Source organism: Momordica charantia (assembly GCF_013281855.1).
Source record: "Momordica charantia cultivar OHB3-1 chromosome 7 unlocalized genomic scaffold, Mcharantia_2.0 BLBB01000007.1, whole genome shotgun sequence".
Lineage (NCBI taxonomy): Eukaryota > Viridiplantae > Streptophyta > Magnoliopsida > Cucurbitales > Cucurbitaceae > Momordica > Momordica charantia.
The window spans coordinates 6,959,921-7,032,009 of NW_028275165.1; the positions used below are offsets into that span (position 1 = coordinate 6,959,921).

At 38.8% G+C, this 72,089-nt stretch overlaps 1 protein-coding gene and 2 pseudogenes across 1 annotated transcript; all 3 read right to left on the reverse strand.

Moving 5' to 3' along the window:
* Window positions 1–12,237: 12,237 nt before the first annotated feature.
* Window positions 12,238–25,115, reverse strand: LOC111018821 (uncharacterized; annotated as a pseudogene).
* Window positions 25,116–27,352: 2,237 nt separating this feature from the next.
* On the reverse strand, window positions 27,353–28,411 carry LOC111018820 (uncharacterized). The gene has a single exon (XM_022295067.1). It carries the CDS (start codon window positions 28,409–28,411, stop codon window positions 27,353–27,355), a length of 1,059 nt encoding a protein of 352 aa, XP_022150759.1.
* Window positions 28,412–48,412: 20,001 nt separating this feature from the next.
* LOC148210232 (uncharacterized) lies at window positions 48,413–55,613 on the reverse strand (annotated as a pseudogene).
* Between the last annotated feature and the right edge of the window lie 16,476 nt (window positions 55,614–72,089).

The following is a 72,089-nucleotide window of genomic DNA, read 5'->3' on the forward strand; positions in this document are numbered from 1 at the left end:
CACGATGGTGAATTATGGACAATTATGGACAAGAGCAAGTGGAGCAATTAGGCAAGTAAATGAGGTAAGTGAAGTTAAAAGTCAAATTTCTGATTTAACTGTTTTGGTTCGTCAATTGGTTGTAGGTGAAAGGATGTGAATCTCGGAGCGGAAGCGGACTGTTGTTCGTGAAATTTGGGAAACAAAATCACAATGCACAAGAAGGAAAAATAGGGGAAAACCATTACCTTTGAAGAACGTTTCTTCAACGATTTCCCAACGAACACCACCAAACAACCTTCCTTGCTATCCTCTTGGGTTTCGAGAACACGCTTGTGGGAGCGTTTCTTTGGAACGAGAGGGAAAGTTTGATTGAGAGCTTGAACGAGACAGAGTGGGAGTTCTGTTCTGTGTTTCTTTTCCGTAACTTTCTTGGATTTTGCAGAAAACGAGTGACGTCACATAACTCCCCCACTCCCCTGCAATAATACAGGGGAGTTAAATATTAATATTAATATTAATATTAATAATTAATATATATATAATAATTAATATTAATAATTAATATATATATATAATAATTAATATATATATAATAATTAATATATATATAATAATTAATATATAATTAATAAATCATATTAATTAATAAAAGTTAATTAATTATTAATCTAATTAATAATTAATATATATATATATATATATCAAATAAATAATTATTTATCACATGAATAGAATCATATTCTATAATATTTTTCTCGTATAACCTATAGTTCTAATGTACATCTTATGCACATTATTTTTAACCTATAGTTTTAATATGAATCTTATTCATATTAGTTTTATGTGAATCTCATTCAAATAATTTCTCTCATAATATATAGTTTTAATTTATAATTAACTATATATTATAATGTATCAATATACATATAATTCCTTAAGTAATTTGAATAGTTCAAATTCTTCCAAAAACTTGATCCTCGTTTTACCCGTTATGAGTTAGCAATGGGACCTAATGGACCTACAGATCCGAAGCTCCAACGATACGAGATTAATCGGTCAAACTCATTGACCGAGTTAATCAACATTCGTTAATTACGGGTTACTCCACTAAAGACCCGCAGTTGCACTCTTCTCACTGCAGAATGTTTTCTTGTCCATGGATATACGACCATTAATGACGAGTCAATCCTTCACGAGTGCTCGTAACTCAAGTTGGGTCAAATTACCGTTTTACCCCTGAGTTACATCTTACTCCTTAAATACCACTGCTCCTCTAATGAACAACCCGGTTATGGTCCGACCAATAACCGAAAGTCCCTCTCGGGCCAATGAGAAGGTGGGACCCCTTGTTCAAGTCCCGGAGTCAGCATTTAAGGGAACACTCATCTACTCCCCTAAAGTTGGAGAGGAGTGAATTCCATCTTGTGAAGTTATGTTCCCAGCTCCTCACTCGGTCTCGTCCCCATAATAGTTGGAATATTGAGTCGGCATCTCGAGCCACTCTCACCCATACAGATCAAAAGACAAGCCCTCACGGGCAGGAGTCCATAACTCACTCAGGATTGAGAATGAGTTGTCTGGTCATCCTAAGAAACAGCAATCTATTAGTTAACGGTGTTACATCTAAAGATTGGCTATTTCGCGGTCCGGTCTTAGACAAACTAATTGTATAGGATACCCCCACTCGCATGTCTCCACACGAACGACCTGGATCGAGTCATCTGTAACCTTTACAGAGTGGGCCGTATCCATAGTGTTGCCAGGATAAGGTACCCAGCCTTATCCATATACTATAGACCTTTTAGGTTATTCACGGGACATTATCTACTTGTATATCAGGGTATATCAAATATATACCTCGTATATCAGGGGTATATCAAATATATACCCAGTATATCAAATATATACCTAGTACATATACTGTTCCGGTTACACTAAAATAACCTCGGATGTTTAGTTTATTGGATTTTGGACAATGAAATGCTATGAATTCAACAAAAAATTTATTGAATAAAACTTTATTGAATATAGATTTGTTTTTACACAAAATACAAACTAAGAGTTTAGGGCAACACACCCAACAGTAGGGAATCTCAAAAAGAAACGGGGCATGGTATTTACTCACTTCGAGGATATCCTACGGGTACATATCATCAATCTCAACAAGATTTCATTCAAGAACCCAATGTTGTAGGCAGATTTCCTAGTATACCTCACTATGAGCCCTATTATAATCACTACAATTATGGATGGAGAGATCACCCAAATTTGACCTATGGAAATCAAAATTTCATTAGACCACCTCCACCTCCTATACAAGCCTCAGTTACGTCTTTAGAAGATCTTGTTAACAGTATTGCTAACAATAATCTCCAAATTCAACAAGAAAGAAGGGCCTTTATGCAAATAATGGAAACAAATGCTCTTCTATTTCAAAAAGAAACAAAACCATAATGGCATAGTTTGGAGAACCAAAATACTCAATTGGCTACACCAATTAGTAAATTGGAAGATTCTGGAAGGGAGAATCAAGTGGAGAATGTTAACATGCTTACGCTGAGAAATGAAGAGGATATTCCTTCGGAAACAATTACTAAGGAGAATGAGCTTAATGAAGAAAATGAGTAAAAAGAATAGCCATATATAAGAGAATCCCGAGGACCTAAAACCCCATTCCCTTTTGGGGGCCAAATACCTCCGCACGGTTAAGTAGGTAAGCGAAGGCTCTCTTTCTCGCCCTACACTCTGCACACACACTCACTATATCTATATACGTATACGTTGATAGCCTTTCGCAAAAAGCCCCAATTGATTTAATGTAGGCATCGCTCTTTCATGAGGAAATTTCTCCTAAAGAATGTGGAATAAAATTCAATCCTCCTATATCTTTTTCATCCTACACTCTATTACCTCCCTTTCCTAGTAAGTTGACTAATTCAAAAGAAGAAAACGGGGCAAAAGAGAAAATAGAGGTAAGTGATAATTTATCAGCTATCTTGCAAATAAAGCTACCAAAGAAATACGAAGGTCCAGAACAGCCATCCATAGAAACAACCAATACGAAGATCAATGAAGATGAAAACGTTCTCCTTGTAGACTCTAATGGAGAGACTGTAGAACTTAATATTTTTGATATTATGAATGATAAACATTCTCTCTAGCTATCAAAATAACATGATTGATCTAGTTGTGCAGGATATAAATACAATGAAAACATCGATCACGAGCAAGAGCTAGATGAAAAGTCTAGTTTAAACAAAATTGATGATGACATTGGTGTGGAAGGGATGCCAGAACCATTAAATGTAGGAATTTATGCCTCAATTGATAAAATGTCACCTTTAATAGAGCAATTTGACTTTGGATGATTGAAAAATTATTTTTGCACACTGTTAAGCAAACTGACATTAAATAGTTGCGCTATTGGGAGGCAACCAAATGTTTTCTTTATTTTAAATTTTATTTTATTTTTATTTATAGTTTTGTTTTTCTATTTTATTTCACTTGGTTTATTTGGTTCTTGTTTAGGTATTAAAAGAAGAAGTCCAACTTTAGAGTATGCTTACATTTTTTTTCACCACCAACATCCTAAACTATTCAGTCCAAGTAGTTGCAAATCAAGAAGTTTCTCTTTTCCCTTTTATAAGCAATTTGCATAGTTATATGTTGAGGACACCGTATAGTTTAGGTGTGGGCAGATGTTCGTCATCTTTCAAAAACTTTTGCATCTTTTTCATGCTTTAGACTTAGTATGTCTTGATTCGTATACATTGTTTTCTCCTTTTGAAACCTTGATATTTTGATCAATATCCTTGAATGCTTTGTATGTTAAGAATGCATCTTTGGTTTGAATTTTTTATGCATGAAAGTTGATGAGCATGATTAGTGTTTTTCTTTAAAAATTATATGACAGTATCTCATTGATTTTTTTGATTGAAAAATGCACTGGAATTGATGCAATTTACACAGCTAAGTGAGCTTTTTGAGCCTTTGAGCAACATATTACATCTTGCTCTATTTATTTTTCTTGATGAGTGTGATCAAACTTAGCATGATTATTCTAAATCTTGCTTATGAATACATTTTGTGACCACATGTTTGAAGTGATGCTTTAATATGACAAGGACAATTTAGGCTTACCCAAATTTCAGACTTCTAAAAGGCCAACCTTTTTACATTTTCTATTAGAAAGCCACATTTGAGCTTAATTTTTCATTTTTTTTCTTCCTCTGCACACCATACTTAAACCTTGGGCCTTTTTCATTTATTATCTTCAATATTTCTACCTTCGTCAAGACAACAACTAAAAAAAAAACATTGCATTATATTACATTCTTATTGTTCAAGTCATTATCCAAAGTATGTACTGCAAAAAAGAAAGAGAGAGAGAGAAAAAAAAGTCACATCATGAAAATAAGTCACCTCGTTCCCTTAATGAAAGAGAGGACATTTGAAGAAATATCTTCCAAGAAGCATTCAATTTCTCCAAGGTTCTTGGTGCCCGAAGAAGGCGTGAGAAGAGAAATACAAGCTACAAGTAGTACATTTGTCTAAATATCATGTAAATAAATAACTATATTGTCTTGATTGTAAACTCCTAAAATTCTTTTTACCACACCTTACCTAAGCCCCATTACAACCAATATTAGAGTCTGTTTGACTTTTTTTGCATTCAGTTCATCTTTAAGTGGGGAAATTTAATTCATTTGCAAGCCTATGGTAATAACATACTAAGTTTTTGTCTTTGAGAGTAAAGCACCCTAAAAACACTTTGAGGGAATTGAGTGAAACTCCGTGAGGGCATCAAGTCTTTTGGATTTTAATTTTAATGAGTTAATGAGAGACTTGGGTTTTTATAAATTATAACTTATGAATGCTTATTCACTTGATTGTCATTATGATTCATCTCATTGATGTGTGATTAACTTTACCGGTATTTTGGATATTGAGAAATATAACAAGAAGTATAGGTATGTCGAATTAAGATATGCTCGAGGACGAGCATGAATTAGGTGTGGAGGAATTTGATAAGATGAAAAAGATAACCATATTTTATATATTTATTTTACATTTTATTAATTTATTATGTTTAAATATTTGAATTTAATTATAATTTATAATTTTTGGCATATTGAACATATCCAGGAATAATAATTTTAAAACGTAATTTTAGAGGAAAATGCGGACTTCATCAAATTGGGGAGAGCTCAACGGATAAATAAGACACAATTATTATGGCGAGATGCTTCAATTTGAGAATTATGAATTTTGAAGATATTTTGTAAATAAAGAGATATAATCAAAGTAGGAAACATAATCCTAAATTGATTTGAAACTCTTTTATTAATTTGTTTTCTTTTATAAATGATCCTCCAATTAGTTAGAAATTCCTTATTAGATATAATTCCTCCATAAAATTAATCTCTATAAATAGAGGAGTCTTATTGGGAGATCCATCATCCAAGTTCCACCGTAAAGCTCTCTTCTCGAAAATTCAAGTTTTCTCCCTCTACCACGAGTGACTAGGCTTTAATTCTTCCAACTCAATGGTGATTCAAGTCTGATTGTAAGCTTGGGAGGCTCAAGTTAGGATAGAGATTTCTTCTTTTTCAAGTATTATTTGTTTCTTGTTTTTATTATTGATGAACAGTTTATATTAATTAAATTGACGCCATAATTCATATTAATTGTTCTACTGCTATCCATGAGTTTGTGATCTGTAATTGTCATGAATGATTGAAATAAGTGGTAAAGGGTTGGCTTATGTGTGTGTATTTATGGCTTTTCCATGTTTACATAGCTTGAAACTCTACGGAAACAAAGGGACAAAATTAATTAACTTGCAGCTATCTCAAATTAATTAATTTGATTTAGTCATTCTCATTATCCTTAATGCTATTCTTTGATTAATATGGAACGCTATCGTACCCAGTTGATTAATGAATAAGATTTAACTTTGATCCTTGGTTTAAATTAATTAAATTAGGAGAATTAAAACTTACCACGAGTGTTCCGAGTAGGTAGACTAAGTTCTTGAATCAAAAAACTAATTTTGTGTAAAGCCTATGATCAAGATTACAATTGGATGAAAAACACATATTTGGATTGAAAGTTTGGTAAGATTGACTTTCATTTTCCTTTTAGTTTATCTTTTTAAATTTAAAAAGTTAAATACAAAACCACCATCTTTTAACTTTGTGAAATTAATTTCATTAGTTCTCTTGAGATTCGACCTGATCTCATTACTTTTACAACTTACATTCAGTAAAATCAGTAATTATTTTGGATGGCCTCGACAATCCTTACCAGAGCCTCAACTACAATGATCGATTTGTATTTATGTCATATCTTATTGATATTTCCTACCCCAAATTCAAAGGAATTCAAATGAATTTTTTCTTTTTGAAATTGTTTTAATTTGTGTGAATAAAAAAAATCAAATAAGAGATTTAAACCATTATATTTGCACACCTAGTTTTCATTTCTTTCAACTTGTAGAAGAAAGTTTGGGAAATCCATTAATATAAACCTTTTAAATTAATGAACTTGTATTTTTCAAACAATTAAAAAATTGTGGTGTGCCAATTTGTTCAATGAGAAATTTGAAGAAGAGAAACCCAAATTAATGAACTTGTATTTGTATTGAATGTTTATAGTGTTAAAATTTCTAACTTATGATCCTCTGATGCTTTCTTACAAATGTAAACTTTAACTCGAGAAATGATGAACTTGTTCAAGTATCAAAGAGGTTGCCATCTTCGGCTTCTAGCATATTCAAGAATCTTTGAGGTCTTAGGCTGTGAAGCTTGATGATAAAGTTTGTAGCTTGATGGAGTTTTCGGCTTGCTTGACGAAATTCGGAGCTTGATGAAGTCTTTAGCCTGCAACTTGATGAAGTCTTCGATTTGGTAGCTTGTGAAGTTCTTTAGCTTATTGAAGTTCTTCGAACGATTTCTTGGTGAAGAGAAGATTCGGTATTCTTGAATTCTCATAGTCTTCAAGTCTTCAATTCTTCAAGTTTTGTTGGCTTTGAATGCTTTGCTTGACTGTGAATGATTATAGATGATACTGAATGATCTTAGAACTCTAAATCTCCAATTATTCTCAAATGAGAGGTGAACTCTTCTCTTTATAGAGTTTTAGTGGGCCATATATGGGCCATGGGCTAATATGATTGAGCCCAATATACTTATGGGTTGATCTAATTAGCCGATGCCATCGATGACCGTAACACAGACATACACAGACATGTGACATAATTTAATTTGCCAATTTTAAAATTCATTTCGGACAAGTGTAAATTTAGGATTGGTCCTAAATATAATTTTAAATTGATGACATTGCATTTAATAATTCGTCATATTTTATCATTCAAAATGTACATGCAAGAAGATGAATATAATTAATTTAAGAGATGAAAGCTGAACCTACCAAATATGTGTATAAGACTTGAGCCCTTATCTTGGTGACATAATTGAAACAATGCACCATGTAATGAGACAAGATCTTGTCTAAATCATCCATGTGGAAACAATTCTTTTGTATGAATGAAATATTCATTAAACAAAGACATTATATGTTGATTATCACCCTATATTCCCTTAGAGCTAGATATGTTGGGGTTTTTTTTTTCAATTAAGTGTGAAGCCCAACTAACAGACCCATTGTGGGCCTTTAGGTTATTTGTTTCAAATAATTTTTTTTTTTTTGTAGCAGCTGCCAACTTCATCTTCGAATGCAAGAGCAATGACGGTGAGGGAGATAAAATCAGAAAGAAAAGAGAAAAGAAAAGGGATCCGTACATAATCATTTTCAACACATTTGGAGGTCGATTCGTTGTCCAATCAGTTGAAATTTTGATAGCATGTTCACAACACGCGAGTCTTCAATATGGACTGAGGATTTCTTCTTGAACAACCTACAATCAGTTATAATGGGTAGTTGGGTGCCACTTTAAGTGAGATATTATTAATTTTCTTCTCCTGTACTATGATCGTGTTTATTGATATTTATTGTCTCGAAATACCTATTATTGTATGTCACTAGTTGTGATTAGGGAAAACATGGTGTATCCCATTATTGATTATAGTGGAGAAGTTTGACTTTGATTCTTGGTTTTTTACTCATTGTCCCAATGAGGGTTTTCCACGTTAAAAATTGCTTGTGTCCGTTGCTTGTTTGAATTATTGTTACTTGCTATTTCCTACTAGGTTCACATAAGAGAGGATAATTGGTCCATAAAATAAGTGTTTGTCCAAACAAAATGGTATTAGAGTCAGGTTGAAACTAATTAGGCCTTGTATTGAATAATATAAACTGGTACAAGTAGAATGGTCACTTTAAATGGCTCAAATTATCAAGTTTGGAAAAGAAAGATGGAAGATGTACTCTATGTGAAAGAATTCTATCTTCCTATTTTTTCAATTGAGAAGCCTGTAGATGATTTAGAATGTGAAATATGGCAAGAAAAAGTATGTGGCTTTATTAGACATTGAGTTAAAGAAAATATTATAAATCATATTAGCTAAGAAATACATGCACAGACTATGTGGATCAATCTTTGAGTTACTATATGCCTTAAAAACTGGTAAGAATAGAATATTTCTGATCAAGCAAATGATGACTTTGAAATTTCAAGATGAAACACCTATATTATATCACTTGAATGCATTGATCAGCTTGCTGGAATGAATATCAAGATTGAGGCTAAGATACATGGGTTACGGCTTCTTGATACATTGCTAGACTCGTGGGAGACTTTTAGAACTTTATTATTGATGTCAGCCCCAAATGAAGTAATAAGTATGGACTAGGTGAAAAACAGTGTTTTAAATGAAGAGATGAGAAGAAAGTCATATGACTCTTTATCACAATCAGAATTTCTTTGTTACAAAAAGAAGGAGGCGTAAGAGCAAATGTCTGAAATATAGAGATAAAAGCAAGAGTAAGAGTAGACGGTTTGCTAATGTTGATTATTTTCACTGTGGCATGAAAAGACGTAAAGAAATATTGTCGACAACTGAGGAGGGAAAATAAAAATAATAATGGTAAGGGAAGTAGTAGAATGCGCTCTTAAATTCATTTGAAATTTAAAACACAGAAAAATATAAAACATAGAAGAATGTTAGATTTTACCTTTGAAGACTCTTCTTCGTGTAAGTTTAATGAGACAACACCACTTGGTTTTCCTTGCTAAGTCTTTCGGTCGAGAATCCGGATTGTGGAATCCAATTGCAAGGGATTGAAAGAGTAAAAGAGTTGAGAGATTTTTAGCGTACCTTTAGGGTTTAGCTTATTGTTATATTTATAAAGGAAAAATCATAAGATCATCAAGATATCTTATCCTTTTGGGTATAAGATATCTTCTCCTGAATCTATGAAAAATCCCAAGACCATCATGATATCTTCTTCTTTTGAATGTAGAAAATAGGGATTTTTCCAATCCATAACATTAGCCCCCACTCTCAAAATACATAGTATTAATTTTGAATCTTTATCCAAAATTAACATATATTTATATAATGTATCAATATACATTATATACATTCTCTTATATAATTTGAACATTTCAAATTATTTCATAATTTTCTATCCTCGTTTTACTCATTGTGAGTTAGTAAGAGGACCTAATGGACCCACAAATCAAAAGCTCTAATGATGCGAGATTAATCAATCAAACTCATTAATCGAGTTAATCAACATTTGTTAACTGCAGGTCACTCCACTAAAGACCTGAAGTTGCACTTTTCTCACTGTAGAATATTTTCACGAGTAATAGACCATTAACAGTAAATCAATCTTTCACGAGTGCTCGTAACGCTAGCTTGGTCAAATTACCGTTTTACCCCTAAGTTACATCTTGCTCCTTAAATACTATTGCTCATCTAATGAACAACCCAATTATGATCCGACCAATCACAGAAAGTCCCTCTCGGGCCAGTGAGAGCGTGGGACCTCTTGTTCAAGTCCTGAAGTCAACATATAAGGGAACACTCATTTACTTTCCTAAAGTCGGGAAGGAGTGAATTTCATCTTGCGTAGTTATGTTCTCAGCTCCCCACTCTATCTCGTCCCCAAAATGGTAGGATTATTGAGTCGGCAACCGAGGCCACTCTCACCTATACAAATTAAAGGACGATCCTTTATAGGCAGGATTCCATAACTCACTCAAGATTAAGATCGAGTTACCTGGTCATCCTATGAGATAACAATCTATTGACTAACGGTGTTAGAGCAAATGATTAATTATTTCACGGTCCGATCTTAGACAAACTCATTGTATAGTATACCCCTACTTGCATGTTTCTATATGAACGACCTAGATAAAATTGTTTGTAACTATTACAAAGCGGTATGTATTCATAATGTTTACCAGGATAAGGTATCCAACCATATCCATGTACTATAGACCAGTTAGGTTACTACTGGAACATTATCCACTTATATATCGAATATATACATTGTATATCAAATATATACTATTTCAGTTGTCGCAACGTCATTGCGACGCGGAGCGGCCAACGTCATCCCCTGACGGGTCTCTTTCGAGATTAGGGTTTGGAGTCGCCACCAATCATCTACGAGGTGTGATTGGTCACCTATTTTAAAAAAAAAACTTGGTCTACGAAAACAAAACTTTGGTTCGGGAGTCGGTTGAGCGTAGGGAAGGTGTTAGCACCGTACGACACCCGTTCAAAAACGGTACCATATTTTGTCGAAAATTATCCTATTATGCTTGGTCCAAAAGGAAAAAAATACTTTTGTGTTTGATTTTAAATGTCCCAAATTTATTGGTTCATATTTTGAGATAAAATATGAACCAACAAGCATGAGTGGCACAAAGACCATTAGAAAAACAAATTATCACATCAAGAATATTGGAAAGTCTCAATTTTCGTCATTGGAGCTTCCGAAATAATCATTTAAAAAAGTGATTAAAAAAATGAAATAAAATTTAATTTGAAGCCCACAAGAATTCGACCTTCAGCCATGAGTATTATTACCCAAGTGCCTTTCCGTAACATAAATGTCAACACCCAATGCTTTTGCCACTATGCCAACACAAAGATATGTTATTAAGGGTCTTTTTAAATAATAAAGTTATCTTCGAAATTTGTATTAAAAATATATATATATATACACTATGCCAACACAAAGATATGTTATTAAGGGTCTTTTTAAATAATAAAGTTATCTTCGAAATTTGTATTAAAAATATATATATATATATATATATATATATATATATATATATATATTAACGAAAAGTAAAAAAAAAATTTATTAGGGATTTGAAATTCGTTTAAGACTATTTTATTTATATATAAAAAAAATCATATAACCAAACTTATTTAAAATAAACTCCTATTCAATTTTTTCAAAACCTTATTTAATAATTATTTCATTTTAAAAAGCAAATAGTACTTTGTATTTTTAAAACAAAAATTAGTTTCCTCTTAAACTTTCCTAAAAACTTTAATTTAAAAGAAAACTTTTTTCCAACTTACTTAAAATAAACTCTTACTCGATTTTGTTTCAAAACCTTTTATAAAAATTTTGGTTTGGTTTACTGGTAAAAGAAAAAATAAACAAACATTTTCCAAAATCATTTTTGTTTATTAACAAAAATAATAAATAAAATAATAAAAAGATTAAAAAAACATCTCCTTTACTCACTTAAGCTACCTCAATTACCGGAATAGAGGTCGTAGAAGTGCTGGTTGTCGCTACACCAGGATGGGTCGTTGGAGTCTGTGTTCTTCCTGCCAGGTCCAGCTATGTCGTCGCTGGAAGTCTCGTTGTGTCAGTCGCTGCAAGTTGGAGACAATGACTAGAAAGAAACCCAACACCACCAAGAGATTGGAACAAAGGGAGGTTTGGGGATTTGGTACAAGAAGAATGAAAGTGATGGAATTGAGTGATTTTATGAGATAGGTATGCTTAGGATTCACCCAACTTTCTTGTCTGCCCCTTATGAAATGAAAGAGACCCTCCTTATATAGGGGAAGATGTGAGCCAAAATAGGAAGTGAAATTGATTTTGAGAAAAAAACAAGGAGAAGAACGAAACTTACTCCCTTTTACTTGACCATTTAAACAATAAGTAAATAATAAATAATAATAATAATAATAATAATAAACAAATTCATTTTTAAAAAAAAAAACGTAACCTACTTTAATATTTAATTCAATTAAAACATTACATTAAAACTTTATGATAAAGTAAACTTAGGATAATTTAAACCAAAACAATTAAAATACCACTTAATAAAGTAATGATAAAAAATAAAAATAAATACAGAAATAACAAAAATTAAGTCGGACCAAATATGGTGTCTACAGCTTGCCTCCCTTTGTGTATCCTTGCAGAACTAAAAGGGTAGACAAAGGCAAAAGACAAAGTATTGGGAAGGTGAGATTTTAAAAAGGCTAGAATGACAAACCTTGCTTGACAGGCTTGACCACGATCTTTGATCGGGTTTGATTTAACCAACAGAAAACTAAAAGGCAACGGACCTGGCTTGACACATGCTTCGACCACGATCTATCGGGTTCGATTTAACCAACAGAAAACTAAAAGGCAACGGACCTGGCTTGACACAGGCTTCGACAACGATCTATCAGGTTCGATTTAACCAATAGAAAACTAAAAGGCAACAGACCTGGCTTAACACAGGCTTCAACCACGATTTTTGATCGGGTTCGATTTAACCAACAGAAAACTAAAAGGCAATGGACCTGGCTTAACACAGGCTTCGACCACGATCTTTGATCGGGTTCGATTTAACCAACAGAAAACTAAAAGGCAACAGACCTAGCTTGACACAGGCTTCGACCACGATCTATCGGGTTCGATTTAACCAACAAAAAACTAAAAGAAAACGGACCTGGCTTGACACAGGCTTCGACCACGATCTATCGGGTTCGATTTAACCAAAAAAACCTAAAAGGAAACGGATCTGGCTTGACACAAGCTTCGACCACGATCTTTGATCGGGTTTGATTTAACCAACAGAAAACTAAAAGAAAACAGACCTGGCTTGACACAGGCTTTGACCACGATCTTTGATCGGGTTCGATTTAACCAACAAAAAACTAAATGAAAATGGACCTGGCTTGACACAGGCTTCGACCACGATCTATCGGGTTCGATTTAACCAAAAAACTAAAAGGAAACGAACCTGGCTTGACACAGGCTTCAACCACGATCTTTGATCGGGTTCGATTTAACTAACAGAAAACTAAAAGAAAACGGACCTGGCTTGACACAGGCTTCGACCACAATCTTTGATCGAGTTCGATTTAACCAATAGAAAATTAAAAGGCTTGCTTGAGCAAGAATGAACTGTCATGAAATTCTCTATCATAGGGCTTTAAGATTTCTTCAATGAAAATGCATGAAATGATGCATGAAACGATGCATGAAATGTGAGTTTGACGCATGATAAAAATAGGAAAATTTTCTTAGATGCCAAAATAGAGTGAAATCACATGCTTTCATAAAAACTTGGGATTGTTCAGATACCCCGATCACCGCATTTTGCTTTCTTTCGAAAGTCCTTTTAACTGGATCGATAGTACCCAGAACAAATGGGCCGACGACTTTGCCCCTGATAACTTTGTAATGTCATATTTTCCCCAATGTTCTAGAGAACAAAATGTCTCTAAGGCTTCCCGTGCCCTTATGTTTTATTTCGTGTAACACATAGCTTTGGAGACGTGAATATAAAAGCTACCGTCCTTCGTATATAGAGAGAGACGAATGGAGACCAGACTTTATAAATGACAAGGGACACACGTCTCAAAGATGTGGTTCAAATTTGTAGGCTATAATAGAGAATGGATACACAAAACTGCCTTTCAAGCATAATACTGAGATCAAAGTGAAATTTTTCGAAATACATTAGAAACTATGCATAATATTTTCGAACATGATTTGAGTTGACGGGATTTAAAAATTCACTGCCATCCATGTTGGCCAGAACCAATGCTTCTCCGGAGAAAGCCTTTCACCACAAATGGTCCTTCATAATTCGGGGTCCATTTGCCTCGATGATCTTTCTGTAATGGGAGAATTCTTTTTAGAACTAAATCTCCCTCTCTAAACCTTCTTGGGCGCACCTTCTTGTCATAGGCTTTCATCATTCTTCTTTGATAAAGTTGTCCTCTGCATAATGTCGTCAACCACTTTTCTTCTACAAAGTTTAGCTGCTCATAACGCCTTTGGACCCACTCAGCCTCTTGTAACTTAGCTTCCATTATAACTCTCAATGATGGAATTTTTACTTCAATAAGGAGAACAGCTGCCATACCATAAACTAATGAAAATGACGTTGCCTCAGTTGAAGTACGGATTGAGGTGCGGTAACCATGTAAGGCAAACGGAAGTATTTCATGCCAGTCTCTCTAAGTTACAGCCATCTTTTCAATTATTCTTTTTATGTTTTTGTTGGCGACTTCCACTGCACCATTCATCTTAGGTCGATAAGGGGTTGAGTTGAGATGCTTGATCTTAAATTGCTCACAGAGCTCATTCATCAATTTGTTGTTCAAATTCCTTGCATTATCGGAAATTATGGTTTCAGGAAGACCATAACGACAAATAATTTCTTTCTTGATGAATTTGACTACAACTCCTTTTGTCACATCTCGGTAAGAAGCTGCTTCTACCCATTTAGTAAAATAATCTATGGCGACCAAAATGAATCGGTGCCCATTTGATGCTTTAGGTTGGATAGGTCCTATCACATCCATGCCCCACATAGAGAAAGGCCAAGGAGCTGTCAAAGTATGCAAATGAGAAGCAGGAGCATGAGTCTTGTCCGAGTAAATTTGACATTTGTGACATTTTCTTGCATATTTAATACAATCTGTCTCTATAGTCAGCCAGTAATAGCCAATTCTTAAAATTTGTCTAGCTATTATGTGTCCATTTGCATGAGTGCCACAAACTCCTTCTTGAATTTCCTCCATAATCCTATTGACATCTCTTCCTTCGACGCACCTTAGGAGAACCATGTCATGGTTTCTCTTGTACAGTATCTCTCCGTTTAAGAAAAACTTCATTGCCAACTTGCGGAGGGTGCGCTTATCATTTTCGGAAGCATTTGGTGGATATTCTTTACTCTTGATATACTGCTTGATGTCGTAAAACCAGGGGTTACCGTTGGGTTATTCATCAATGCTCATACAAGAAGCTGGGACATCTCTCCTCCCAACTTTAATCGGACGGACATCTGTATTGAGTTCTAAATTGAACATCACTGCTAATGTGGCCAATGCATCTGGTACTTGATTATTTTCTCTTGCCAAAGAATCAAATGAGATTTCATCAAATTCTTGTGACAATTCTGTTATGAGTTGTTTGTAAGGCAACAACTTAGCGTCTCTTGTTTCCCATTCTCCTCTTAGCTGATGAATTACTAGCATAGAATCCCCAAAAACTTTAAGTTTCTTAACCTTCATATCAATAGCAGCTTGGACGCCCATCGAGCATGCTTCATACTCAGCCATATTATGCGTGCAGTCAAAACATAATCTGGCGGTAAGAGGGTATAGTTCCCCTTTGGGTGATATCAAAATAGCCCCCATCACATGACCTAACTCGTTAGAGGCACCATCAAACATCATGGTCCAAGTTTGTGGGTTTAAACTTTCCTCACTTGCGGTTATGGTGGAGATATACTCATCTGGAAAGTCGAACTTTACCGGTACGTAGTCATTTATAGGTTGTTGAGTTAGGTAGTCGGCTAAAGCACTCCTCTTAATGGCCTTTTGAGTCACATAGACAATATCATATTCGGACAAGAGAACCTGCCACCTTGCAATTCGACCCGAGAGAGACGGCTTTTCAAAAATGTACTTTATGGGGTCCATCTTTGAGCCATGTGGTATAATACAACATGTATTGTCTTAGACGTCGAGCAGTCCAAGCTAGAGCACAACAAGTTTTTTCTACTTGAGAGTATCTAGTCTCGCAATCGGTGAACTTCTTACTTAAATAATATATAGCACGTTTGATTTCCCTTGTTCATAAGGGTAAAAAGAAGTTAAATGGGTGCTGTTTTCTAATGCTTTAAACTTGGAAACCGTGATTTAAGCTTGGTTTAGTATCCAAAACCTTTCATTTTAAGTTATCTTGGGTTATACATGCACATAGGACGTTTTTACATCATTTAGAGTTGATTTCTAACGAAAATTACATTTTTGTGCAGAAAAATTTTGAGCTAGGCGCCTGGCGCCTTCCCCAATCCCAAGATTTCCCTTAATGTAAAACGCACGTTTTGGTGTGATTTGAAGCCTTCCCAAGCTCTGCCACGTGTCGTCCATGCATTAAAGGTTGCCAATTCAACAACTACCTAACCAAAAGGTGTTTGAAATGGATGGCTCTCCACAAAGCTCTCAACCTCCAAACCACCTTGAAGTCTTTATAAATTCAGCAACTCATTCTCTTCATTCATCATCCCGGAGTGATCATTTCAGCTTTATACATTTGCTTCTCAGCTTATTTACGTTTTCCCTTTTAGTTTTTGAGTTTTTATTGTTTTAAAACTTGCTTATTCAAGTTCACCCTTTATTTCCAGCTTGTTATTCTAGAATTGTAAGTTTGATTTTATTTAGTTAAAATTCGAGCAAGTTCTTGCTATTCATTTCTTTCCCTATCTTTCATTTCGAAGTTGTAATCACACAACCTTGTGGAATTGACTTAGTATTGCTCCCCAATCTTGAAAGAGAACGGGTTAGGGTCATTCGGGTTACAACTCCATAATTTCCAGCTTGTTTTAATTCTACTCATCCTTTAATTATGTCGTCTACTTCCATGAACATTAAATTCTGTTTTTTCCTTTATCATCATGAGCTAAATTTATTTTTCCCAAGCTCGGTTATGGATAGTTAGTTAAAGTTTTTAAAATCCAACAAGGCAAAAGGCGTTTTTCTCCTCTTTTATCACTTAAAGTTGTTTCCATAAGTTCAAACTTGATTTGGCCAATTAATGTTTTAACCAAGCGTCAATACTGAAAGGGTTGATACGTTTTCACAACTTTACTTATTTTACTTTAGAGAGGAATACTTTAGACATAAAGATTTCACTCGGGTAGCCTAGACATAGGACCTCGACCTAAGGTTACGGTTGGTTTTTACTAAATTAAGTTCTTTTTTTCTAATAGACATATTAGAAATGAACTTAAACATTCAAAATCACTTAGACATAAGAAGATGGCGAAGTAAAACCGAAGAAAATTTATAAGAGGCGCATGGCGCCTAGTTGGAAAAAGTTTGTGTATTTTTAGCTAATTTGAAGTAACTGGACTGAGTTTATTGCACTGAGTTTTTAAATATCAAAACCAACATTATCCTTATTATTTTTCACCCCAAATTCAATTACAAAGTCACCGATCATTAACATTTCCTATAAAAAGACTTCATTTGTCCCTGAGGATCGATACTCGGAATACTCGTTCCGTTTTTACGACTTGTGACGGGTGTACACGTGCGCTCTCATTTATTTTGAATCCAAAATCCCAAACAACGTTCTTTCCTGCCTGAATTTGTTGGGTGTGTTGCCCTAAACTCGTAGTTTGTATTTTGTGTAAAAACAAATGTATATTCAATAAATTTGTTGTTGAATTCATAGCATTGCATTGTCCAAAATCCAATAAACTAAACATCCGAGTGATGGATAATATACATATATGCGCAGCGGAAGCGAGCAAGAATTGAAATAACAATCTAGATGCATAATACAACCTAGGATTAAACATACATGATCATACATTATGATGCTTAGTGATAAGTAGAGAAAAATACAAACCTTTGTAGCTTTTCAAAAATCTTCAAATAGCTCCAATGAAGGACCACCAAGAGATCTCAAGGCTTGGAATAGAGTGGTGGGACTCTTTTTAGAGAAGGAAAAATTTAGAGAAAAGTGGAGCTAAAAAGAGTTATGTAAGGTTTTTGAAAAAAAAAAATCAAATAGCCAAAGGTTCCAAGACTTTTAATGTTTGAACAAAGGCCTTCTTAAATAAGCAAATTACATGCAACTCTTGCATGTCAAAGTTTACCAAAAGCTTACAACACATATTCCACTTATGCATGGCATGGCTAAGTGTCAAAATGCATGTCCAAGTTCACCAAAAGCTTACAACACACATTCCACTCATGCATGACATGACTAAGTGTCAAAATGCATGTCTAAGTTCACCAAAAGCTTACAACACACATTCCACTTATGCATGCATGGCTAAGTGTCAAAAAGTGGATTTTTGAGATTATTTAAATGTTCCACTCAACAAGTTAGTGGAATTTTCCACCAACTTGGTTAAAAACATTATTTTAATCTACTTTAGTCAGCCTTTGACTTTCTCTGGTCAAAGTCAACTATTTGACTTTTTCCAAAATCCGATGTTTGATGAAATCCATGCCTCCGATTATGAATTCGCATTCATAATTTTAATATTTAAATCCTATTTAAATATTTTGTCCAAATTTCTCAAATTGATATCATATATCAATTACTTAATCATATCTCATATGATTAACCTAATTCGTACGATTTGAATTATTCCTTCAAATTATTCCAAGTTTATTCCTATATGAGCTAGCCAGGAGACCTTATGGACCTACAGATTATGAGCTCCAACGATCCGAGATTAACCGGTTAAACTCTTTAACCTAGTTAACCAACATTCGTTACTACCGGGTCACTCCACTAAAGCCCGTAGCTGCACTCTTTTCGCTGTAGATATATTATGTCCATTTGATATAACCATGATCGGTAAGTCGACCCTTCACAAGTTGTTCGTAATTACAGCTAGGTCAAAATACCGCTTTACCCCTGTAATTACCTCTTGTTCGTTAAGTCCCACTGATCCTCTAATGAACAATGATTTGTAGTCCAACTATCAAATCAAAAATCCTCTCAAACATTTTGATGAGGGTGGCGCCTATTGTTCAAGACCTGGATTCAGCCCTTAAGAGAACAACCTTTCTACTATCCTAAAATTGGGTAGAAGTGAATTCCTTCTTGCACCCTATGTCCCTAGCTATCTACCGGGCTTTACCCCTGAAATGGGAGGCTTATTGAGCCAGCGCTGTTGAGCTGCTCTCACCCATGCAGATCTAAGGGTAATCCCGAGTAAATAGAAGTTCATAATTAGCTCAGGATTATGATCGAGTTACCTAGGCCATCAAAGTCGAGATAGTCAGTTTCAAACAGTAAACGGTGTTATAAAGTAAAAGTGACTATCTCATGGTTCGGTCTTATGCAAACTCTTTGCACGGGACACCCCCACTCGCATGTCTTCACATGAACGGATTAGTATCACATCGTTTGTACTAGCTACAAAGTGGGCTGCATCCTTAGTGTCCCCAGAATAAGGCGCCCAACCTTATTCCTATACTATAGACCATTTAGACTGTTAACTCAAACTTGATCCATATTTATGTCTCTTACATAGTGTTTGAGTCTCAGGTAACAGTCTAGGATCCTTTATTTTATTGGATTTAGATCTAGTAAGAACATTTTATTGGATCAATAACTACTTATTGATTAAAACCTTTAATAACAACTTTATTGAAAGATAAAAGTATATCTGGCATTTTCAAACTATGAGTTTCAGGACATAAAACCCAACACCGAGGTTATTTTAGTGTGACCGGGACAATATATGTACTGGGTATATATTTGATATACTGGGTATATAAGTGATATACCCCTGATATACGAGGTATATGTTTGATATACCCCTGATATACAAGTGGATTATGTCCCATGAATAACCTAAAGGGTCTATAGTATATGGATAAGGCTGGGTACCTTATCCTGACAACACTATGGATACGGCCCACTCTGTAAATGATACAGACGACTCGATCTAGGTCGTTCGTGTGGAGACATGCGAGTGTGGGTATCCTATACAATAAGTTTGTATAAGACTGGACCACGAAATAGCCAATCTTTAGATGTAACACCGTTAACTAATAGATTGTTATTTCTTAGGATTACCAGGCAACTCATTCTCAATCCTGAGTGAGTTATGGACTCCTGTCTGTGAGGGCTCGTCATTTGATCTGTATGGGTGAGAGTGGCCCAAGTTGCCAACTCAACATTCCTATCATTTTGGGGACGAGACCGAGTGGGGAGCTGGGAACATAACTTCACAAGATGGACTTCACTTCTCTCCGACTTTAGGGGATTAGATGAGTGTTCTCTTAAATGCCGACTCTGGGACTTGAACAAGGGGCCCCACCCTCTCATTGGCCCGAGAGGGACTTTCGGTTATTGGTCGGACCATAACCGGGTTGTTCATTAAAGGAGCAGTGGTATTTAAGGAGTAAGATGTAACTCAGGGGTAAAACGGTAATTTGACCCACCTTGAGTTACGAGCACTCGTGAAGGATTGACTCGTCATTAATGGTCGTATATCCATGGACACGAAAACATTCTGCAGTGAGAAGAGTGCAACTGCGGGTCTTTAGTGGAATGACCTGTAGTTAACAAATCTTGATTAACTCGGTCAATGAGTTTGACCGATTAATCTTGCATCGTTGGAGCTTCTAATCTGTAGGTCCATTAGGTCCCCTTGCTAGCTACGGGTAAAACGAGGATCAAGTTTTTGGAAGAATTTGAACTATTCAAATTTCATAAGGGATTATATGTATATTGATACATTATAATATATAGTTAATTCTAAATTAAAACTATATATTATGAGAGAAATTATTTGAATGAGATTCAAATAAAATTAATATGAATAAGATTCATATTAAATCTATAGGTTAAAAATAATGTGCATAAGATGTACATTAGAACTATATGTTATACGAAAGAAATGCTATAGAATATGATTCTATTTATGAGATAAATAATTAAGTGTTAATTATTTGATATATATATATATATATATATATATATATATATTAATTAATATGATTAATTAATTATTATATATATATATATTGTATATAAAAATATTATTAATAAAAATATTATTATTATTATTAATAAAAATATTATTATTATTATTAGTATAATATTAATATTATTATTAATATTTAACTCCCCTGCAAAATTACAGGGGAATGTGCACTTAAATGACGTGGGGTAACTCACCACGTCACTGCTTTTGGTTTTCCTCTTTTGCAGTTTTGCAAAAATAGAGGTGAAGAACAAAAGAAAGATCTCCCATTTTTCTCTCTCGATCAAGCTCTCTCAATCAAACTCTCCCTCTCGTTCTAAAGAAATGCTCCCACAAGCGTGTCCTCGAAACCCAAGAGGATAGCAAGGAAGGTCGTTTGGTGGTGTTTGTTGGGAAATCGTTGAAGAAACGTTATTCAAAGGTAATGGTTTTCCTCTATATTTTCTTCTTAATGGTTTTGATTTTGTTTTCCAAATATCACGAACAACTGTCTGCTTCCGCTCCGGGATTCACATCCCTTCAGAATCATCATGCTGCCCCAGTACACATCGCATTGAGTCTTCAGTCACTATGAGATATAAAATAAGGGGTCGTCCTCGAGTTGGTGGCACAAGAACTAGAGGGTCTTGCAAATACTGCTTAATCTTATCAAATGCTGCTTGACAATCTTCACTCCATACCCCATCGTTGTTCTTGCGGAGCAATTTAACGATGGGTTCGCAAGTTGCTGTTAAGTGAGATATGAACCTTGCGATGTAGTTAAGTCGCCCTAGAAATCCTCTAACTTCTTTCTGCGTCCATGGAGGTGGCATCTCTAAGATTGCTTTGACTTTATCTGGGTCAACTTTAATGCCTTCTTGGCTTACTACAAAATCCAGGAGTTTTCCATTGGTTGCCCCAAATATGCATTTGTTGGGATTGAGTTTCCATTTGAACTTCCTCAATCGATCAAACAGCTTCCTTAAAATAGTTGTGTGCTCCTCGCCCTCTTTTGACTTGGCAATCATATCATCCACGTAAACTTCAATTTCTTTGTGCATCAATTCATGGAAGAGAGTAACCATTGCACGTTGGTAGGTTGCCCCAGCATTGTTTAGCCCAAATCACATAACTTTGTAGCAGAAAGTTCCCCATAGCGTAATGAATGTGGTTTTTTCACGATTTTCAGGTGCCATCTTGATCTGATTGTAGCCTGAGAACCCATCTATAAAGGAGAAGGTTGAGAACCTAGCAGTATTATCAACCAACACATCGATATGAGGAAGCGGGAAGTTGTCTTTTGGACTTGCACGATTCAAGTCTCTATAATCCACACACATTTTTACTTGTCCATTTTTCTTTGGTACATGGACAATGTTTGCCACCCACTAAAGGTAATTAGATACTGTAAGGAATCCTGCATCAATTTGGTTCCTTACTTCATCTTTTATCTTGATCAACATATCCAGCCTCATCTTCCGTAACTTCTGTCTCACTGGCTTGAACTCTAAGTTGATCGGCAATTTGTGCACTATGATGTCTGTATCTAAACCAGGCATATCTTGATAGGACCAAGCAAAAACATCAGCATACTCATGAAGTAACTTTATCAACTTTTTACGATTCTCTGAAGACATATTAGTGCCTATTTTAATCTCTTTGTCTTTGGCTTGTGATCCCAAGTTAATTGTCTCAGTTAATTCTTCATGGGGCCCCAACATCTTTTCTTCTTCTTCTAGCATTCTCAATAACTCAGCAGGGGGCTCGTCATCTATTTCCTCATCAGACTCGATATTGTATATAGGTGTATCAAGCTCGTATTTTTAATCATTGTCGCATTCAATCTCAGTATTACTGCTTAAGATATAATAAGGGAGAAAAGAAAGGAAAAGGAAAAAAATGAATAAACTGGTCCAGAGAATAGTAGAGCAAAGAAACAAAGTGAATGAACTCAAACTTTTATTGATATGAAAGAATTATAAACAAATAATAGGTCTGGATGGAATGTACAGGAAATAGAAAATTAATTTAATTAATTAAGAAAATGAGGGGAAGGAAAAAAAATGGACAATTACTTTGAATTATTATTTACAAAAGACGGTAGCTCTAACACGCTCCAATTACTTAGCTCGAAACCGTCTGGGCACGGGTAGACAAAAGGTCCGACTTGCTCTCTTTCTTCTGTCACTGCTGCCACTACAGAGCTCTCATCGTACTCCTGATGGATTATACCGGCACTTCTAAAAGAGTGGCTGAGAGGTGGAACAGTCCTCCTAGGGTAATCACGCTCCTAATTTTCAAATCTTGAGAGTCATTTTGCTTTTTCCAGACTCCGCACTCTAATGATGTCGTCTCTACTTGGTTTGTACCCCAACCCGAACTTCTTTGTATTCTTAGCCATCCTCAGCAGTTTGTCTAAGCTCTCATTGTCTCCTTTAAAGGCGGTCTCTAAAAGTCGTGGCTTAGGTCTTCCAAACTTCTCATGTAAAGTTGTAGCATTTGCAATCTCGAATGATTGGAATGAAGACTCAAAAGCTTCTTATGCTGCTTCAACGTATGGCATCGAAGCAAGCCTTGAGACTAGAATGTCTTCTTGTCCCGATATGATCACTAACTTTTGGTCAACCGCAAACTTAATTTTCTGATGTAAAGTGGATGGAACTACTCCTGCAGAATGTATCCACGGTCGCCCCAGCAAGAAACTATAAGCTGATGTGATGTTCATAACCTAAAATGTTATGTCAAATGTGCAAGGACATATCTGGATCGGGATCTCAATATCCCCAACAACAGCACTGCGAGCTCCATCGAAAGCTCTTACTATCACAGTACTAGGTCTCATATGGGACATATCAACCGGTAACTTCTCTAGCGTGGATCTTGGCATTATGTTTAAAGAAGATCCATTGTCCACAAGGACTTTTGCTATTGGGAAGTTTTTACACTTAACTGAGATGTTGAGAGCTTTGGTATGTCCTGTACCCTTTAGTGGTATCTCCTCCTCTGTAAAAGTGATTGAGCTAGATGTCGTTATATTCCCCACAACGTTGTTCAAATTATCCACTGTGATGTCTTGTGAAACGAAAGCCTGCTTCAAGGTCTCCAACAGTGCATTCCGATGAGCTTCAGAGGATAACAGTAAAGATAATATAGAGATCTTTGCGGGTGTCCGACCTAATTGTTCAATAACTTTGTATTCACTTTGCTTCACTAGCTTCGGAAACTCTTGAGTCTCTTCCTCGGACACGGGTTGTTTAGGACTTGCATCCTTTACAACAATTGCCTCCACCAATTCATCATAAATATCCTCGTTGAGTTTGGTCTTCCCTTTCTTATCTTCCTCTGCTTTTTCCTTCTTTTCACTAGTGGGCTCATTCACGCGCTTTAGCAAGCTATGCAGTGTATAACATCTCCCAGTTTGTGTCAAACCTCCTACTCCGGTGACATTGTCAACTGGGAGTGAAGAAGATGATACCTCTTGCCCTACAGTTACCTTGCACTCATATCTCCAAGGCACTACTTTGGAACTTTTATACTCAAAAGGAGCTAGAGCCGTGATAGTGATTGGTTTCCGACTGCAGCTGGGTGCATCTGGCTTTTTACGGTAAAAGATGGTGAGAGGTTTTGGCTTAAGAGAATCACTTGAGCCCTTAGCAACCAAGATATCTTCCACGACATTTGTCCCTTTCTTCAAGTGAGATTTTGTAACAGTAAGGACTTTTGAGTCTAACAACTCTTGAACTCTCTTTTGAAAATGGTTGCATTGCTCCAGGGAGTGACCTTTTGCCTCAGCGTGGAACGGGCAAGTCAGACTTTCATCATACCCTTTATACTTGAGGTTTGGGCATAGGTACTCCACTAATACATATCCACTGCCCAAGAGAATTTCAAATAGTTCCTCCAAAGGGGTTGTAATATCGACAACCTTACTCTTCCACTCGATCCCTTGGCATTCGATTGCATTTATTTGGACATTCTGATGATTCGACAGCGGATTCTTTCTTACATCAGGCCCATTTTCTTTTTTAAAGTTCAACCAACCTGCCTTGATCAAAGCTTGAACTCTGTATTTCAATGCAGTGCAGTTCTCTGTTGAATGTCCTATGGCTCCTGCGTGATAGTCACAACGAGCATTCGCATCATACCATCTTGGGTATGGAAGCTGGATCAGATCTACAAGTATAGGTGCCAGCTGATTATTTTGAAATAACTGAGGTAGAAGCTCAATATAAGTCATGGGGATTGGGTCAAACTGGGTCTGTTTACGTGCCCCTCTATTCGTCTGCTACCCTTGAGTATAAAATGTATTATGCTGCTGACTCTTAGGTTGGAAATTTTGACTGGTCGGGGGTTGAAAATTTTCAAATGGTTGATTATACCCATATGGCGTTGGGTAATAATACAGAATGTATCGCGGTGTCCGACCGTATGGTTGTTGTTTCCAAGAGTGTCGGTCTACTCCCACCATTTGTACCCCACATTCTTTTTTCTTGGAATGACTTGCCTTCTTTGTGGCTAATGACTCCTCGGCAGTACTGGTTATTCACCCATGTTTAACCCCATATTCGATCATTTCTCCGATGGTCATAATATCAGAGAAATTTGTGGAAGCGCTTCCTATCATCCGATCATAGAAAGGATGTTTTAGGGTATTGATGAACATGGCAGATAGCTCCTTATTCGTTAAAGGAGGTTGGACTTGAGCTGCCGTGTCCCTCCACCTTTGAGCATACTCTTTAAAGCTCTTTGTACTCTTCTTATCCATCCTCTGTAAATCTAAGCGATCTGGAGCCATGTCTATGTTATGCTTATATTTTTTTAGGAAGGAGTCGGCCAGATTCTTCCATGAGTCAACATGAGAGCTATCTAACTGCATGTACCAACGAGAGGCTGGACCACATAAACTATCTTGAAAGCAGTGTATCAACAATTTGTCATTTTGGACGTACGCTGCCATCTTCCTGCAGTACATTCTAAGATGATTCTTAGGACAAGAAGAACCATCGTACTTCACAAACTTTGGCACCTTGAATTTTGAAGGTATGACTAATCCAGACACCAAGCACAATTGTGAGGCATCGATGTTGCCAAAAACATATGTCCCCTCTACTGCTCTTAATCTTTCCTCCAGAACTTCGAACTTCTCATTACTGGGGGCATTTTGTCCGACTGGGTCTGTCTTGGCTGGGAGACCACCTAGGTTAAGGACTGAGGGGGTGACATCATTTGCTCGGGCTCTCAAAAAATGATGTTGGTTGGGATTTGCTGAGCTCCCTTAACAAAGGAATGCGGATACTAACCAACCGGGACGTAATATAGAGGGTTGTACGTTGTATATTGTGGCATGAAACCCTTTGCCACTGGCCTAAGAGGTGGACCATACCAAGGTGGATAAGGCGGGATTTTTTGCGGCTCATGGATAGGGTTGCTAGGTGTAGCAGGATCCACAGCCGCTTTGCCTTTTTCCAATGCGAGGAGGATGACATCTAACTTTTCTTGCAACTCATCAATATCTTTCCTTGTTTTCTCCTGCTTGGCTTTTTGATCTTCCATCATCAATCTTGCCCTGTGTCTGGTACGGTAAGTGCGATGGGGTGCCAGTGAGCGAGCTATCTTGAACAATCCCTTTTGCTTTTTAGAAAAATAGAAGACAAAAAGAAAGAGAAAGAAAACCATAAATAAATAAGTTTGTGACTTTATTATAAATTGGATAAATGAATAAATGAAGATTACAAGAAAACAACAATTATGCCAAATTTGAACCACAATGCTTAAATCATGGAATTGAAAGCACATTAAAGCAGAGTGTTAATAAAACTATCCCCAATGTTCTAGATCTCGCCGAAGTTTGCTCAAGAACTTTAGTGTGCTTTTGCCATTCGGCTGTGTAGGGGCAATGGCAGACGTGAGAGCTCGTGCCTCTTCAGCTAAACCATCTGCCCTACGGGCTGCCTGTCTGACTTGGGTGAGTACATGCTCTGAATTATGACGCAACAATGTGTTATCACGCCTCACATGGTCTAATTGATACCCCACTTGGTTGTATTGTTCCATGATATGGGCATAATCATGCATTAACCAGTCAACAGCATTCTGGGTTTTGTCGAGACGGCTTGAAAGCGCCTGGACAGTTTCCCTTAATTTTTGATTTTCTTGAGCATACTGAGCTAACTGTACTTCTTTCTCCTCCAACACAATGACTTTTTCACGAAGGGACATGATTTCTGTTTGTAGAGAAGACATTTGTTGTGATATTTGATTGTCTCGCGCCTTCAAGGCTGTCAGCTATTTTCGTACATTCTTCGGTTAGGGTCCCGAACATGTACTTCTAGCGGTCTGTTTTCTTTCCCTTGGTAACCGACCTCCCTTTTGCCTGCTGTAATTCCAGCTCAATGCTTCAAGGTAGATTTTGATTGAACCCTAGTTGTAGTCTTTCTTTAGCCGGTATGAGGTTCCCTTCTCGCAGCTCGTATTCTATCCTGCGACCTTCCGCTGAGTGGACTGATTTGGGCTCATTTCAGAAAGAATTATCCCAGTGGGAACCTCTAGCTTCCCTTTGCCCTTGTCGGTTTGTAGGAGAACAACAGTTTTTCCTCTACTCGAATGCCACTGTTCGTATCCTTCAAATATATTATCGTGATAATTGCCACTTTGGATTCTGACAATCGCCTTCCACGCCTTTACAACCTCCTGAATTTTGTTTTTGCAAAACCGAACATCATAGGCAAATTCAGAGTTTCTTAAGTCATGTGTGGCTGGGATAAACTGACGTACCCATATCTGGCGCAATACCATTAATGGGGCATAAGATACACATCCACATGGACCCAATAACGGTAGACTGTGAAATTTACCACACCTATACATCATAGGTTTGGTTGACATCCATCGGGCCCTCCACTCCACATCTTCTGACCTTAGTCCTGCGAAGAAAATGCTCCACTCTTCTTTCCCTGGGTGGATTTGACTCCAATCTGCTTGGTTGAATTCAAGGATGGGATTTTGTAATCTACTCCACGATCTTGAAAATTTGACCTGAGGACACTTGAACTCTGGTGGACAATTTATATGGCTGAGGATCCAAATGTATAGCAGCTGAGCACAGCCTATAAATTTCCCTACTCCTCGCGATCTGCAAAAATTTAGTGCTCGGAAAGTTTCTGCAAGGATGGGTATTACAAGATTAACCCTCATCTCTACCTTGACAAATAGCTTGACCAGCCGCTCTTCAACGTACCCACTAACTTTAGGAAATAAAACCAAGTTGAATAAGCACAGAGCTAATAGCGATAGCTCCCTTTCTTCATTAACGAACCTCTGCTGAAGACTCAGGATATATTCTATCGGCAAGCATGTGTTTTCTCCCTTCCTTTTCACATGTTTTTCAATCTCACCAGCAGATATCTTCCCTACAAGCAGCGATACTGCCCTTTTCAACGTAAACCCACCATCATAGGAATAAACCTCAATTTTCTCCTGTAGTGGTATTTGTAAGAGGGTGTGGTATTCCTTGATAGTTGGGGTTATTTCCATTGAGCTAAAAGTAAAGCATCTATAGGTCGGATCTCAATGTCAAACTAATGCTCTCAACACTGAGAAGTTTACTCGCATGTACAGGAGTTGCGCTATGTGGCCATATTTTTTTATGAACTGGGTCTTTCTATCTGCTCTTAAACCTTCCCATTAACATTTCAAGATATCCAACTGATTTTCTGGAAACGTTACATTTTGAAATGGCATGATTACATTCTGTGATAATGCGTCACCATGAGTATGCTGCATGTTCTCTGACCATTGACGGACAATTTCTTGGTCTTGCTCTTTCCACTCTTGGGTAGGAGCCTTACTGGAACTCATGCTTTAATTTACTGTCAATGTTAATGATTTAAGACTTAGGTCAATTTTGGTAAAATTGGCAGAAAATAAATTTAAAGCGAAAGTTGCGAAACTCTTTTTTTATTGTTGTAAAATTCTTGGACGATTATTAAGTGAGAGAATGCATGAGACTCTTTTAAACAAATCACTTTATTAACACCAACGGAAACAAACTAAACAAACAAATAAATAAATAGCAGAAATCTGATGCTAAAATGAGTGTAAAGTTAAAGCCTACACAACCTAGAGGGAAGCGGCCCCCAAATCTTCCATACGCTTGCGCAGTATGGTCAACTTGAGTGAAGAATTTCATGCGCCTGCACGGGAACCGAAATTCCACGAAGGTCACACTACTCAGTCTCCGATCTAATCTTAAAGGTAAAGCGTGGGTAGGAGGCTTGTGTATTTGTGTAAGATGCATATGATGCCAAACCAAATTAATAATACAAAAAAAAAAACAAAGGGAACAAGAAAGGACAAAAAAAAAAGAAATATAATAAGATAATAAATGACAAAAATAATGGCTTGACTCACTAAGGTCCCCAGTGGAGTCGCCAAGCTATCGCAACGTCATCGCGACGCGGAGCGGCCGACATCATCCCCTGACGGGTCTCTTTCGAGATTAGGGTTTGGAGTCGCCACCAATCATCTACGAGGTGTGATTGGTCACCTATTTAAAAAAAAAACTTGGTCTACGAAAACAAAATTTTGGTTCGGGAGTCGGTTGAGCGTAGGGAAGGTGTTAGCACCCTACGACACCCGTTTGAAAACGGTACCATAGTTTGTCGAAAATTATCCTATTATGCTTGGTCCAAAAGGAAAAAAATACTTTTGTGTTTGATTTTAAATGTCACAAATTTATTGGTTCATATTTTGCGATAAAATATGAACCAACAAGCATGAGTGGCGCAAAGACCATTAGAAAAACAAATTATCACCTCAAGAATATTGGAAAGTCCCAATTTCCGTCATTGGAGCTTCCGAAATAATCATTTAAAAAAGTGATTAAAAAAATGAAATAAAATTTAATTTGAGGCCCACAAGGATTCAAACTTCAGCCATGAGTATTATTACCCAAGTGTCTTTCCAATGTGCCAACACCTTAAGATGCAACTTAAAATTCTTTTTTATAATTCAAACATTTTATTTTTGAATTTTGTTTTAAAAAAATTAAACGAAAATCCTTTATTTAGAAAGAAGAAAAAAAAATTAAAATGATTATTTGGTAAAAACAATGAAATAAAAGATGAAATAAAGTAAAATAAATAAATAAATAATCATTATAGATGTCAACATCCAATGCTTTTGCCACTATGTCATACACTAAGATATGTAATTAAGGGTCTTTTTAAATAACAAAGTTATCTTCGAAATTTGTATTAATATATATATATATATATATTAACCAAAAGTAAAAAAAAAATTTATTTTAGGGATTTGAAATTCGTTTAATTTTTATTTATATATATAAAAAAATCATATAACCAAACTTATTTAAAATAAACTCCTATTCAATTTTTTCAAAACCTTATTTAATAATGATTTCATTTTAAAAAGCAAATAGTACTTTGTATTTTTAAAAGCAAAATTTGTTTCCTCTTAAACTTTCCTAATAACTTTACTTTCAAAGAAAACTTTTTTCCAACTTAGTTAAAATAAACTCTTATTCGATTTTGTTTCAAAACCTTTTATAAAAATTTTGGTTTGGTTTACTAGTAAAAGAAAAAACAAACAAACATTTTCCAAAATCATTTTTGTTTATTAACAAAATAAAAAATAAAAAAACACCTCCTTTACTCACTTAAGCTAACTCAATCACCAGAATAGAGGTCGCAGAAGTTCTGGTTGTCGCTACACCAGGATGGGTAGCTGGAGTTTGTATTCTTCCTGCCAGGTCGAGCTATGTCGTTGCTGGAAGTCCCGTTGTGTCAGTCACTGCAAGTTGGAGACAATGGCTAGAAAGAAACCCAACGCCACCAAAATGTCCACCTCAGAGTGAGCCTTCAGCAGCTCATCCTTCATGGTGGAGGAAGCAGCCTCCAAGGCAGCAGAGAACTCCTCTTTCTCCCTCGCTGCCAGAGCTTCCCTTCCATCCAGCTCGGCCTTTACAGCTAGAGCCGATTGAATGGAAGCAATGAACGCCTGAGGAAAAACACCAAGAAGAAAATTAGACCGAGCTGCCTGTTAGGTAAATTGAGCAAAAATGAAGACACCAATCTTACCTCAGCGGCGTAGTCGATGGTCTTCTGCAGAACGGACCCCGGGTCACTTACAAATTTGGACGCCCTTCTTAGCCAGCGGTCCAAACTTGCAGCTGAGATGCGGGACACCTGGTCCCTCACCCCAGAACTTGACGGTTCAACTCTGAACCGTGCTGTCACGTCGGACGTCCCGCCCATCCTGGCTTCAGGATCGTCCACCCGATATGCGAAGCTCGCAGGCAGGGCCCCACGAACTCCGACCTCCAAGGGGAGGGTGGTCTTCTTCTTCTTCCTCCTCCGCTTCAGAGGGGCCTGCTCCCTCACCTCCTCGCCCAACGACGAGACGTCCACCGCCTCGGTCTGACCCCTTGGGCGCTTCTCCCGCGAAGGACCCCCAGAAGACTCCACCTCGATTACTGGGGCTGGATCTTCTGAGGCTGGCCCTGCCACAGCAGGAGTTGCGGGTTCCGAACTCTGGGCGGCCTCGAGAGCATGGGCTGGGCCCTAGGACTTGCGTTTCACGTTACTCGCAAATCCGCAAACCATGGCTGCAAAACAAAGGAAAGAAGTCAGCACAAAGTTAGAGGAAAAGGGCGGGTAGCAAGCTCGGCATACCTAATTCGGTGTTCGGCCTTGAGGATTCAATGGGACGAACTGCAGAGTTGTAATCTAGCAGCCCGGACTCAAGCAGCAGCTTGTCGGTCACCAAGGTTCCGACCTTCCTGCCCCTCAGAAAGTGCTCCTTGTAATACTTCAGTGTGTCGAAGGAGGCTTGAGTAAGCTCGGGGACCGATCGGATTGATACTACACAAAGACAAAGTCCGAGTTAGACCTGAATGACAAGAAAGAAAGTTAATCACAAAAAGTAAGAACTACTCCGTACCTAGGTTCCCAAACCTAGTGGGAACGTCAAAGAAGGAACGACCTGACTCGTCCTTTGCAAGTCATTCCCCAGAAGCGTAGAACCACTTCCTCACCCATCCTTTGATGGAGGTCGGCCCCTTAACTATACTTCATGCGCCTTTCCTTGCGCACATATAGTACCGACCAGGCTTCTTGGCTATCCTTTTCGCTTCGAAACACGCGAGAAGCTGGTCAACATCCAACAGCTCGGCCTCTTCACTATCCCGAGCTCGTAACCAAAAAAGGATGGCCAAAGCAAAAATGACACCCCACCCATTGGGGGCCACTTGAGCCGGAGCCAGCCCAGTTCGGAAGAGAAATTCTTGGACGAAAGGGTGAAGGGGAAGTCTGAGGCCGTACTCAAACATTTTGAAGTAGAGAGTGACCCATCCCTCTTGAGGATTGTCAGCTCTCTCCCCCTCCTCCAAAATCCTAAGGAGGATGTTTTCAGGGATAGCAAACCCCCTACGAAGGGATCCGAGGTAGTGCTCGGGTATCCTAGAAGGGTATTCCAAACCCTGACCCGAAGTGGAAGCATCACTATCCTCCCCGTCGTCGGAGAACCTAAAGTTTTCTATCTCCTCGAGCTCGGATTCTAACCTACGAGCTAAATCCTCATTGGATCCTAAGTCGCTGCTAAAAGAGGACGACATGGAAACTATGTTCGAAAAAGAGAGGGAAGAGACCGACCTACCAAGGGTTCGAGCTGCCTTCAGATCGAACTCCAAGAATTCAGGAAGCGTAAGGTATGACCTGAAGGACTGGGGGTATTTATAGCTCCTCGGAAAAATTTCCCCATCGTACATGTGTAATCAACGAGCGGCTAGGATCTTCCCGAAAATTCGAAGCGTCGGAATATTTGAATATTCCGACGATAAATCCACCGCAACAGTTATGTTTTCCCACGACTAGGAAGTCGCCACGTGTCCAAAGCGAGTCGAATGAACTTCTCTGCCAGGTCGAGATCGGACCAGACAGAGAGGGGGCCAATGTTTGGGAGAGAGAATACCCTGGACACGTGGAGGACAACTATTGCTGTTCCAAGATGACTCAAGAGTCATGCCCAGCTCGAACCGTCGAGATTACCACCACTAGCGTTGACAGGTGCTAAGTATGAGGGCCGAGGTGCGACCTGGCCAAGGTCCGATCTACCGGGAAGCTCGGTGGGGGCCGATGTGAGCAACTGTCAGCGGCGTGATTATCGGGTGTAACCGTCGGTCCCGAGATTACCGGGTGTAACCGGCGGTCCCGAGATCACCGGGTGTAACCGTCGCGAGATTAACGGGACTACCACCCATAAGTAGAGGACCTCACTTCACTATGAGGTACGATGATTTTTGACCTCGAACTAAAACTGGGAATCCGACCTATACTGACTTGATCGTCGGAGTGCTCACCTTTTTGTGCAGGTCCGCCCAAGTGTTCAGATCGGTCCGGAGACCGAGTTCGAGCTGCGATCAGAGATACACTGTTGTGCATATCCTTGCATAAACATTTGGCACCGTTTGTGGGGAGTCGACAATCTAAGTCATCCCAATTCTTTTAAACGAACACGCGAGCTAAAATGGTTCAACCAGCAAACTCGACCAATACGGCAGATCGAAGGACTCTAGCTGCCAGCGATGCCCACCAAAGGGAGGTCGGAGCAGCATTGGTACAGGGGCAAGGTCACGACGGCCTAGCAACAGAACCCCTCCGCAGGTCGGCACGAATCACCGCGCCTGTCCTACCACCTGCGCACCCAAGGACATCCAAGGCCACCCGTGGCCGAGGTGGGACCTCTAAGAAGGGCGCCTGGGGTCCAACCTCGGCTCCAACAAGTGAGAACTTTGACGCACTCCAGAGAGAAATGGAGGCAATGCGCACACAAATGCGGTCCATGGAGGAAATGTATAACGAAATGATACTAGCTGCAGGCGCAGGGTTCCGATCTGAAAATCGAGTGACGCGCATTCACATACGCGAGTAAAGGGGTTCCAACCTCGGCCCAGTCGAGGAGGAACATCCCGAAGACAACGAGAGCGAGGGACACACTCGCCAGAGGGGAGACCTCTGTGAGCATCTCAACAGAAAGAGAGGCTCATCCTTCCGAAAAGGACAGTCACCATCCCGCTCACATCGGAGCTCCAACCAGCAGGCTGAATCTTTTCACAACCCAGCAACTCCCGCAGGGATGATCACAAGGGAGGAGTTCGACCAGCTGAGGGGCAAGCTCGATGCTCAGGTTGAGGCCTTAAAGGCCAAATGTGAGCAGAAAGAAGGTCCATTGAACGATGGCGACCTAGGAGAATCGCCTTTCACCTCGGACGTTTTGGAAGCACCGATCCCTCCGAAGTTCAAAGCTCCTACCGTGAAACCTTATGATGGGTCAAAGGACCTAAGGATTATGTTGAGGTCTTTGAGGGCCTTATGGATTTTCAAGCGGCATCAGACGCAATCAAATGTCGCGCCTTTCAGATCGCGCTTACTGGCAGCGCGCGATTGTGGTATCGGAGACTGCCAGTCAGGTCGATCTCGACCTACTTTCAGCTGAGAAGGGAGTTCCTCGCCCAGTTCTCTTCTCGGCATTATGACAAAAAGACAGCGACCCATCTCGCCACCATCAGACAGAAGGAGGGTGAGACGCTGCGAGAATATGTCACTAGGTTCCAGGAGGAGCAATTGAAGGTCGCACACTGGTCCGATGACTCGGCCATGTGCTATTTTCTCACCGGTCTAGCCGACGAAGCCTTCACGGTGAAGCTTGGAGAGGAGGCCCCGGCCACCTTCGCCGAAGTGCTTCAGAAGGCGAAGAAAGTCATCGATGGACAGGAGCTCCTCCGAACCAAAACCGGCCGACCAGAACGAAAGATCGGCCGGGGCAGAAGTGGAAAAGATATAGAAAAGGCAGATCCCAAGTCCAAGGACAAGGGATCCTTCTCCAATGGCCGAGCTGAGTATCGAAGGGCGGAGAACGGACCTTGACTGGTGGTTATGCTGAACGCACGCACTAAGCGTGGTAACAATTATATAGATGCAAGCGCACACCTGTCAGAGTAATATAAAATGGATGGAGTATCCAAGTATCGATCCTCAAGGACTTCTAAATAATTTCCAAACTCTAAAGTTTTAAAGAATAGTGAATGTTGAAATGAGTGATTCTTGTAAAATGGGAAGTGGTCACAAATAATGGTTTTGGATTTGGGATTTGGACTTATAATGATAAAACCTAGCCCGAATTACTTCAAGTTAGCCAACAAAGAATCAAGGACATGCTAAGGACAATATGCATTTTACTTTAGAAACCAACGACTACGCTTCTCACTTGACTTATGTCTAAGCAAGTTCAAAGTCCTAAGACATTCCCTAATATGTCTATTATGAGAGATATCTTAGTTTTAGGATGGAAATAGTCGCAACCTCGGGTTAAGGTCCTATGTCTAAGCTACTTAAGCAGAACCCTTATGTCTAAGGCGCTCCTCTCCTCGGTTTAACCACTCAACAATGCAAATAAGCAACCTTTTCAGTATTGACTTGTTAAGACTTACAGTGGCCTTCTCTAAATCCTAACTTTTTGGGAAAACATGTTGAGCAATGAATGGAAAGCAAAAACACTACTTCTTAGCAACCCTTTTTAGAAATAAAAGGCTAACTATCCATAACCGGGCTAGAGACGGGAATTTAGAAAGACATATTGAAGAAAATACAGCACGTAAAATGGTTGAAATTAGAATGCATGTGTGAAAAACAAAAGTTAACTAACGGAGAGTTTTTATCGGGATTGAGAGTTTCGCCCTTCTCTTTCAAGCAAGGGGGAGTGTCACGTGCTCTTTCCTCCAAAAAAACAACTCTCTTAACTAAAAATAAAGTAAAGGCAAAGGGAAGATAAGCAAAGTGCTAGATTTTTATATATTTGAATAAGTAGAAAATAACTAAGTACAAATGGAAACAAAACAAAGCTCAATAAAAGAATGTAAAGTGCTCGGGATTTAAAAACCAAAAGCAACTAATGAAAGCAACTCAAAAGTACTTAGAAAGCAACAAAGAAACACTAAAAATGATCAAGAGAAGGAAGCAAGGCTTGATGCATTTGGTGGAGAAGCTGCTGGAATTTATAGCTGTGCAGAATTGGTTAGGTAGGTCCTAAAACGATGGTGAATCACCCATTTCCAACTCTTTTGACTGACCAAATCGTGCTCAAACTGATAGTGGAACACTTCTTCTACACGTATGCATCGGTTGGAACCACCAAAACGCATTGGAAGACGCGTTTCATTAAGGGCAAAGTTGGAAGAAAAACTGTTTTCTGCAGCCTTCCCGGGCGCCTGGCGCCTCCCATGTAGGTATTTCCGACTTTTTGCTTCTTTTGATTAATTTGCACTCCCAAATGGTCCTAAAATGTCATAAATACAATATAAGCCAACCACAAACCATAATACATGAATTTTGCATGAATTGAAACTCAAACGACCAAGAAAAATCCGAAACATAGTAAAAACAGCATCTAAAACCTTCTTTTTACGCATGTAAACAAGCGTAATCACACCCCCAAACTTAACTTTTTGCTTGTCCTCAAGCAAAACTTAGCAACTTTAATCAGCTTTCTAACACATGGACAAGGAAAAGCAAAAGCAACCGAGATGTTCAATCATAAATTGTCTCAGGGAGAAGATGTCAAAGCCTACCATTCTATTGCCTTTGTAAGCTTAGTCACTATAAACCAAGTTTGAAATGATAAAAACATTCTCTTTCAAAATCCTTTTTCCTTTCAAAAACAGAAAACGTTTTCAAATACCCCTAAGGAATCTGCACACTCCCTCCTTACACTAAGACTTTTACATCTAAAAGACCGGCTACTAGCCCCTGAGGTTTCCACACACTAACATCGGTTTCAACCACAGCTACTCGTAGAAAGACTTTGAACTAACAGCTAGGTCATAAAATGACGACAATGAGAAACACGAAGTCACTTATCACCATCCTTACTGTTATTTTCAAAGTCAACACCCAACCTAAAACTAAATGGGTGTCTACAGTAGGACTCGGAAATCATAAATACATTTTCTTTAACTCTCATTGTTTTGACCACTCTTTTCTTTCTAACACAAGTCTTTTCCCCACTCTTATTTTCTCTCAACAAGACTCTTTTTACTCTTTTGCAACTTTTGTTTCTTTTTTCTTTTTTTTTTTTTAAGCAAAGTGTTTTTCAACACTTTCTTTTTGTAATAGCATTTGTTTTTCCAACTGACTCTTTTTCAAAAGAAAATAGCATGATTTTTAAAATATAAATAACACTTTATCTTTCTAAAACAACGACTGACACAACGACTATCCCCCTCAAACTTAAGAGAGACAGTGTCCTCACTCGGAAAAGACTTTTGCATCGGATGAAAAAGGCTTAACAGTAAAAAAGACAAGGACTTCCTATATAGGGGCAAAGAAAAAGCTTAAAGTTTGTAAAGATCAAAAAGACATAAAAGAAAATGAGTTTATCAAATAAACAAAGGAAATAGCTCAAAGCTTAGTCAGGCATAGAACAGAAAACTCAACAATCTCTTATAATCATCATCGACATGAAATCACATGCACAGCACAGATGCTTCAAAATAGGCATGTGAACCATCCATGCTTCAAAATCAGCACACATGCTTATAACCATCCTGGCTTCAGGATCGTCCACCCGATCTACGAAGCTCGCAGGCAGGGCCCCACGAGCTCCGACCTCCAAGGGAGAGGTGGTCTTCTTATTCTTCCTCCTCCACTTCAGAGGGGCCTCCTCCCTCACCTCCTCGCCCAACGACGAGACGTCCACCGCCTCGGTCTGACCCCTTGGGCGCTTCTCCCGCGAAGGACCCCCAGAAGACTCCAGCTTGATCACTGGGGCTGGATCTTCTGAGGCTGGCCCTGCCACAGCAGGAGTTGCGGGTTCCGAACTCTGGGTGGCTCGAGAGCATGGGCTCGGCCCTTGGACTTGCGTTTCACGTTACTCGCAAATCCGCAAACCATGGCTGCAAAACAAGGGAAAGAAATCAGCACAAAGTTAGAGGAAAATGAGGGGGTAGCAAGCTCGGCATACCTAATTCGGAGTTCGGCCTTGAGGATTCAATGGGACGAACTGCAGAGTTGTAATCTAGCAGCCCGGACTCAAGCAGCAGCTTGTCGGTCACCAAGGTTCCGACCTTCCTGCCCCTCGGAAAGTGCTCCTTGTAATACTTCAAGGTGTCGAAGGAGGCTTGAGTAAGCTCGGGGACCGGTCGGATTGATACTGCACAAAGACAAAGTCCGAGTTAGACCTGAATGACAGGAAAGAAAATCACAAAAAGTAAGAACTACTCCGTACCTAGGTTCCCAAACCTAGTGGGAACGTCAAAGAAGGAACGACCTAACTCGTCCTTTGCAAGCCATTCCCCAGAAGCGTAGAACCACTTCCTCACCCATCCCTTGATGGAGGTCGGCCCCTTAACTATACCTCCTGCGCCTTTCCTTGCGCACATATAGTACCGACCGGGCTTCTTAGCTATCCTTTTCGCTACGAAGCACGCGAGGAGCTGGTCTACGTCCAGCAGCTCGGCCTCTTCGTTGTCCCGAGCTCGTAACCAAAAAAGGATGGCCAAAGCAAAAATGACACCCCACCCACTGGGGGCCACTTGAGCCGGAGCCAGCCCAGTTCGGAAGAGAAATTCTTGGACGAAAGGGTGAAGGGGAAGTCTGAGGCCGTACTCAAACATTTTGAAGTAGAGAGTGACCCATCCCTCTGGAGGATTGTCAGCTCTCTCCCCCTCCTCCGGAATCCTAAGGAGGATGTTCTCATGGATAGCGAACCCCCTACAAAGGGATCTGAGGTAGTGCTCGGGTATCCTAGAAGGGTATTCCAGACCCTGACCCGAGGTGGAAGCGTCACTATCCTCCCCGTCATCGGAGAACCTAAAGTTTTCTATCTCCTCGAGCTCGAACTCTAACCTACGAGCTAATTCCTCTTCGGATCCCAAGTCGCTGCTAAAAGAGGACGACATGAAAACTATGTTCGAAAAAGAAAGTGAGGAAAGAGACCGACCTAGCAAGGGTTCGAGCTGCTTTCAGATCGAACTCCAAGAATTCAGGAAGCGTAAGGTATGACCTGAAGGACTGGGGTATTTATAGCTCGTCGGAAAAATTTCCCCACCGTACACGTGTAATCAACGAGCGGCTAGGATCTTCCCGAAAATCCGAAGCGTCGGAATATTTGAATATTCCGACGATAAATCCACCGCAACAGTTATGTTTTCCCATGAATAGGAAGTCGCCACGTGTCCAAAGCAAGTCGAATGAACTTCTCTGCCAGGTCGAGATCGGACCAGACAGAAAGGGGGCCAATGTTTGGGGAAGAGAATACCCTGGACACGTGGAGGACCGCTACTGGTGCTCCAAGATGACTCATGAGTCAGGCCCAGCTCGAACCGCCGAGATCACCACCACTAGCGTTGACAGGTGCTAAGTATGAGGGCCGATGTGCGACCTGGCCAAGGTCCGATCTACCGGGAAGCTCGGTGGGGGCCGATGTGAGCTACTGTCAGCGGCGTGATTATCGGGTGTAACCGTCGGTCCCGAGATTACCGGGTGTAACCGTCTCGAGATTAACGGGACTACCACCCATAAGTAGAGGACCTCACTTCACGATCAGGTACGATGATTTTTTACCTCGAACTAAAACTGGGAATCCGACCTATACTGACTTGATCGTCGGAGTGCTCACCTTTTTGTGCAGGTCCGCCCAAGTGTTCAGATCGGTCCGGAGACCGAGTTCGAGCTGCGATCAGAGATACACTGTTGTGCATATCCTTGCATAAACAATGTATGTGAATCAAAAATAAATATGCATAAGAGATTAATAAGATTAGCGAGATTATAATTGTATTTATGTAACAAAATTAACAATACTACTTTAGTAATTAGATAAATGTTGTGAAATATGGTAATTGTAATGGTAGCATTATTTGAGTATTTATAAAGTTTCAAACATTTTATACAAAGTTTTATTTTAAGGTAATTAACCAAGTAAAGCCCCATATTACCTTTATTTTACTCTTTATTTTTCTACCTTAATTAAATTAACTTAATTGGGGGAATATAGAAAGTTTTACTTTACTCATAACCATGATTAGGCAATATAATTCACCTTCCACTAACCATGATTAGGCAATATAACCCACCTTCCACCCAAGAGACACATGTAGTAATTAAGTTAGTTAGGAAGACCAAAAAAACACTAACAATCCCATTAAGTAATTGGCCATGCATGAGGAGAGAGAAGAAGTTTGTTCCATCTTCCAAGATTCATGTTTGTTTCATCTTCCAAGCCATTCTCCTTAAGTTACCTATGTTTGTTTCATTCATTTTCCTCCGAGAACATTTCTAAACAAATCTGAAAATTTCCTCTCAATCATCTATCCTATGTTTTAAATCACACCTTAGAGGAGTTGTGGTTGCTTTTCCAAGTCCCTTCAAGGATCGTTCATCGCGGTTTTGTCTTTTCGGTAAGAACGGTTTCTTTTAGTCTAGTTTTGTAAGTAGATTTTTCCTAATAATTTTTATAGAGCCTAAGCATGTTCATATCCATTTTCTAAGGTTTCCATCATCATTTCAAGCTCTCTCAGTTGCTGTAAATTTTCTCTTTTTATTCTTTACGGTAGAGAGGAAAACGCATCAACGGTAAGCATCATTCTTCCTTGTGTAAATTATTTTAAGGGTTCATTATTAGGATAAAATAGGTACTGTTTAGGCCTTATTTTTGTTGATTTGAGATCTGAAAATCTGAATTTAAAAGGTCCTAAAAATGTTCATAAAATTGGGTTTTTAACGGTTTATATTATTTTCATAGTTTTAGCTTGTTTAGTATCAAATTTTGGATTGTTAATTCTGAATTTTTGAGACCATGACCAGCACCTTTAATTGTGAAAACTAACCTAAAATGTATTTGAATGCATTCAAATTGATTTTTATGATTAGTTTTGCCTACGGTTTAAAATTGTGAAAACTAGTGCTATGTGTTTTCTCTAGTTTTTTTGTAAATTTGCAAAATCAGTAAATTGTTTTTATCGATATTATAGTATATAAATCAGAGGTTAATATGAAGATTTAAAATTACTTTTCACAAATTTATATATATATTTTATGATTATTATGGACTAGGTTAATTATTAAGTGATTTCTACTAGTAGAATAGTGAACATATCTAGTTATGAGAACTTATTAGAGAAATCTTAGTTTAGGTAATTGAGTCCTAATTTTAGTTGTGTTAATTGTTATTAGGAAGCTTTAAGGAATTTCCTTTAGTTTACGAAGTTCAGGTAAGTGGATTCTATCATAAGTTACCGTCTTGTATGTTTTGTTGTATTATTGTTTGATTGTAAGTGAATTATGTTATGTGTTGCATTGTTTTGTTATTGAATTATGTTATTCATGTTGCTTAAATATATTTTGTTATTGAATGGTAATAGTGGTTAAATTTTATGTATTACAAAGCATGTTATGATTCTATGGCTTTCTCATGTCATTTTAAGTATGTTTAATAGCAAATCATGTTTAGGTAAAGCATGACATAATGTGTGATGCATTGCATTCATAGTGAAGTCAGTAGTCTTATGTGTCATGGATTTAGGTAAGATTAATGTTATGCATGAAATACCCAAATTAAGCAGTTATGCTATGCAGCTAGATGTATGATATGACATGTATGGTTTCTGCTAAAGGCTGGGCCTTAGGAAACAAATTAGTTCATGTTAATGGTATTTATGGGGGGTAATTACCCTATAAATATTACATGCGGAATTTACGGTTATGGTATGGGGTATTTCTGTATAGCATGGCGCCAAATTAAGGATTTAGATATGTAAGTTTATGTTAGCAAGCACAAGTATGTTAAGTTAAGTTGTTCGTTGGTTTATATGTTAGGTTGAGGTATGCATGCATATAAGCATGATGTGTGTGTTTGAGCATGAAAGGTTCCTTATGATGAGAACTACTTACTGAGTATTTTTTTTTATACTCATACCATGTTGTTTCAATTTTTTTACAGATAGTTATATAGTTGACGAGAATAACGTCGAGGATGACCTGGGCATTGACGAGGAGGAGATATGAGACACAGTTGAATTTTATTTATAATCTATACTTTTAATTATGACTATACCACATTTTTACTTGTTTTATTTAAGGATAATAACTTTGTGATTTCCGCTGCTAAAGATTTATAAGTTAAGTCTTATTAAGTTATCATTTTCATTTTTAGATGAAAATACAAGTTTTTATCTTATTTTATTTTAATGAAATTATGTTTTATGAGTAATTATCTCAATATTATATTATTAATGGCATATAAAAATTGGGGTCATTACAGATACCTTGTATAATATCTTTTGCAATGCCTTTCATACATCAAGGAAATTGCGAGAGGCATTAGACAAGGAGTACAAGCTAGAAGATGGTAGAACTAAGAAATTCCCTGTAGTAAAATTCTTAGATTATAAAATGGTTGATACCAAGTTGCTAGTCAATCAATTGGAAGAGTTGCAAATTATCATTAGTGATTTGCAAAGTTAAGGATTGGTCATTAATGAACCATTTCAAGTTTGCTGCTATGATTGAGAAATTGTCTTCTTCGAGAGAGAATTCAAATATTATCTCAAACACAAGCGAAACGAGTTGTCTATGGAGAATCTTATTGTTAAACTCCACATTGAAGAGGAAAAAAGAAAGGGAGAAAAAGAGCAACATAAATTTAAAGCTAATGCATAATTCTAAAGCTTCAAGGCATCATCCTAAGAACATAGATACTTGATGTACGGATGATCGAGAGATGAACATAGATACTTGATTCCAAGGCTTGAAAAAAACTCTTTAAACTTTACATTATCAGATTGTCGCCCATTATTAGTAATCAAGGTGTATGGAATGCCAATCCTGGAAACCATATTCGTCCTCGTTATCTTTACCTTCATTATTGTTCCTATTGGTTCGACTTCTATCCACTTGATGAAATAGTCTATCGCAACAATAGTAAATTTAGGTTGACCTTTTCTTTTAGGTAGTTGTTCGATCGATTCAATTCCCCATCGAGCAAATAGCCTGGGACTTGAGATTGGTGAGAGTTGTTTTGGTGGTTGTCTCAGTATATTTGCCAACCTCTGAATATTTGTCACATTTTTTAATGAACTTACTGTAGTCTGCACTAAGTTTTGGCCAATAATACCCTTGGTGAATTACTTTGTCATTAACAAACGTGCTTTAAATGATTTTTGCACACACGTTCATGGATTTCCCTTATAACATATTTTCTTCTCTTAGGATCGAGACACTTGTCACATTTTTTGAAGAACTTCTTGTAGTCTGCACTACTGTTTGGCCAATAATATCCTTGGTGAATTACTTCGTCAGTAACGAACGTGCTCTAAATTATTTTTGCAAATACGTTCATAGATTTCCCTTATAACATAATTTTCTTCTCTTGGGATCCAGTCACTGGACCAACGACAATGAAAAACATCTCTTGAAGAGCTTTCCTTCTTGAATCACATAATGGGGGACTACTTTTTGCCCGAGTTTTCGATCTTCTGTTCGATTATCCAGATTACTCCTTCAAAAAAAAACTCTATGATATTAACCATTCAACGGCAAGATCAAACTTCGATATCCATGTATTCAGATTCAGTTTCATAAGTTGATGCTAGGTTTGGCAGAGCGTTTAGCATTTGAGTGTACCAACTTTAGAATTTGTCGAATTGTAAAATCTATAAATTGGGTAAGGTCTTCTCGAACCTTATTTATATGTTTACCCATTTCGTTGTATACTAAAATTCCTTGGTGACTTAATTCACAATCAACTGTGAGTGACTCAGAACATGCAAAAACGCATTCTCATTCCTCTAGCCATTCTTAGCCCTGCAAGAAGTGCTTCTTACGTCACTTTATTGTTCAATGTTAAAAAACTAAACCAAAGTATGTATTCGAAGCAGGCTCATTCGCGTGGTTATAACAAGACCCTTGTTGTACAACCTTTTTCGTTCAATGATCCATCAACATACAATGTCAATTGTTGTTTGCGAAGTATTAAGAGTCAATTCGAAGACAAAGTGTATAATCACTTGAACTTTCAAAGCTATTCTGGACTTAAAATTAATGTCCTAATCACTTAATTCAATCACCCCATCTCATCAATCTTCTTGAAGTTTCCAACTTTTGGAAGACTTATCTTAAAAGGGAAGTTAGTTAGTATTATCACTCTATGCACCTGAATATACGAACATAGACGGCACGCCGAAGTAACCAGCGCTAGTGCTAACTTCTTTAAGCTCGGATATCTGATCTCTGCATCAATCATAGACTTGGTTGTACAATATATCGGACATTTTCGACCATCGTCATTCTTGATTAAAACTAAACTGACTGCAGTTTCCAATACTTCCAAATAAAGGAATAAGTTGTCCCCTAGGTAGGTTTTGGTAACAGCGACGAGGAACCGAGATATGCCTGTAATTGATCGAAGGTTTCTTGACAACCCATACTCCACTCAAACTAGCCTTTTTTTCGTAATACCTCGAAGAATAGTAAACATTAGTTGATCGAGAGACAAACCAATTTAACACTGCTATTTGTCTATTTAAGCATTAGAGCTATTTGAGGTTTTTCTGGTGTTCCATGTCTCTAACACCTATAATTTTATCAAGATTAAATTCCATACCTTGCTGGTTGCCCATAAAACCCGAGAATTTCCTTGAAGATACTCCAAAGACGCATTTCGTTAGATTTAACTTCATTTTAGAACGTTTGAAGACCTTAAAGGCTTCCGTTAAATTATTTATATGAAGTTCCAATCTTTTACTTTTGACTAGTATAACATACACGTAAACTTCCATATTCCGACTTTTTTTTAAACATCATGTTAATCATTCAGGGATAAGTCGCACCTAAATTCTTTAAATCGAAAAGCATTAATTTATAAAAATAAAGGGGTTTTCTTGGGCTGAGTAACCCTTTTTCCAATCAAAACTTAATTTTGCCTTACGTTTGAAAACTTAAGCTTTCTATAATTTTTATTACGTCATTTTTTGTGTGAAACTATATATTTACCCTTCTTCAAATCATTTTTCTTCTTAAATCACCCCTCTCCCTATTTTCTCTCTCTTGCTGCAATTATTTCTCTATTTTCTTCTTCTCTCTCCTTCTCCATCTTTCTCAATTTTTTCTACGATTTTCTCTCGAAATCTTTTGCAAAAAATTGTCAATGTTACAAATGGCTTACAGAGGATGTCTAAGGAAATTAATTACGTATTAGTTTTTATAGGTCACAACAATTGAGTTTTTTATTTAACAGGAAAAAGAAAAAAATTTAATTTAACCAATATGAGTATTAATTAGAATTGGAAAAATGCATAAAGAAATAATCTTGAGGGTTAAAATGTAAGGAAAGGGAAATCCCAAATTATTACAAATTAATAAATAATAATAACAATAATAAATAATAAAGAAAGAAAAGGAGGTCTCAGTGCACTGCACTCCTTCCTTCTATGAGAAATCGTCCAATATAGGCAACGTACAACAAACAATGAGATCCCAATGCGCCAATAGTGTAGATTTCTCTCATTCTCACTCAAAGAATCTCCTTCTTACTCAAATCCTTCTTGCTCTCGCTCAAATCCTCACAATCTCACTCAAATCCTCTCGATCTTGTTCAAATCCTCTTGATTTCGCTGAGATCCTTTCGATCTCGCTCATTTCTCTCTCGATCACGCTCAAAATTGGATGTGTCGACAGAGCAAGAAGTCTAATAAGAATTGTCGCAACATCATCGCGACGCGGAGCGGCCGACAGTATCCCCTGAAGGGTCTCTTTCGAGATAGGGGTTTGGAGTCGCCACCAATCATATACGAGGTGTGATTGGTCACCTATTTAAAAAAACAGACAAGATGGTCTGCGAAAATAGAGTTTTAGTTCGGAAGTCGATTTGTGTGTAGGGAACGTGTTAGCACCCCACAACACCCGTTCGAAAACGGTACCACATTTTATCATAAATCATCCTATTGTTTTACTTGGTCTGGAAAGAAAATAATTTTGTATTTTTGTTTAAATATCTCACAGTTTACTAATTCATATTTTGCAATAAAATATGAACCCAATAATTGTGAGTGACACGAAGGCCATTAAGAAAAAGTTTATCACCTCGGGAATATTGGAAATTCCAATTTCCGTCCTTGGAGTTTTTGAAAAAATAGAAGAAGAAAAATAAATAAATAAATAACAATTCCCTTGGAGAGGCTTGATCTTGGGCCTTGGATGTGAATACCCGAGTCTTTAGCCACTAAGCCATGTTTTGCTTTATAACTTAATTTCTTTTGAAAATAAAACCTTTGAAAATTTTATTTCTAAAATAAAAATGGAAATCTTATCTTTGTTTAAAGACTTTAATTTTAAACAAGATTTCCTTACAAAAAAAAAATCCGTTTTAGAAAAAAAATTAATTTCTTTCAAAATTTTACTTTTTTCAAAGACAAAACAAAACAAGCATTTATCAATTTTTTAAATTAGCATTTAAGTTTTTTGGTATTTAAAAAAAAAAACTGTTAGTTTTAGTTTTAAGAAAAAAAAAATACTTCTTTCTCCACCTCTGTTCGTCGAGTCCGAGGTCTTCACGCGAGTCGTCGGAGCTTTACACAAGGGTCGTGGGTCGCGGAGTTGTTGTGCGCGGGCTGGATCCGGAGCCAGGAGGTTCGCTGGTCGGAGATTGCTGCAGGGGGAAATCACCGCTGTTCGTGTCACGCCGCCGTTGCTGCCGGGCCGCCAGGCTGGAGCTGCTGCGCAGGGAAGGTCGTCAATCGCCGGTGAAGGTGCTCGGGTTGAATCCGGCGTGTCGCGGCGCAAGGTTGCCGAGGGCGCGGATCGGGTGCCGCCGTCGTGGGCCTTACTCGTCGGAGTACGGCCGGAGTTGGTAGCTGATGGTGGCCGGATCTGAAGCTGCCGGGCTTGCGGGGTGCCGCTGCAGGTGTCGTCGGGCTGGAAGCTGCTATCAAAATGGATGAGGAAAGAACTAGAATGCGAAGAGATGAGTCTGAAGGTGATGAAGAAGAGGGATACGGTGGGTTGTACAGAGAGAGAAAGAAGAATGGGATTTAAGAGAAACAAAGTTTTTTTTCTCTGACTTCAAGCCCTCTTCCCCCCTTTAACTCTCTTTTGCATCCTCTTAAATACATCACTGGGCAACGGTATAATATGCTAAAAAAAGTAACTTAGAGGTAAAAGGGGAACAAACTGGAAAAGAAAGTAGGCCTTTGACGAGGCAAAAAAAACTTAAAAAAAAAAAAAAATCTTTTAAAAACGTTTTTTATTCTTAATAATTAAAAAAAGTTAATATTTGCTAAAAATAAACTTTACCTTAAAACACAATTAAACATAAAAGCTTAGCCTAAAATCCAAATTAAAGATAAAATAAAACAATAAATAAATAAACAATGTAGTCGGGCCAAATACGGTGTCTACAGCTTGCCCCCTTTTGTGTACTCTTGCGGAACTAAAAGGGTAGACAAAGGCAAAAAGACAAAGTATTGGGAAGACGAAATTTTTATTTTAAAGCTCAAGACAGTGGATCTTTCTTGATAGGTACGATGCAGCAGACCTGTGTTTTAACTAAAGATAAAAGTAATGGGAATGGACCTGGCTTGACATAGGCTTCGATCACGACTTTTGACCGGGATCGATTGAATCAAACAGGAAAATTAAAGTAACGGACCTGGCTTGACACAGGCTTCGACCAGGCTTGACCGGGTTTAATTTAAACGACAGGAAAAAGAGGATAAAGGACCTGGCTTGACCTAGGCTTCGACCAGGCTTGACCGGGTTCGATTAACCAAACAGTAAAAGTAAAGATAACGGACCTGGCTTGACACAGGCTTCGACCAGGCTTGACCGGGTTCGATTTAACCAACAAGAAACTAAAGATAACGGACCTGGCTTGACACAGGCTTCGACCAGGCTTGACCGGGTTCGACTTAACGAAAAAGTAAAGACGTTTACTCGAGCGAAAAGCAAAGTCACAAAGCTCAAAGAAAAATGAAAGAAACATGCTCTTGAAGCATAATAACAAAAGGGAAAATCAACCTTAAAAAGAAGAAAGCGAAATCAAATGTTTTAAAAATAAATTTGGGATTGTTGAAATAGCCCGATCACTGCATTTTCCTTTCTAAATAAACTTTCAGTAGGCAAAACGATAACAACTTTGCCCCATACTTGCCCGACTGGCCTTTATAGAATGATCGTCCAATAGCAGGGCGGAGTCCATTTTGAGTTTCCCGCACCCCTTAATTTCGATAGCACTTAGTCTTGGATAGTTCGAATAACCATCATTTAATAAGTAGATGCGTAAGGAAAGGCAAATGAAGAATGGACTTTATGACGAGGTACATGTCTCAAAGATACGATTCTTATTCGTATACTACAACAAAGAGTGGAAATTAAGCAAAATACTGAGATCAAAGTGAGACTCTCCAATACATTTAGTCAACTTCTGTACAACATTGTCTGATCTTCTAACGATACAACCATTGAGAAATTATGCATAATACTTTCGGACATGGTCTGAACTGACTGGATTTGCCAACTCGTCGCCGTCCATGTTGATCAGAACTAGTGCTCCTCCGGAGAAGGCTTTTTTCACCACGAATGGTCCTTCATAATTCGGGGTCCATTTGCCTCGGTGATCTTTCTGAAATGGGAGAATTCTTTTAAGAACCAAATCTCCCTCTCTGAATCTTCTTGGCCGTACCTTCTTGTCATAGGCCTTCATCATCCTTCTTTGATAGAGTTGTCCTCTGCATAATGCTGTCAATCTCTTTTCTTCCACAAAGTTCAACTGCTCGTAGCGTCTTTGAACCCATTCGGCCTCTTGTAACTTAGCCTCCATGAGAACCCGCAGAGATGGAATTTCAACCTCAACGGGAAGAACGGCTTCCATGCCATAGACTAAAGAAAATGGCGTTGCCCCAGTTGATGTACGGACTGAGGTGCGGTAACCATGCAAGGCAAACGGAAGCATTTCATGCCAATCCCTGTAAGTTACAGTCATCTTTTCAACGATTCTCTGTATGTTTTTGTTGGCAGCTTCTACTGCCCCATTCATCTTAGGCCAGTAAGGTGTTGAGTTGAGATGCTTGATTTTAAACTGCTCGCAGAGCTCGATCATCATTTTATTGTTTAAATTCCTTGCATTATCGGAAATTATGGTTTTAGGAGGACCATAACGACAGATAATCTCTTTCTTAATGAATTTGATGACAACTCCTTTTGTCACATCTTGATAAGAAGCTGCCTCTACCCACTTGGTAAAATAATCTATGGCTACCAAGATAAACCGATGCCCGTTTGATGCTTTAGGTTCGATGGGACCTATTACGTCCATGCCCCACATAGAAAAGGGCCAAGGAGCTGTCAAGGTATGCAGATGAGAAGCAGGGGCATGAAATTTGTCTGAATAAATTTGACATTTATGGCACTTACTTGCATATTTAATGCAGTCTGTTTCCATTGTCAACCAGTAATAGCCAGTTCTCAAAATTTGTCTAGCCATCATATGCCCATTTGCATGAGTGCCACATATCCCTTCATGAATTTCCTCCATACTCTTATTGGCCTCTATTTTCTCGAGGCATCTTAGGAGAACCATGTCGTGGTTTCTCTTGTACAGGATCTCTCCATTTAATAAAAAATTTGCTGCCAACTTGCGAATGGTGCGTTTATCATTTTCTGAGGCGCTGAGAGGATACTCTTTGCGCTTGACGTACTGCTTGATGTCATGAAACCACGGTTTGCCATCAAACTCTTCCTCAATACTCATGCAAGAGGCTGGGACGTCTATTTTCTCAATTTTAATCGGTTGAATCTCCTCGTTGAGTTCTATACTGAACATAACTGCTAATGTTGCCAGTGCATCTGCCATCTGATTGCTTTCTCTTGGTAAGTGATCGAATGAGATTTCATCAAACTCCTGCGCCAATTCTGTTATAAGTTGTTTGTAAGGCAGCAATTTGGTGTCTCTTGTTTCCCAATCTCCTCTTAATTGATAAACCACTAGCTTAGAATCTCCAAAGACCTTGAGTTTCTTAACTTTCATATCCACAGCAGCTTGGATACCCAGAGAACATGCTTCATACTCAGCCATATTATGCGTGCAGTCGAAACATAATCTAGCGGTAAGAGGAAACAAATTTCCTTCGGGAGCTATTAATATTGCCCCTATCCCATGACCTAGCTCGTTAGAAGCACCATCAAACATCATAGTCCATGCTTGTGGGTCTAAATTTTCTTCATCTGTGGTTATGGTGGAGATATACTCGTCTGGGAAGTCGAACTTCATTGCTTCATAGTCGTTTATGGGTTGTTGGGCTAGGTAGTCAGCTAGAGCACTCCCCTTAATTGCCTTTTAAGTTACATAGACAATATCGTACTCGGATAAGAGTACTTGCCATCTTGCAATTTTACCCGAGAGTGATGGCTTTTCAAAAATGTACTTTATGGGGTCCATTTTTTAGATGAGCCATGTCGTATAATACAACATATATTGTCTAAGACGATGGGCAGCCCAAGCTAGAGCACAACAAGTCTTTTCTACAGGAGAGTATCTAGTCTCGCAATCGGTGAACTTCTTACTTAAGTAGTATATGGCCTGCTCCTTCCTGCCTGAATCATCATGCTGCCCCAGCACACATCCCATGGAGTTTTCCGTCACCGTGAGATATAAAATGAGGGGTCGACCTGAAGTTGGTGGCACAAGAATTGGAGGACTCTGCAAATATTGCTTAATCTTGTCAAATGCTACTTGGCAATCCCCGCCCCATATCCCGTCGTTGTTCTTGCGGAGCAATTTGAAAATGGGCTCGCAAGTTGCCGTCAGGTGGGAAATGAATCTTGCGATGTAATTGAGTCGTCCTAAGAATCCTCTGACTTCTTTTTGTGTTTTGGGAGGTGGCATCTCTAGAATTGCTTTGACTTTATCAGGATCGACTTTAATGCCTTCCTGGCCTACTACAAAGCCGAGATGTTTCCCAGAGGTTACCCCAAATGTGCACTTATTGGGATTGAGTTTTAGCTGGAATTTCCTCAATCGCTCAAATAGCTTTCTTAGGACAAGTGTATGCTCTTCTCCTTGCCTTGACTTGGCGATCATATCATCTACATAAACCTCAATTTCTTTGTGCATCAAGTCATGAAATAGGGTAACCATAGCACGCTGGTAGGTTGCCCCAGCGTTCTTTAGCCCAAATGGCATAACTTTATAGCAAAAGGTGCCTCATAGTGTAATGAATGTGGTTTTTTCACGATCTTCAGGTGCCATCTTGATCTGGTTGTATCTTGAGAATCCATCCATAAAAGAGAAAGTAGAGAAACCGGCAGTATTGTCTACCAACACATCAATATGAGGAAGCGGGAAGTTGTCTTTTGGACTCGCACGATTCAAATCCCTGTAGTCCACACACATTCGTACTTGTCCATTTTTCTTCGGTACTGGGACTATGTTTGCAACCCACTCTGGATAATTAGATACTGTAAGGAAACCAGCATCAATTTGTTTCCTTACTTCGTCCTTTACTTTGATTAACATATCTGGTCTCATTTTCCGTAATTTCTGTCTCACAGGCTTGCACTCTGGGTTGATTGGCAACTTGTGGACCACAATGTCTGTGTCTAAACCAGGCATGTCTTGATAAGACCAAGCAAATACATCAGCAAACTCATGAAGTAATTCTATTAACTTCTTACGACTTTCTAAAGACATGTTCGTGCCAATTTTTACTTCTTTGACCTCGGCTTGCGATCCCAAGTTAACTATCTCAGTTGACTCCCCATGGGGTCCCAACGTCTTTTCTTCTTCTTCCAACATTCTTAACAACTCAGCTGATGGCTCATCAATTATTTCCTCATCCGACTCGACATTGTATATCGGTGTGACAAGCTTGTATCTTGAATTATTATCACATTCGATCTCAGTATTACTGCTTAAAACATAATGAGGGAGAGAGGAAAAGGAAAGGAAACAAATGAATATATTGACCCAACAGGAAAGAGCGAATGACAAAATGAAACAAAGATAAAGTGAACGAAAAACTTTATTGATTTTGAAGAAAAGAAAAAGAAACGAACATACAGGAAATTGTAAGCTCGGAAATTGAGTAAAAAGAGGGTAGAAAATAATAACAATAAAATTACTTTGAAATGTTATGGAAAGATGGTAATTCTAACACGGTCCAATTGCTAAGCTCGAAACCATCTGGGCACGGGAAAACAAAAGGGCCAGACCGCTCTTCTTCTTTGTCTACTAAGGCTACAACTGTAGAGTCTTCGTGGTCATTCTGATTGATTACCCCAGCACTCCTAAAAGAACAACATAGAGGTGGGACAGTCCTGCCTGGGTAGTCTCGCTCTTCATTCTCAAATCTGATCAAGCGCTTAGTTTTCTCATGGTTTTGCACTCTGACGAAGTCTTTTCTGCTTGGCTTGTACCCCAACCCAAATCTTTTTGTGTTATTTGCCATCCTTAGCATTTTGTCCAAATTGCCCCCATCTTTCTTAAAGGTAGCGTTTAATAAGTGTGGACTAGGTTTCCCACTTTTCCCATGTAAGGTTGTTGCATTTGCAATCTCAAATGACTGGAATGAAGATTCATGAGCCTCTTCTGCTGCCTCTACATAAGGCATCGAAGCGAGTTTTGAAACCAGAATATCCTCCTGTCCCAATATGATCACCAACTTCTGATCAACTGCAAATTTAATTTTTTGATGCAAAGTGGATGGGACTGCTCCTGCCGAATGTATCCAAGGTCGCCCCAGCAAGAAACTGTAGGCTGATGTTATGTCCATAACTTGAAATGTTATATCAAAAGTGCAAGGACCTATTTGGATCGGGATCTCAATGTCCCCAACAACGGCACTGCGGGCTCCATCAAATGCCCTTACTATCACAGTGCTCGGCCTCGTATGAGAGATATCAACAAGTAATCTCTCTAGTGTGGACCTTTGCATTATGTTTAACGACGATCCGTTGTCAACAAGGACCTTGGCTACCAGGAAGTTTTTACACTTCACTGAGATGTGGAGAGCTTTGGTGTGTCCTGTACCCTCCGGTGGTATCTCCTCATCAGTAAAGGTGATGGAACTGGACGCAGTTATATTTCCCACAACACTGCTCAGATTGTCCACTGTGATGTCTTGAGATACAAAAGCTCGCTTCAATACCTCCAGTAATGTGTTCCGATGCGCCTCGGAGGATAGCAGCAAAGATAAAATAGAGATCCTTGCTGGTGTTCGGCCCAATTGTTCAATAATCTTGTACTCACTCTGTTTGATTAGCTTAAGAAACTTCTGAGTCTCTTCCTTGGACACCGGTTGTTTTGGGCTCACATCCTTTATCACAACTGCCTCCTGAAATTCATCATAAATGTCTTCACCGAGCTTGGCCTTCCCCTTTTTATCTTGTTCTACCTTTTCATTTTTCTTTTCGCTTGCTTTCTCTTTTTTATTTGTACTGTTGGGCTCATTCGTGTGCTTTAGCAAGCTCTCTGGAGTATAGCACGTCCCAGTTCGTGTCATACCTCCCCCTCTGGTAATATTGTCGACTGGGAGTGAGGAAGATTGTGCCTCTTGACCAACAGTTACTTTGCACTCATATTTCCAAGGCACTGCTTTGGAACTGCTATACTCGAACGGAGCGGGGACCTGGATAGTGATGGGCCTCCAGCTGTTGCTGGGTACCTCAGGCTTTTCACGATACAATACCATGAGAGGTTTTGGCTAATAAGCAGCGCTTGAGCTTTCAGCAGTTGAAACATACTCTACCACATCTATCCTTTGTTCCTGGTGAGATTGAGTAACTGTGAGGATTTTCAAGTCCAGCAACTCTTGTACTTTCTCTTTAAAACAACTGCACTGCTCGAGAGGATGACCTCTTGCCCCAGCGTGGTACGGGCATGTCAGGTTTTCATCATATCTTTCACACCTGATATCTGGGCAGAGATGCTCCATGGACATATACCCGTGGCTCCAAAGGATTTCAAATAACTCCTGCATAGGAGTTGTAATTTCTGATACTTTACTCCTTGATTTGATCCCTTGACATTCAACTGCATTTATTTGTACATTCTTATGGTTTGGCAGCGGATTGTTTTTCACATCCGGACCATTTTCTTTCTTAAAGGTCAGCCATCCTGCCTTGATCAACGCTTGGACTCTGTACTTAAGTGCTGTGCAATTTTCTGTAGAATGCCCGATAGCTCCTGCGTGGTAATCACAGCGGGCGTTTGCATCATACCATCCTGGGTACGGTGGCTGGATCGGATCCACGGGTACCGGTGCCAGTTGATTATTCTGAAATAACTGGGGCAGGAGCTCAGTGTAAGTCATTGGAATTGGGTCAAACTGGGATTGCTTACGTGTCGATCTGTTGTTTTGCTGCCCCTGAGTATAAACGGTATTTTGCTGGTAACCCCTGGGCTGGAAGCCTTGACTTGCTGGAGGTCTAAAATTCTGAGAGGCAGTATACTGGAAAGTAGCGTTATTCACGTACGGTTGGTTATATCCGTATGGTGACGGGTAATAATATGGAGCATATCGCTGTGTTTTACCATATGGTGGTTGCCTCCAAACGTGTCGGTCGGCGCCTACCATTTGCACCTCACCTTCCTTTTTCTTCGAGGATGTCGCCTTCTTTGTGGTTGACGATTCTCCAACAGTGCTGGTTATTCGACCATGCTTAACCTCGTATTCAATTCTTTCTCCAATAGTCAAAATATCGAAGAAGCTCGTAGAAGCACTTCCTATCATCCGATCATAAAAAGGATGTTTTAGGGTGTTAATGAACATGGAAGATAGTTCTTTATCAGTCAAATGAGGCTGGACCTGAGCAGCTGTATCCCGCCATCTTTGAGCGTACTCCTTAAAGCTTTCTGTGGTTTTTTTCTCCATCCTCTGCAGATCTAAGCGGTTGGGCGCCATATCTATGTTATGTTTATACTGCTTTAGGAAGGAATCAGCCAAATTCTTCCACGAACCAACATGGGCGCTGTCTAAATGCATGTACCAACGGGAAGCCGGGCCAGACAAACTATCTTGAAAACAGTGTATCAATAGCTTGTCATTCTGGATATACGCTGCCATCTTTCTACAGTACATGATAAGATGGTTCTTAGGACAAGAAGAACCATCGTACTTCTCAAACTCTGGAATTTTGAACTTTGGAGGGATGACTAGTCCCAACACCAAGCATAGTTGGAAGGCATCAATGTTGCCAAAAACATCTGTTCCCTCTACTGCTCGCAGTCTTTCCTCCAGAACCTCTAATTTCTCACTGCTAAGGGCCTCCTATCTTTCTGGGTCCTTATTTGCTTGAGGACCACCCAGATTAAGGACTGTAGGCGGCGCCATGACTTGCTCTGGCTCTTGAAAAATAATGCCGGCTGGAGCTTGCGGAGCTCCCCTGACCAACGGAGGTGGGAACTGCCCAGCCGGAATATCATAAAAAGGGTTGTACGTTGTGTATTGAGGCATAAATCCCTTTGTCATTGGCCTGAAAGACGGTCCCGCTGGCCGAAAAGATGGCTCAAAACCTGACGGGAACTGAGGGGTTGGTGGCTCATGGATTGGATTGCTAGTTTCTGCAATCGTCTTCCCCTTTTCAAGGGCGAGGAGGATGGCATCTAACTTCTCTCGCAGCTCTTCAATATCCTTCCTCGTTTTTTCCTGTTCGGCTTTACGGTCATCTTCCATTTTTATTTTCATCCTAAGCCTTGTGCGATACCTATGGCGTGGCGCCGGTGAGCGAGCTATCTTGACCAATCCCTTTTCGTTTTATGAAAAAGAGAGTATAAATAAAATAAAAAACTAGATAAAAAAATTGAGAAAATGAAAGTAAGCTCAAGGTTTTATTAAAAAAAACAAAATAATTGTGTCGAACTTGAGCTAAATGCTTATATCCTTATATTGGAAATAAATTAAAGCAGAGCCTCAGTAAAAATGTCCCCAATGTTCCAGATCTCGTCTGAGCTTGCCTAGAAATTTAAGTGTGCTTCTGCCATTCGGCTGCGTAGGGGTAATGGCAGATGTGAGAGCTCGTGCTTCATCAGCTAAAACGTCCGCCCTTCGAGCGCCTTGTCTAACTTGAGTGAGCACACCTTCCGAGTTGTGATGTAGTCTCATATTATCTCGCTTCACCTGATCCAATTCACATTCCGCTTGGTTGTACTGCTCTTTGATGCAAGTGTAACCCTACATTACCTTTTCAGTTGCACTTTGGGTCTGATCGAGACGACTCTTAACAACTTCAACAGCTTCCCTTAACCTCTCGTTTTCCTGAGCATACTGGACCAACTGTCCTTCCTTTTCTTCCATTACTATGACTTTTTCACGCAGGGATGAAATTTCTGTTCGAAGGGAAATAATTTCAACTTCTCGTTGTGTTCACAAGGCTAACTCTTCTTCCCATCTCACTCGATAGACTCTGCTGAACTTTTGAACTTCGGTACCTAGCGGTCGGTTCTCTTTCCCTTGATCCATGACCTTCCTTGTTTCTTGCAATATCGGCTCAATGTTATGGGGTAAGCCCAACTGTGGTCCTTTCCTGGCTGAAGTCGAGCTTCTTTCTCGTAGCTCATATTCCATTCTACGTGACTTATGTTGAGGGGAATGATTTGGGCTTATTTCCGTAAGAGCCCTCCTGACTGGAATGTCTGCTTTGCCCTTGTCTGTTGATAGCAGAAGCACAGTTTTTCCCCTACTCGCATGCCAATGCATGTATGTCTCGAATGCATCATCATGGTATCGCCCACTTTGGATTTTAACCACCGTCCTCCAGGCCTTCACAATTTCTTGGATTTTACTTTTGCAAAACCCGGCATCATAAGCAAACTCACAGTCCTTCAAGTCGTGTGTGACTGGGATAAACTGACGTATCCATATCTGGCGCAGCACCATCAATGGAGCATAAGATGTACATCCCCATGGGCCCAAAAGTGGTAAACTTTGAAACTTACCACAGCTATACATCATAGGTTTGATTGGCATCCACGGAGTTTTCCAATCCACGTCTTCTTGTCTTATTCCTGCAAAGAAAGCCCTCCACTCATCTTTTCCTGGGTAACTCGGGCTCCGCCCTGCCTGGTTGAATTCAAAGATGGGATTCTGAATCTTATTCCATGATTTTGAATATTTAACCGGATGATAGTGGAACTGCGGTGGGCACTTCATATGACTAAGGATCCAGATATACAACAGCTGAGCACATCCTAGGAATCTCCCTGCTCCTTTTGATCTGCAGAAGTTTAGCGCTCGGAAGGTTTCTGCAAGGATAGGTATTACGGGATTGACTCCCGCCTCGATTCTGACGAATAGCTTGACCACCCGCTCTTCGATATATCCACTAACCTTAGGAAACAAGACCAAGTTAAATAAACATAGAGCCAATAGTGTTAGCTCCTTTTCTTCGTTACTTACTCTTTGCCGGAGATACAGGACATATTCTATCAGCAGACATGTATTTTCTCCCTTCTTTTTCACATGCTTCTCAATCTCATTAGTAGGTAGTTTACCTAAAAGAAGAGATAGGGCTCGCCTTAATGTAAGCCCATCGTCGTAGGAGTAAACCTCAATCTTCTCCTGCAGTGGTATTTGCAAAAGAACCTGGTATTCCTCGATAGTGGGAGTCAAGTCGACTGCATTAAAGGTGAAGCACCGATAAGCTGGATCCCAATGCTCGACTAGGGCTCTTAACGCTGAGAAATTGACTTGCACGTATAAGAGTTGTGCTATATGGCCATACTTTCTCGTGAACTGGGCTTTTCTGTCTGGTCTTAAGCCTTCCCACAACTGCTTCAGGACTTCTAATTGGTCGTCTGGGAATGTTAAGCGATGAAATGGTGTGGCGCCGGTGTTTCCCGACAAGGCGTCACCATAAATGTGTTGTGTGTTCTCTGACCACTAACGGACAGTCTCCTGGTCTTCCTCCTTCCAATCCTGGGTTGAAGTTTTACCGGAACTCATGCTTTAATTTTACTGTCAATATTAATGATTTAAGACTTTGAGTCAATTTTGGCACAATTGCAAAAAAAAAAAAAAATCTTAAAAGAAACGGAGAAAACCAAAAACGCTGGAAATCTTTTGTTTTTTTTTATTTTAATATAAATAGTTATTAAGTAAAAATGAAAAATGATAAAAAAGGAAATATTTATTAAAACATAACTTAGGTTTTTTTTTAGCTTTTTTTTTTGCTTTTAAAACATGACCTGGATAAAACTCGACCCCAAAGATATAGCAAAGTAAGACATAAAACACACAGATGACATTTGTGCAAGATGATTGTGAAGGCAATGCTTAACGGGCAAACCTAGAGGAGAATAGGCCCCCAAATTTTCATATGCTCTCGCAATATGGTTAATTTGAGTGGAGATTTTCATGTGCCTGCACGGGAATCGAGATTCCACGAAGGTCACACTACACAGTCTCCGGTCTAGTCTTAAAGGTAAAGCCCGGGTAGGAGGCTTGTGAATTTGTGTGAAATGCATGACTATATAAAAAACATTAAATTACAGAAAAATAACACACAAAAAAAATGACCGATAGAAAAAAAAACAACAGGATAAAAGATAAAACAAATGGCGTGACTCTCTAAAAGTCCCCAGTGGAGTCGCCAAGCTGTCGCAATGTCATCGCGACGCGGAGCGGCCGACGGTATCCCCTGAAGGGTCTCTTTCGAGATAGGGGTTTGGAGTCGCCACCAATCATATACGAGGTGTGATTGGTCACCAATTTAAAAAAGCGGACAAGATGGTCTGTGAAAATAGAGTTTTAGTTCGGAAGTCGATTTGTGTGTAGGGAAGGTGTTAGCACCCCACAACACCTGTTCGAAAACAGTACCACATTTTATCATAAATCATCATATTGTTTTACTTGGTCTGGAAAGAAAATAAATTTGTATTTTTGTTTCAATGTCTCACAGTTTACTAATTCATATTTTGCAATAAAATATGAACCCAATAATTGTGAGTGACACGAAAGTCATTAAGAAAAAGTTTATCACCTCGGGAATATTGGAAATTCCAATTTCCGTCCTTGGAGTTTTTGAAAAAATAGACGAAGAAAAAAATAAATAAATAAGTAAATAAATAAATAAATAAAATAATAAATAACAATTCCCTTGGAGAGGCGTGATCTCAGGCCTTAGATGTGAATATCCAAGTCTTTAGCCACTAAGCCATGTTTTGCTTTATAACTTAATTTCTTTTGAAAATAAAACCTTTGAAAATTTTATTTCTAAAATAAAAATCGAAATCTTATCTTTCTTTAAAGGCTTTAATTTTAAACAAGATTTCCTTAAAAAAAAATCCGTTTTAAAAAAAAATTAATTTCTTTCAAAATTTTACTTTTTTCAAAGACAAAACAAAACAAGCATTTATCAATTTTTTAAATTAGCATTTAAGTTTTTTGGTATTTAAAAAAAACTGTTAGTTTTAGTTTTAAGAAAAAAAAATACTTCTTTCTCCACCTCTGTTCGTCGGGTCGGAGGTCTTCACGCGAGTCGTCGGAGCTTTACACACGGGTCGTGGGTCGCGGAGTTGTTGTGCGCGGGCTAGATCCGGAGCCAGGAGGTTCGCTGGTCGGAGGTTGCTGCAGGGGGAAATGGCCGTTGTTCGTGTCACGCCGCCGTTGCTGTCGGGCCGCCGGGCTGGAGCTGCTGCGCAGGGAAGGTTGTCAATCGCCGGTGAAGGTGCTCGGGTTGAATCCGGCGTGTCGCGGCGCAGGGTTGCCGAGGGCGCGGATCGGGTGCCGCCGTCGTGGGCCTTACTCGTCGGAGTACGGCCGGAGTTGGTAGCTGATGGTGGCCGGATCTGAAGCTGTCGGGCTGCGGGGTGCCGCTGCAGGTGTCGTCGGGCTGGAAGCTGCTATCAGAATGGATGAGGAAAGAACTAGAATGCGAAGAGATGAGTCTGAAGGTGATGAAGAAGAGGGATACGGTGGGTTGTACACAGAGAGAGAAGGAAGAATGGGATTTAAGAGAAACAAAGTTTTTTTCTCTGACTTCAAGCCCTCTTCCCCCCTTTAACTCTCTTTTGCGTCCTCTTAAATACATCACTGGGCAACGGTATAATATGCTAAAAAAAAGTAACTTAGAGGTAAAAGGGGAACAAACTGGAAAAGAAAGTAGGCCTTTGACGAGGCAAAAAAAAAATCTTTTAAAAACGTTTTTTATTCTTAATAATTAAAAAAAGTCAATATTTGCTAAAAATAAGCTTTACCTTAAAACACAATTAAACATAAAAGCTTAGTCTAAAATCCAAATTAAAGATAAAATAAAACAATAAATAAATAAACAATGTAGTCGGGCCAAATACGGTGTCTACAAGAATATTTTGGACCAACCGGTGGGACTGAGAAAAGAGAACGGAAGGGGTCCAAATTTTTTGGGAATTTGATCGTAGCAATAGGTGAAAGTGATTTTCATTGATTTAACAAAGATGCAAAATACAATATATATACACACCAAAATTAGGCTAACAAACTCTAAGAATAATAACTAATTACAAAAAAAAAAAATAGCAGAATATAACAATAATCTTAACATCCCCTTAAACAACAGCCGACAAAGGCATGAGTTTGGACTTCAAAAGAGAAAAACCCTCAGCTGTAAGCGGTTTCATAAACGTGTCGGCAAGCTGAGAGGTAGTAGGAATAAAACGTAGATCAATATTGTTGCAAATTACCTATTCACGAACAACATGAAAATCAATTTAAATGTGTTTTGTCCATCCATGGAAAACGGGGTTGCGAGCAAGCTGAATTGCTAACTGATTGTCACAATATAAAATAGCAGGAGTAGACCCAAAAATGCCCAAATTGCGAAGAAGTTGACGAACCCAAAAGAGTTCAGTTATGGTGGAGGCAAGATCCCGATATTCTGCTTCGATAGAACTACGAGAGACGGTAGACTGTTTCTTGGAACCCCAAGAAAATGGATTAGAACCAAGAAAAACAACATAACCTGTGGTAGATCGCTAATTGGAAGGGTCACTTGCCCAATCCGAATCAGAGTAAGCAAGGAGAGGTAAAGAAAAATGTCCTCTGCAAAAAAAAATAAGTCTGCAGTCAACGTGCCAGATATAACGGAGAACTCGTTTTGTTGCAACAGGATGAGAATGTCGAGGAGACTGCATAAATTGAGACAGACAGCTACCAACATATGAAATATCGGACGCGAAAAGGTCAAATAATGGAGAGCACCAATAAAAGCTCGAAAATTAATAATATCCTCTTTAGAACATATAGATCCATCAATATCTGAGGGTTGCTGTAAAGCAATGGGAGTTCGACAGAATTTGATACGCAACAACCCAAGCGTATTGAGCTACTCAAGCCATAAGCCATTTGAATCCAATCGTAGAGATGGTTCAACCCGAAAGGTCGGGGTTAGAGGGATTACGTTTGCAATCATTACCTTCAGCAGATAGATTACTCACTATGCTCGAGGCCGGAAACACTCCACGAGTTTGATGACCAATCAAAAAAGCATGCTCCAAGGTGTTCAAACACGAAGGCCTAAGTTCAACCACACAAAGGGATTTGAGATTTGAGGGGAGGGGGGGCTTACATGAAGCAATTGAGAGAAACTCTCACTCTATTGTATTCAATTCGAAAATTCTAAGGTGTGTTACAATGGAGGGGGTACAAGCCTATTTATCGGCCAAGACCTTGGCTTTTGAAGGAAAATAACAAAATTAAAAAGAAAATTAAAAATGATAAATTCCTAAAACGCCTAAAACTTGCCTAAGGATGAAATTTAAAATTGTTAAATAAAAAGAAATAAAAAAAATCAAATCCCATCAAATAATCTAAAATAATAAGAAATTTTTTTCCTTAAAATAATGGGGTGGGTGGCAAGGCAAGTTGGGGGCATCCATGGGAGCTATGGTGTGCGCGCAAGGAAGCTAGCGTTGGTGGGCGCGCGCATGGGCGGCGGTGCAAGCGCTGATGGGCGTGCAGGGGCATGAGGCGCGCGAACATGTAGGGCGGCGCGTATAGGCGTGCGAGTGGCACGACATGGCCAAGCGCCAAGGACGCGCAGGAGCCAAGCGATGGACATTTGGCAGGTGCACGCGCTGGCCGAGGCGCTGGCTTCTTTGGAGGTAAGCACGGCGGAAGTGTGCAGGAGCTGACATAGTAGGCAGCTGGCAGGCACGCAGGCAGGTGGGCGTGCGGCGGTGCGTTCTAGCATCTAGAGGGGCATGGGTTGAGCGTGTGTGCGGGTGTTGTCATGTGTGGGCGCGCGATAGCGCTTGTGGCAGGAGGCGATGTCCCACGCGCGGAGGGCGTCGCCTTGTGAGGTTAGCCCGTGATGGTGGGGTGCGCCGTGTAGTCATTGTGTGTGTGGTAGGCTTGCTCTCCGATCGTAGTTCTTTTTTTGGATCCTCCTTGAAATTCATCCTTCTTTCAGGGGGCTTTCTATCTTTATCTTCATCTTCAGTGTTGTAGGTTGATTATTGGATTTCTTGCTCGAATATGATCATATCAGGATTTTGCAGCAGACATCCCAAAACGATGTAGAATCTCATAAGTGGTACAAGAGATCTCAAGGCCAAGGAAATATTTAAGACCTCCCAAATCAATCATATCAAAATAAGATTGGAGCTGAGAAATAAGACTAACAATATGGGAGTCATTCGGGCCAGTAGCAATGATATCATCAACGTATAACAATAAGTATATGAGAACACCATTTTTTTTGTAAAACAAAGAGAGAAGAATTAGCTTGGGAAGCAATGAACCCAAGAGTTAAAAGATAAGAGGTGAAATAGACAAACCATGCCCGTGGCACTTGCTTCAAACCATAAAGGGATTTGAGTAGACGAAAAACATGATTGGGACGAGAAAGATCAATAAAACCCTGAGGTTGCTTTATATAAACCTCCTCATGTAAATCACCATGTAAAAAGGCATTTTTAACATCTAATTGCCTTAAATTCAAACCATAATAGGATGCTAATGTAAGAATAACCCAAACAATTGGTTTCTTAAGAATGTGACTAAAAGTCTCCTCGAAATCAATACCCTTTTATTGGTGATAACCCTTGGCCACAAGACGAGCTTTGTGGCGGGCAATAGAACCATCGGGATGTCATTTAATACGATGAACCCACTTACAACCAATAGCACTCTTAACCGAAGGAAGAGGAGTTTGTTCCCAAGTGCCTTGACGAATGAGAGCATTAAACTTCTCAGTCATTGCTTGCTGCCATATAGGTAATTTGGAAGAAGCTGTGAAAGATGAGGGTTCAACAGTACAAGATATAGAAGAAGCAACTATGAGAAACACTTTGCATTTAGAAATGCCAAATTTTTCCTGGGTCTGTATAGGATGATTATTATGGACCCAAGGAACAAATGCAAAAGTAACTGATGCAATAGTGTTGTCACTTTCTCTACCTTTAAAAAGATTACAGACTCGTGCAGGCGCACATGGTCAAAAGTAATACTCAGAAGTAATCCAAGGTCGAATCCTCGGGGACTTGTTGCTTTTCAAAAGAGTTTTTATGAAGTGAACGGTTCAAATATGCAATTCTGATTTAGGAAGAAAAATGTGATAAAATATTGTTGTTTGGGGTTTTGACTAACAAGCAATTTAATGAAAGTCAACCTTCTTGTTTCCTACCTTAGTCTTGATACAAAACATGGAAAACACACTATGTTGGGAATATGCACCAGGTGCAATTCCTAACTTTTCTTGGGATTTGAGTTCTACTCTTTCACTATCGCTTTTGGTTGCTGCAGAGGCTAAGGTAACCTACAATCATATGCCTATGTGTGATTACAATCCTAGAGAATATCTACCAACTCATTTGCATTATGGGTCAGAGGGTTTATGCCTAGGACCATGTTTTATGCACTTATTCCTAAGTCACATCTCATATTGGTTTCCTATTCTTTTACCTAACTCACATTTTCCAAGGTTGGGCTTTGGTATATAAATCAAGTTCCCACTAGCCAAATGGAAAAAAGACGTAAAGAGAAGTTTTTAGAAACCAACCCAAAAAAGTGTCAGGCGTAATTTGGCCAAAATCACAAACGTGTTGAAAATCAAATCATTTGACTAAGGCATTACACCACCATGTTGATAACTAATTTAGAACATAATTAAATGAAAGTAAATGCACGAAAACATAAAAAAAAAATATTTTTCATTGAATTTAAATGAATAAATAAGTTGTAGAATGAGTTCTAGCTTGACCCTCTTCTCTCTCAAGCGTGAGGGGAGTTGAAACTCGCTAAAGAACTTTAAAATAACAGAATGAACAAATAACGGAAGTAAGAACTTGAATTAAAAGCAATACAAAAGGTAAAAGCGTGAAAAACAAATAAATGAACAACTAGAACATAAACATAAACCCTAAAAACGTGTTCTAAAACTCGAGAGCATCTAAAAGAAGATGAAATGAAGCTTGGAAGGGATGGAATTCTGCTGGATGGATGGCTCCCTTTTATAGCACCATAGGTTAGTTGAAACTCCCCTCCATTTTACGTGGAAATGGGTTGAGATTCACCTAATCACCTCACTTGGACTTGGACTCATGGTTTTGAACATGCAGGAAATGTCCTCCTTGCCCTTCATTAATCAAAATGTGCGTTTTGACATTTTGTCCTCCAAAAATGCGCCAAGCGCAATTATGCAAAAACAAAATTCTGTTATTTTCTTCCAACTTTAACCGCATTTTTCTCATATTTTTCCTAAAGTACCATAGTTTTACTTTTATGCAGAAATAATCTATGCATGTTCTACTTTAAGAATATGTGGTCATTTTTGGCAAATAATAATGGAAAAGGGGTCAAAAACGTGGTCAAACAGGACTACCGACGCATGTTTCTTCAGTAAAAAGTCAACCCTAACACACCCCCAAACTTAGCCATTTGCTTGTCCTCAAGCAAAAACAACAACAACAAATCTAAAACAATTAACATGCTAAAAAGATGAATGAGCAACAATCCAAAGGTTCTAAGTAAATGAGTCATATAAGTCTCAGAAAAGGCTCCACAAGCTAAAACGTCCTAACTTTACTTTCAAGCCAATATACCATAATCCATCATTTGTTTTGAAAATAAAAATGATTTTAAATCTCCTTCTTTTCTAAAACACAAAACTCTTTACAAAACCAAGGAATATGCGCACTTCCGTTTTGATTAAAAAAAAAACTACATCAAGAAGACAAGTGGACCGACTACTAGCCTCTGAGGTTTTCAACACACTAACATCGGTTTCCAACCACAGCCACTCATAGAAACTTGTTAGGTAGCAACCCGGCATAAAATGATGTAGACAATGGTTTTCACGAAGTCACCTTAATATGTAGGCTATCGCCCTCAAAGATGCTAACGCCACCCATTTAAAGAAAATGAATGTCTATAGTATGACTCGCGAAAATAAGTGCATGTTCTTTCCTATCACTCTTTTCTTTCTCTCACCTTTATTTTTCTTTTCTTTCCCCCACTCTTATTTTCTCTCAAGATTCTTTTTTTTTTACTTGCTTTTCTTCTTTTGTACTCTTTTTCATACTCTTCCTTTCGAAAAAATTTTCTTGCATATGACTATTTTTACATAAGGCCCATTTTATTGCTTGCATTTTCTTTCTTGACTCTTTTTCGAAACATAAAAAGCATTTTCTTTAAAATAAAAAGACACACACTATCGCCCCAAACTTAAGGGAAACAGCGTCCTCACTCATGAGCAAATTTTGTATTCTCAAAATTTAGAATTTTTTTTTAAAATTTTGGCACAAAAATGACAAGGACTTCCAAAGCAATGAAAAAGTTGAGGTTTCAAAACAAAAAGAACCAGAACACAGTTTTATAACCAAAACAAAGAAAACATGGACAATCACTTATGGCTTGATCATAAAACTAGGAAATCTAACTTTTCATGCTCTTAATAATCCTCATCGACATGATACAAAAACAAAGAACAAAGGAAATCATTTCATTAAAAAGGTGAACATGTTGAGAGTTTAGAAAAGATGCATTGAAGAAGCTGAAGACAAGCTAGTAGCTAGAATAAGGAAGCATGCAAGCTTGAACTTTAAACATATGCAAAAACACAACGTATATACCTTCCTAACAGCACAACATCCCAGCAACTAACCGAAAACTAAAACTAAACTAAAAACCCTATCATGCAAACTAAAAGAACAAAAACAACCTACACAACCTAATAAGCAAACTAATCTAAACAACCTACCATACAAAATCAAGAGCCAAATTTCAAAACAAAGAGAGGGAGATACTCCCATATTCATCATCTGAAGATTCATCGTCAATGGAATCAGTAGGAAGATAGGAAGAAGATCGTAAGTCGGCCACAAGCTCATCGAGGGAAGAAGGTGTTTCATCACCATATATCTTCTTGAGGAACTCATATGTGGCATGTTAAGTAGCCAAAAGAAGCTCGTACTTGCCTAAGCTCATTATATTGCTCCCTAGTCACCACCCCTCGGGTCTCGAGATCCGCGACGGTAATGGGAGAATCTCCCTCTCGAACAATCGAATACCCATGAACTCTCCTTACGGATGTGATCAGCTTCTTGGGAGTCACTACATTTGCATCATCGGCCTCCACTCCCGCCTGCAAGCATAACTTAGTTATTAGGCCAGGAAACACAAGGAAACCTACCATTTTCTCGGAGCAACTCCGTATCTCGTTTTTATGAGCTCCCCAAAGTTGAACTCAATGTCTTTCATTATGATGTACACCATCATCGCCCTATTGCGTTTAATGGAGGAATCGTGAGAAGTGGGGATTAACTGGTTCTTCACCACATATGTCCAAACCGTCACTTGCTCATTGATGTCGAGGGGCTTTAAGGAAAGCTTTCCCGTGGTTGAAACGGTCCATGTCTTGTATGGTCTATAAATAAGTCTACACGCCTCCTCCACTTGCTCGTCTGATGGATGCACAAAAATTTCATTACCTATGGCATTAAAGACATTTAACAAACCATAGTAGTGTTAATAATGGAAGGCGAGAATTTTACCATTTTACCCCGTACTCTCACTACATCCCCTCGGTTGGGGTTGATGACAGCATAAAACTCTTTCACTAAAGCCTCTGATACACGCGTAGTTAGGGCAAACAACGACTCCCAACGATTCTCCAAAAGCCTCCTCCTAATATACTCTGGCACGGGCTCTTGTGCTTCATCAAAGCCCCTCTCAAGTAGGATTTCACGTGCTGTGAAGTTGGGCCTTCGCACCTCCAATTTCACCTTTTTTACTCTTGATAGAGTTTGTTCGGTAAAATCGGGCTCCTCTTCATTGGCCTCCTCAAGTAGCTCTTCTACCCCTCTAGGCACCTCAGCCATCTTGGCTTTTTTAGATGGACCAGCCTCGGCTTCTTTTTGTGCAGTCAAACATGCTACAGCGGCTTGGGTCATAGGCCTAGAAATTGCGTCTGGTGCAATTTCTGCCACTTTCTTCTTCTTCTGTGTTTTCTTAACCGCTCCGATCAACTCACCTCCTCACTTGAGGTCTCTGTAGTAGAAACAATGTTTGGGTCAGAAACATTCAAACTCGACAAAAAAAGGGTCTTACCTTGTGAATAAGAGGAAGATGATTCCTCCATGACCTCAATGGGGACATCCACAAGACCGGATGTTCCTTCTTGCTTTTGTGCAGGAGAGCTTCTCATCATCTTACTGAGATTCGTGCACCGGAGTTCGTACTCTCACTTCATATTGAGAGATATCGTCATTGTCGTATTCATCTTCAAACTCATCTTCATGCACTTCTTAGGGTAATTCTCCAAGATCTTCACCCTCTCCACCAACATTCAATTGTTCTTATGCTGCCCCACTGTTTCCATCATCCTCCAATGGATCTTCTCCCCTCGCTTCATTCAACGCCACCAAAATTTCGACAATTTTCGGCGTTGTCCTTTCCCGTTCTAAATCGTAAAAAGCTAGGGGCTTTTTAGTCAAGATAGGATCTGGAAAAGATGGAGAAAAAATACCTTGTAGAGTGACCGGTGGAGTCTCATCCAAAATTGCGCCAAGCGCAATTTGGCACTGAATTTTGACCATGGCTGAATCTGAATGCTCCAAGGGCTCCGTGTCGTGTTTTGAGTCCCCGCTAACTTGTTCTTGACCTTCAACATGCACAGAAACAGTAGTGGAAAGAGGGGGAGGGATAGACAGTTCCAAAGACTCGGAAACGGGGTTATCTTGAGAAGAATTCATTCTACGACGTATGCTCATACTATTTAACTCAAGTTGAATCTCCTCACTCATTTTCTTTGAGTTTTCCATAAATTCTTGCCATTTTATGTTTAGTTCCTCAATTTTCGCATAAACCCTCTCATTCTCTTTACCCTAATTTCTTTATTTTTACTGAACATCTCCGCTCTCTCTTGAAGTCTAGCTATTTCCTCATCTAAAGCAGCACCTTTTTCCTCTAGAGATTATTTTTTCAAAGATAGACTTTACTACGACCTCCTAATTTCTTCTCACTAGAACCCTCTTTATTAACCCTAGCATCATTAGATTCCATATTGATTTTTTTAGAATTTGTACCACCTATGGATAGATTTCTCCTAGGGTTCATTCTTATAGCTTCCTCATATTTTCTTCTTTGTTCCCTAGGATCAAAAACTAGCTTTTCATGAGAAATTCTAGGAGGTTCAAGAGGAATCATATCCGGTTTAGTTGGTGGAGGCAACAACACTTTCTTCTTCTCCTTCTCTTTGTCGTGTGGCTTGGAGGAAGAAGAACCTTCCATTGATCTTGAGCTTGCTTCACGATCAACAACGAAAAATCCTTCCAATAAACCCTAAGTGTGCCAAAAAAGAGAGAGATGCGAGAAACTTTGAGATTCTTTGAGATTTCTTGAAAGGATTTGAAAACAAGTGAGGAAATCTTGGTGAAAGTTGTGAATGGGGGAATTTGAAATCCTAAGGCTTTTGTTTGATGTTTTAAAACATATTAAAAACATAATTGAGTTTAAAATTGGACATCTTTTTTATTTAAAAACAACCCAAAGCCAATTTAAACATAACCCACATGAAGCCCACAAAAGCCCTAATCCATAACTCAAAAAAATCGATTTTTTCTCTTAAATTGCGTTTAGCGCAATTTTGACGAGGGTTGGATCTTGATCCTACAAAATTCAAATGCAAAAACAAAAATTAGATTTAGAATCTACACAAAAAAGCCTTAAATAAAATGAAAAAATTTTGCAAAAACAAGACAAAAAAAATTTTACATAAAAACGCCCCCCAGACTTACCAAGGGACTAAACTCACTGTTTTTTTTCATGGATCTTTCAATAATTCAGAGGTTTTACCTCTATCAATATGCTCACCATAATATTTCTTTACTCGATGCCCATTTACCTTACAGATATTACCTTTTTTAAGTGTCTCAAATCCACAGCTCAATGTGGATAAACACGTTCAACTAGAAACGGGCCGGACCATCTAGACTTAAGCTTACCTGGAAATAACCTTAATCGAAAATTGAATAACAATACTGAATCTCCAGGTTCCAACTTCTTATCCATATTTTCTTATCATGCAAACCTTGCTTATTCTCTTAGGTACTTCAGTCCTGTACTAAGAAAATAAAATTATTAAAACGTTCAAAACATAAAAAGGTTGAAAAATAAACAAGCATGACAGTAATTTACAAACTTCCCTCCTACTGATTTTACTTTATAGAACGTTAGAGGATTTCAACTTTCAATTACTCTCCTCAAGCTCATTCGACCTCTCTTCTGCTACTGCCATGTCGTAGTTTTGCTTCTTCAAAGCACAATATGCTTGAAGGTCTAGCTCGAGGGGGAGGTGACTTACTTGTATGTATTGGTTGTTGAAAAGTGGAATTTGGGGTGCAACTTTAATGTAAAATTCGTCATCTGAACCTATCTCATCTTCTCCTATTTCTTCCTCTACTTGATCTTTGAAAGATTTGGTAAGCTCTCCTTCTTTATGTCTTCATATGTCTCCAAAGAATGTTGAGGGAAAGGGAAAAGTGGTTTAATGTTGAGAGGTGATGGGTTTAGGTCCATTGTAACCTCGTGCTCAATTACCTCTACCGGTTTCTCGTGTTCAACTTCCTTATTCTTCCATACCTCATTTATCACTTCAAGGGTTGGTGGATCATCGTTGTCCACTAGGAGCTTAGGTTCGCCATATTCAAGCTCGCTCTTTTCATTGAATGCCTCACCTTGCTCTTCCATATTGGTAGGCAATGCTTCTGGTGGACTATTCCTCAACTCATCGGCCACTTGCTCAATTTGGCTCTGCAACCTACGTAGCGCTTCATCAGTTCTTGCCATAAAATTTATCATTGTCTCTTCAAGGCTAGAACTGAATGATTGCATTTGCTCTGGCATCCGTGGTTGTTCACATTCCTAGAGAGGTTGTGTTGGGAATTCTTGTGGAAATGCATGCTCGTATGGATGGATACTCTCAGCTTGATGCTCCCCCCAATAGAAATTTAAATGATCCCTCCAATCTTGGTTGTATGGAGTTGAATAAGGGCTGAATTCTTGCTGGTTTCCTGGCAGACCTAAATAATAAAAAGACGAAAGATTAGATGGACAATATTCCATTGAATGACAAATATTACCACAATATAAACAAAATTGATTAATAAAAGTTGTGGGCATGTTACTTCCCATTGGACGATTATACATAAATTGAGATTCCATTTCGAATACTCCTACTTGTTGGTAAAGTAACCTCTCATTTTTTCCATTTCTCTTTTTCTTGTTTTTCTTTTGTTTTCTTAACATTTGTTCTCGCCTTAACCTCCTTAGGGACTCCTACAAGAAAGCCTATATGCTAAAAAAATTGGCTCTTTAAGGTTAGATATAACAATAAATTTTGAAGGAACATAGGCATGCAACAATCACAATATGAAACATTTCACTTAAAAACAAAATAGTTTTGAAAAATAAGTCCCCGGAAACGGCGCCAAAAACTTGTTGGGACTTTCTCTACCTTTAAAAAGATTACAGACTCGTGCAGGCGCACACGGTCAAAAGTAATACTCGGAAGTAATTCAAAGTCGAATCCTCAGGGACTTGTTGGTTTTCAAAACAGATTTTAAGAAGTGAACGATTCAAATATGCAATTCTGATTTAGGAAGAAAAATGTGATAAAATGTTGTTGTTTGGGGTTTTAACTAACAAGCAATTTAATGAAACTCAACCTTCTTGTTTCCTACCTTAGTCTTGATACAAAACATGGAAAACACACTATGTTGGGAATATGCACCAGGTGCAATTCCTGACTTTTCTTGGGATTTGAGTTCTACTCTTTCACTATCGCTTTTGGTTGCTGCAGAGGCTAGGGTAACCTACAATCATATGCCTATGTGTGATTACAATCCTAGAGAATATCTACCAACTCATTTGCATTATGGGTCAAAGGGTCTATGCCTAGGACCATGTTTTATGCACTTATTCCTAAGTCACATCTCATATTGGTTTCCTATTATTTTACCTAACTCACATTTCCCAAGGTTGGGCTTTGGTGTATAAATCAAGTTCCCACTAGCCAAATGTAAAAAAGACGTAAAGAGAAGTTTTTAGAAATCAACCCAAAAAAGTGTCAGGCATAATCTAGTCAAAATCCCAAACGTGTTGAAAATCAAATCATTTAACTAAGGCATTCCACCATGAGGTTGATAACTAATTTAGAACATAATTAAATGAAAGTAAATGCACGAAAACATAAAGAAAATATTTTTCATTGAATTTAAATGAATAAATAAGTCGTAGAATGAGTTCTAGCTTGACCCTCTTCTCTCTCGAGCGTGAGGGGAGTTGAAACTCACTAAAGAACTTTAAAATAACAGAATGAACAAATAACGGAAGTAAGATCTTGAATTAAAAGCAATACAAAAGGTAAAATCGTGAAAAACAAATAAATGAACAACTAGAACATAAACGTAAACCCTAAAAACGTGTTCTAAAACTCGAGAGCATCTAAAAGAAGATGAAATGAAGCTTGGAAGGGATGAAATTCTACTGGATGGATGGCTCCCTTTTATACCACCATAGGTTAGTTGAAACTCCCCTCCATTTTACGTGGAAATGGGTTGAGATGCACCTAACCACCTCATTTGGACTTAGACTCACGGTTTTGAACATGTGGGAAATGTCCTCTTTGCCCTTCATTAATCAAAACGTGCGTTTTGACATTTTGTCCTCCAAAAA

Bases quoted from the DNA above. Each gene is read 5' to 3' on its own strand.
- LOC111018820 (XM_022295067.1), bottom strand. From the start codon at position 28,411: ATGGAAATAACCCCAACTATCAAGGAATACCACACCCTCTTACAAATA.